General features: G+C 39.3%; 2 long non-coding RNA genes across 3 annotated transcripts; both read right to left on the bottom strand.

Annotated features, from left to right (window-relative positions):
• Nucleotides 1-12,163: 12,163 nt before the first annotated feature.
• LOC124080807 (uncharacterized) lies at nt 12,164-37,060 on the bottom strand. The gene is made up of 4 exons (XR_006847851.2): nt 36,380-37,060; nt 35,070-35,237; nt 14,299-14,426; nt 12,164-12,475 (listed from the first exon to the last, which is right to left on the bottom strand). It is a non-coding gene; the product is annotated as an uncharacterized LOC124080807 (long non-coding RNA).
• A 6,364-nt stretch (nt 37,061-43,424) lies between these two features.
• On the bottom strand, nt 43,425-55,726 carry LOC124080808 (uncharacterized). 2 transcript variants are annotated; one of them, XR_006847852.2, is made up of 3 exons: nt 55,573-55,726; nt 50,771-50,966; nt 43,425-44,740 (listed from the first exon to the last, which is right to left on the bottom strand). It is a non-coding gene; the product is annotated as an uncharacterized LOC124080808 (long non-coding RNA). The 2 variants fall into 2 exon arrangements; XR_009225160.1 differs by lacking the exon at nt 55,573-55,726 and having other exon boundaries at nt 50,771-55,562.
• Nucleotides 55,727-61,287: the final 5,561 nt, after the last annotated feature.

Genomic DNA, 61,287 nt, shown 5'->3' on the forward strand with positions numbered 1-61,287 from the left:
CCCTTTGAGTTTCGTAGGGCCTCATTAAGTTGCTGATGCTGGAATTTAACTCAATGCTCCTCATGACTCCTGAGCTTTTTAAATGTAGGGGAAGCAGTATCACAAATTCAGAACAACAATATAAATTGCAGAACTTCAGCTTAGCTCTTCCTAGGTCTGAGAATAATCCTCTAGTTTTCTAGCTCTCTGTTCACGTATTCAAATCCAGGGTTCTTTTTTCATAGTGAATAAGTATAAAGTAGAAGGGATAGTAAAATGACAGTGTAATCAGGATAATGAACCTCATTCTACCACAGCTGGAGGCTAACTGGAAGATATGTTAATGAGCACCATGAAGGCCTATTTCAAATGTAAAAAACCTTAATGCCCACTTTTGGGAACACCTTCAACAAAGTCCTTTGTCCCATGCTGAAGTTGCAAGAGGAAAGATGGGTCATGGAAAAGATGAAAGTGAACCCATATGGTAGTCAGGATGCCTTTTCTAAAACCTATTTTAAATAAACTTTTTCCATGTCTGCTGAAAAACATCTGTAAACTTTTAAGATGGCACACAAAAATGAGTTTATCTGGAATCATTCCCCATCCACATGGTAGGAGTTCTATTTCTACTTGCTTAAATAAATAGATTTTATTCTTCAAAATTTGTGAGACAAGCACCCAGATGCAATTGGCAAAGTGAGAAATTTTGTTTCATCTCAAAACTCCACTTTCAACATTATCAATGATTATTTTCCCATATTTCATTTCATTTTTCTTCATGAACTAGAGAGCATTTTTTAAAAATTTGATTTATCATCTGTATAGGGATGATGGAAAAGCTCCATAAACTCAACAAGCCGAGATTTTATTAGTAGGACTGTAGCAACTTGTCACAGAAGAGAAGGGGGAAGGGGGAAAGGGAAGGGGGAAGGGGGGAGAGGGACGGGGAAGTGAGGGGGAGGGGAGGGGAAGGGGGGGGGGTGTTGATATTTATGAGCTCAACGGGGGGGATGAGGAGGAGCAGGGGGGAGTGGGCTGTTACTTCTTTATTGGCTGAGAGTTCCCACCACTTCAGGGATTCGGAGGTGTGCCATTCAAAGTTCGCGCCATTCAGTGCGTCCTGGACCTGAGCTCATGGAAGAGAAATGCTCCAGGCGCCATATTTAACAACAATCTGAGCTTTTCACATATGAAAAACGCAGAATAAAATTAGTTGATATTAAAAAGAATTAATCTGTCCTAAATGAGATAGGATAGTTTATGTGTCCCAATAAAGGATTTTTCAAAACTGTAAGGGGTCCTCAATTCATTTTTTTTTTTTCATATGTAAGACCATTTTATTAAAATGGCCCTGACCCATAGAAACATTCCACACATTTCAGGAAACACCTTTCTCTGGTGTGGCAGGAAAATAAAAGTGGGACTAACTTGAATTTAAACTACGTGAAAGACCAATCTCTCTCTCTCTTTCCTTTTTTTTTTTTTTTTTTTTTTTTTTTTTGTTTTTTGTGGTACTGGGAATTAAACCCAGGGCCTCAAGGCAAGCACTCTACCAGCTGAGCTATATCCCCAGTCCCATTTTTTGGGAGGCAAAACCAGGGATTGAAGTCATGGGCACTCTACCACTGAGCCACATCCCTACCCTTATTTTTTATTTTTACTTAGAGAAAGGTTTTCACGGAGTTGCTTAGTGCCTCACCACTGCTGAGTCTGGCTTTGAACTCAGGACCCTCCTATCTCATCCTCTGAAGCAGCTGAGATTACAGGCATGCACCACCATGCATGGCCAACTTCAATCTCAAAGACTAAAGTACACAGCAAATGAGGTCAAAGGCTGTCAACAAATAGGTACATTATGTGAAATGCTATTTTTTTAGTTGTTGATAGACCTTTATTTTATTTACTTATATGTAGTGCTGAGAATTGAACCCAGTGCCAGACAAGTAAGCTACCACTGAGCCCAGCCCCAGCCCCCTGGTACATTTTTTTTTTTTTTATGGTGGATACTAGAGATTGAACTCAGGAACACTCAACTACTGAGACTCAGTCTCAGGGTTATTTTTACTTCATTTAGAGACATTTAGAGATGAGGTTTCACTGAGTTATTTAGCACCTCACTTTTGCTAAGGCTGGCTTTGAACTTTTGATCCTTCTGCCTCAGCCTCTCCAGCAACTGGGAATACAGGCCTGCACCAACACACCCAGGCCTTGGTATATTTTTAGTACCTATTTTAAATAGATTTTAACCAGTAGCCTTAAGTCTTTTCTAATATTTGTTTGGATTGAATCCATAACCCAGAAATCAGTGAAACAGAGAATCTGGTTTAATCTCCAACACTGCTTTCATCTATTCGAATGTCTGAGTTAAGATTACTCATTGAAGAATTACTGTGTATTGTGGTCTCATCCTGACCTCCCATATGTACCTCATTCTGAGTTTTAGAACAGTCTGACAAGAGGTGCCCACAGATACCAAATCTCTTGGAGTACTTGAAAAACACCAGTATCTGAGTCTTGCCTTCTAGGGACCAGTTTTAATTTTAAGTGTGTAGTTTCTAAAGGCACTAGTTGAATAATCTGCAGCTGGAACGCATTTTCTGATAATCCTTTTTATCTAAAAGACACTTCATTTGTTTCCTTTTATTAGATACTGTGAATAAGATACAACAAAAATAGAAGGGCAGAAATATCTTCAACAAAAGGATTTCAATTGCTTTATATATACACCTATAATTTTTAAAAATTTATTTAGAATTTAAATTACATGCAAGTTCAATCTATCTCTCTCTTTCTCTCTTTTATTTTATTTATTTACTTATTTGTGGTACTGAGGATTGAACCCAGGGATTAACCCATGGGCACTTTACCAATGTGCTACATACCTAGTCTCTACCCACATTTTATTTATTTATTTATTTATCTGTGAGACAGGGTTTACTGATATGCTTAGGACCTTGCCAATTTTTTGAGTCTGGTCTCTAACTTGAGATCATCCTGTCTCATCCTTGTAAGCACTGGGAGCACAGGCATGTACAACCTTGTGCTACTACCCCAAATTATTACTAGTGGATTATGTAGAATTTTTTAAAGAACGTTAACACTTTTATCAAAAATACATTTATTAAATTTATGCTGTTGCCAACATTTTTACATGTTTTTGTATCCTGGAATCCTTATTATTATTATTTTTTTAATTTTTGGTTTGGTGCTGAGTATTGAACGCAGGGGTGCATTCCACTGAGCCACATCTACAGTCCTTTTTATGTTATATTTTGAGACAGACTCTCACCAAGTTGCTTGGAGCCTTGTTAAGTTAAAGAGGCTGTCTTCAAACTAATATTTCCCCTGTTTCATTTTCCTGAACTTATAGGATTTCAGGCATATGTCACCACACATGACAATTTTAGATTATTATAATAGCCATTCCAACAGTACTGTACAGGCTGCAGGAAATTTATTTGATTTATGAATTAAATCCCTGAGGCAAGTTTATGTGAAGTAGCCAGTGTAAGAGTGTTGTGTAAAGATTTCTTGGGAATAAACAGGGATTTTTTTTCTAACCTCTTTTGTGAATGACTGTTGGAAACCATAGTCCATAAAAGTCCTAGAAAAAGAATGCAAATTTATTTGTTTGTAGTTTATGGATATTTTCACATGCCCAGTCACCTTTGCATCTAAAACTTGAAACTTCAGAATATAGTAACTCAGAACAGTTAAAGTTGAAACAGTGCACAAATTTCTTTTAGGAGCAATTGGTAGTTGTGGAATTATTACTGTGGTCAGCAGAGTTGGGCCAGGGCTCTGGAAGGTCTAAAATCTCACTCAGGGTATCGGTGACTTACTTTATTCTACACTATTATGCCCACAATACAATACTGCCAGCAATAGTAGTTGAGAAAATATGCTGATAATGTCTTGAGCTAAACTGGAACCTTTGATATTTGCCTACTTATGTGCATTGATCCCGGCTGAGTCATAAGCATGGAACAGGAATGTGAATAGGGTATTTTCTGGGCTTATTGTTTTGGGGTCAGCTGCTCCATTAGGGTGGGGGGTCTGAAACCAAGCAGGTGCAAGTAGTTTTGTGTATGTTCCTTTGCTCTGGCTGAGGTCTATAATTTTAAATGACAAAAGATTTAGAGTAATGTGCTTGGACTTATTTTCCATACACTTCACAGTTTACATCAAGGACAACAAGAGCTAGAATTTATCTCAACACCCTTTTGCATACAAAATATAGGTTGACATTGAATATGTTGGAAGTTTAATCAAGGTTTATTAATTAGAGAACAGGCTGATCTAGAGAGAATGTAAAGTACAACCAAGTCCTATGTTTTCAAAACAAGAAGAAATGTGGGCTATATAGGCATGCAGAAGAAGTTTTTTTCTTTTTTCTTTGTTTATTTTATTTCATTTTTTTTAATAGAAAGCACATAGAGGAAAAAGGAGACCAAGGTGGGAAATATAATTACTGGTAGGACTATCAAACATCAAAAAATAGAATCTGGATTTCAGAAAAGAAAGATTTGACATATTGTATTTGGAGATGTGGATGGCATGAGTGCTCACAAGAATGTTGTAAGCTTCTGAAAGAAAATTGATATGGTGAAAGAAGCTTATGTAACCCAGATCCTACTTAAGCCATTTTCTGCCCCCAAAATAAGCCATGCTAGGTAAACCACTGCTTGACTCTACTGCTGAATACTGAATAAAGAAAAGATTGCCAATGAGAGGTTTGCTTCGTACCTTTCCACCTTTGTCATGTTTGTGTCATTTATGCTAATGTAATCAATCCAAAATTATACAAACAGTGATGACATTTCAGCCCCTTTGAAATTTGTCAGTGAATTCCTGCCCATTTTGATGGAGGCTCACAGCAGGCCTAGCAGGTGCCCTGGAGAAGACTTGGACATGGATGGCAGCATTAGAACCTTATTTTCCTCCATCTGAAATTAATCAATATCTTGAGATGACTTTCTGGCTGGAGGCAGAAAACAGCAATCATTACAGAAGAGTTGAGTCAGCTCAGAAATATATAAAACCCAGCTGGGCACTTGGGCTTAGTAGTTGACTGGTCAGAAATATCTGCAGTGGCCTCATGATGGCACCTTGCACAAAGAAAGATTGACCTTGGTGCTTGCCCAGTTTCCAGGTAAATCACATGGATCCCAGGCATTGGGCACTCACCTGCCTTCCTGAAAAACCTGCAAAGCCACTACCCAGGTGTTCATTCTTAATAGTAGCTGAACGCTCTGTGCTTTTCAAGGCGAATAAATAAATAAATAACAGTATGATGACTGGTCACCCCAGCCTGCTTGTTCTAAGTGGGGCTGGGATTGAGGCTCAGTGGAAGAGCACTTACCTAGCCTGTGTGAGGTCCTGGTTTCCATCCTCAGCATCACATTAGATAAATAAGTAAATGTATTGTGTTCATCCACAACTAAAAATTATTTTTTAAAAAGAGGCTCAGTGTTCTGTCTTGCTCCCCCAGATCAGTGGTGCAAAAAGTCACATAATCCAGAGAAGCCTTATCATTAAGAGAGACTCAAGGAAGGGGCCGGCAGGGGGCGCCAGCAGGAAGAAGTCCACAGCTGAGGAGGGTCTGACTCCTGGCGCTCAGGACTTTCTAGAGGGAAGAAAAGGAACCCAGTGCCTCCCTGGAAACTGCGCCTGGCACTGGCTGGGTCCCCTGTCAGCTGGACTGGACAGGTTCGGGAGGAGTTCTTGAGGTCCCCAGTCCTGGCGAGGGCAGTGTGTCCCTCTCGGTCTTTCTTCTTCTTCTAGCTCGCTTAGGTCTAGGGTCGGGCACCCAGGGGAGCCAGTCGCCTCGGGAGTGGGAGCTCACCAACGCCGGGGCGGGAGGACGGCCAGGGGCAGCAGAGCCTGGTGGCAGGGGAGGCCTGAGCTCCCAGGCCACCTCTGCGGCCAGGGCGGGAGGCCTGTAGTGACTGCGGGCTGCGCTCCAGACTCCATGCACCTGGCCTCATCTCCCAGATCGCTGGGCTCTGCAGGTTCCAGGGCTTGGTGGTGTCTCTGGCACTCTGTTCTAGGGCTCTGGTCTGTCACTTTCTGTCACTATGAAGGGACCAGCATTGGAGCAGCATTCCTGGGGGCTGTGGGTGCCGCCTGCTGTGTGCCCTGTGAGGCCAGGCTGCCAGGCTTGTAAGAATCCCTGAGATTTGGCATTGATAGGACACAGTAAGCAGCAGTTCTTGCAGTGCTCAAAACATTTTAGGGGACAGGAAATCTTTCTCTATATCCCGTCCCTCCTTTTGGTGGGTATCAGGAGTAAGTACACAATTTGAACTTGCAAATTTAAGATGCTGCTGGTTCTACAGGAGAATGCCTGAAAACAACATGGGCTATGATACAGACACTGCTTTTGAAAACAAATTCCAGTGTGCCAGGTAACAGTTTTTAGCTCCAGGTTTCTTAAAATTATCATTAGACTGGGCTAGCTGAATTAGGGGTGAATTAGAGCTTTTTCTAGATTCAGATCCTGTTTCCACCTTTAACTATGTTTATAAAGCTTTTGGATTTCAGAACTTATGACATAATAGACTGTGTACCCTTTTGTGGCAGATACTTGGAATGAGAGTTTCAAACAGAATTGTTTTGACTGTGCTGTCAGTTTTAGAGTTTAATGCAAATGAATCCTGTCTCACAACTAACTTTTTTGATAAAGGAATTCTTTTTGTGGTTTTCAACTTGAATATTGCACATTTTAATTTCCAAAGATGTGGCTTTTTTATAAAACCTGCAAACAACTATTTTATTACATGGAAGCCAGTACCAAGAAAAGATTAATTCAATGCAGATGTAAAAATATGTGTGAATTTTAAATTTGGATGATCTCAACAAGTTTTATTTTTATTGACAAGGCTGCCTGGATCCCAGATGCCACTCACAAATTATCCCTTAGGTTGTATTCTGAATTGATAATCAAATTCATGGGCATTCTCTAAAACCATTTTACCATGGTTTTAAGTCTTTGAAGGGTAGAAAGTGGAGAGATGATTTTTTTTCTATTATTCATTAATACATACTTCATAATGCTCTAGTTTGGTACATGAAGCCTGTTTCTCAAGTGGGAAAATGAGTTACTTAATATTTTGTATCCTTATGGGCAAGGTATAGAGACTTTCCTTTTTATTATGTGCAATTTCAACTTTTTCCCTTTACAGAAAAAAAAAAGGTTTAGTCTTCAATGGAATTTTGCTGCAATACAGTTTGTAGTTTCAGGTGAAGCAATTGGTTCTGTATGAAGGCCCTCAATCCTCTATGGCCTTCTTACCACTGAAAACAAACAACAAACACAACTTATAAGAAAATTTTAGTGTATTTTTTAATCTCTATCCCTAACATTGGAATTTTAAATGGTATTTGTGGCATACTTACAGTTACATATTTTTAGAAATTTTGAGAGTTTGCTACATTGTGATTGTGTTTAAAACAGAAAGAGGAATAGGAGAAATGTAGGGAAGGAATTTATGATAATGAAATTTTAGTTAAAATATATCCTTCCTAAACCTAAGCAAGGAAAATTGTATTGTGGGCCTCTGTGGTTAAGCTTCAATGTAGGGTGTAGTCTTTTTAGATTGTACCTATCCTGGGGTAGAGACTTGGGAGGAGTCTATAAAAATAAGTAAAATCAAGTTAAAGAGATAATTTGAGATGAAGGAGGAAGTAGAATACTGGGCATTGGGTTGAAAGGAAAATTTAAACTTAGAAGGATAAGTATTTAAAACAAGGCTGAGGTAGGGAGAACTTTTAATTTAGATGTGGGAATTAAAGATTGAGGTCTTCTTTAGTTGAGGAAAAAGGACTAAATGATTGGAATTGAGCTGCCTATAAGCATGGAATATGTCTCTGGTTGATATTTGCCTTGGAAACCTTGTCTGCCTCAGTGTTGTGTTGAATCACTACTTTGATGTTCAATAATGTACAGAGACCGGGTGCTTATTTCTGTCCCCTACCTCTACCAAAATCCATTTCTGTTTCAAAGATTGGGAACATATTTTGTCTAAGAGCTAATGATGAAATAAATACCAATATTTAATTAGTCCCCCAGCATTTGGGGAAGCTGCCAATGCCTCCCTCCTATGCTCTGGGACCAAAGGGACTCTACAGCAGTAACAGGTGAAGTTATTATAAAGTTTTGAGTAAAAATGAGCAATGTGTATTTCTCATTATCTTATGTAATTTAGTGTATAGTTATTTCTAATGCAAGTTTTTATACTATCTCTTTTTATATGAATCATATTGAGCAATCATGCAGTATACCATATTGATCAAAGAAGGACTACAGAATACTGAGAATGACAAAAAATTAATTGATCTGACAGTTGGTCATATTACCTTATCAAGATAAAAATCTTCTAAACAAATTCCTAGATGAGCCCACTATAGACCTAAGGAGAAGGCAGTGCTTTTCTGAACATTCCTTTGAGTTTCATAGCATTTTCTTGAATGTCTTTCCCCACCTGTGGCCTTAACAGTAGAGTTCAATCTCTCCAGCAGAAAACTTGGTAGAGATTGGGTCATTACTGAGGTCCTTGCATTAATGTGGTGATAGTTGGGATGATTTTTAGACCCTTAGTATTCCAGGTATTTTCAGATTATTCCTGTTTTTTTTTTTTAATTTTATATAAAACAACACCTTATATTAATTGATAGCCATAGTTTTATGTGAGAGAAGAATTCATTGTAAGAATGAATTCTGGAAGAAGATTTTCAGAAATGAATTGAAGATGCATGGTTAGCTTTCTAAGTGGTTCTCTTTCTGGTCACATTAAATGATACATAATGAATTTTCTCCCCACAGGTAGCAGCACTTGTGGTATATCATTTCAGTAGATGTCTTCTTCTTCTTCTTCTTCTTCTTCTTCTTCTTCTTCTTCTTCTTCTTCTTCTTCTTCTTCTGGGTGGGAACTCCTTATTTTATTTCTTAAAATTTGTTTTTAAATTATTGCATATAGCCAGAAAAATTCCCAAATCAGAAGCATACAGCATAAGGTGATTACATTTGGGTAATTAGCATCCAAGTCAAGGAACAAAAAATATCACTATATTGTCCTTGTCCCAAGGTTAACTACTATTCTGACCTCTAATGTCATAGGTTAATCTGTTGTTGGACTGAATTTAAATTCAATTGAACATAAGATGCATTTTTGGTGTCTTCTTTAGCTCAATATAATGCCAAGTAATATGTCCAAATTGATAAAAATAGCAACAATTCTTTTTTATTTGTGTGGGTGAATATACCCAATTTATTTATCCATTCAGCTGATGAATATTTGGGGAGCTTTGGGCTAATATTGTTGGGTAACCTTTTGATAGCTCATAAAGTTAACATTTTAGGTTGGAAGGAGAGCACAGTCTTAGGATTAACAAAATAACTTCCATTTTTTTTCATAATAGTCCTTTAAAAAAAAACTGCGAAGAAGATTCATTTTTTGCATTCTTCCTGTGTTTATGCTTCTCCTCTCTACAAATTTCTTTGCTTACTCTACACCACCTCTCAAATGAAGTTATCTTTTTTAAAACAACCATAAAACAACCAGTTTTTACCAAAAATAGCAGTGAAATTCTGATGTTAAAGTCTGTGGTGGTGCTCAGAAAGCTCTTGGTATAAGACATAGGATTATGATTTCCCTGAGAGAATAAAAGAAAACAATGTCCTTGCAAAGGAGGACTATTTGTACAGATATTTTATTTCATGTTTACCTCAAGAATAAAGGACATTTCATGGTTCCAGAAAAGGGTCAGCCTTTTAGCTTAGGCTCATTAAAAGGTGAAAATAGTATAAAATTATAGATGTTTTATAAGTTTGTAGTAAATATATCCTACTTGGATGAGATACTGCTTATAATAGCAGAAGTTAGCATGTGTAATGTTAGATTTTTTTTCCTTTAAACATGCTGATTATAGATCCACTTTGACAAGTTGCTCAGTGAGTTATAAAGGTATATTATATTTTAAACATAGAAGAGAGGCAAGAAAGTAAAATTCTAACAAAAGAGATGTTTGAGATTAGTCTTCTAGGGTCCAAATCAAGTTCTGTTATTCTCCATTATTATGTAACTTTGGGAAAGTTACTTCAACTCTCTGAAACTCTTTCTTTATCTGTGAACCATGGGTAATAATAGTAACTATCCCACAGAGTTGTTTAGATTATTAAATAAAATGATGCACATAAAACAACTGACCTGGTCTTTGCCATCTAGTAAAAAGTCAATAAATGTTGGCTATTATTACATAAGACAAAAAGAAATTATATATAGATAGATTTGTATTGAGAAAGAGAGAGAGAGAGAGAGAGAGAGAGAGAGAGAGAGAGAGAGAGAGAGAGAGAGAGACTCAATGGTCTCTCTCTTTAAGGAAAAAAATGGCATTCATTGTGAGTCCAAGAAAGCTGATCTCACACTTTCTCATTTTGCAAAAAAACTCCATAGACTCGACAATAAATAAATCTATCAGGACTCTTACTAATTCACTAAAATGCATCCTGCTTCTCTTTGTCCTAATTAAATATGGGAGGCCTTGAGACTTCCAGCTTCCTGTGATCCCTTTTCCTTGGATGAATGGAGATGAGGTGTGGAGTCCTTACTTCTCTTCTTTACAGCACCCTGAACCTCTACCTTATTCTCTGTCGCCAACATCTTTGGGGGCCTCCACTTGCATAGAGAGTCAGATATATTTGAATGTACCTAAACAATTTTATCATCAGGCTATGATGACATCAATTTTGTTCTGTTATATCCTGCCAGCTGAGTAAATCCCTCAATAATAAAATAGTCTACACACGGTCAGCAGAATTCCAACAGGAAGCCTTTATTACTGGCCAGGGCTTGCTCCAGAGCAAAGGAGAGCGGCCCCTACTGATGTTAGGGCTGGGTTTAAAAAGAGAAAAAACACAAAGCTACAGTTTGGGTGGCATTTTTCTCTGGTCTTATCAGCTTACAAAGACTCTAAGAACCTCAGCAAGATCTTGCCTCAAAAATAATAAAAAAAAAGAAAGAAATTTTAAAAATTGTGAAAAAAAAGGGAAAGAGAAAAAGGGGTGGGAATAGAGCTACATTAGTATAGTGCTTGCCTCATATGCACAGGGCCCTAGGTTCAATACCCAGAAGAAGCACACAAACACACACATACACACTCACACACACTCACACAAACACACAAAAGCTGGGGATATAGCTTAGTAGTTAAGCACCCCTGAATTAAATACTCAATATTATTTAAAAAAATAAATAAATAAGATAAAAGCAGAATTTCCATTCATCTCAGCCTGTGTGCACCTGGCGCCCCGGAGTGCGGAGCGCCCCAGCCGTAGGCCTGGTCCCCACCAGGAATGCCTGATGATCACAGTGGGCTTCCAGGTTCCCGGTGGTCACACCACTCATGCTTGGCCCAGTTTGGCCCACAACGCCACCCACGGGTCCACATGGGTCCACACAGTCCCCAAGCGTAGGCGACCCACGTGCATTCGTGTGTGTCCTTAGGTGTCCACCTGCCCCACTCCTAGGGGCTGAGGCCTGGGAGTGCAGATGTCCTGCCCCTGTCTTTCTGGAGTCGTGCTGGGTCCCCTGAGGGCCTGGTGCTGCCTGGGCATGGCGTCTGTGGCCAGGACAACAAGGGCACCACTCAGCTGAGGCCTCCCCAGCTCAGGGCAGAGGCTGCGTTCACAATGGGAATACACCGAGGGCGGAGTGGGGCCTGGTGGCCCCCTGCGCAGGCTCGGGCTGGGCCAGGGGCCCTTTGGCAGGCCACCTGGTAAGCAGGGCCAGATCGTGGGGTGGCGGGACCAGGCGGCCTTTGGAAGAGTCCAGAAAAGGTCATTAAGATATTTGAACCTTCTTTGAAGATTTCCCTTTGGGAGCGAACTGTTCCCATCTTCCTGGGCCGCAGGCCACTGCCGCTGCACTGCGCATACTAGTTGGACTGCAAACTTGGAGAGGGAATTGCAGATAACAGGATAAATTTTTTAAGAATTTGTTTTTTTCAAAGTTATTCTTGACTTATCCTCCTCCCTCATTCTTGTTCCCTTGTGGTGACATTTAACAAGTAAGCCACACAGAGTGTTTCAAGTTTTGAGAGGAGCGTTGGAATAGAATTAAAAACCAAGTTTTCTTAAGCCAATAACCTCACAACAAAGGCTGTAGAAAGCATTTGTATTATTTAATATGTGCTCAGCCATTGGGGATGTGCCACGCAGGCAACCCCTGGAGGCGCTGCAAAGACAGATCTCTGCATAGCGGGGGAGACTCAGTGTTCTGCATATGTGGACTACATACCTGGTCCCCAAGTGAGAGGGTACAAGGGTGCCATCTGTTGTCCTTAGCTCATCCTGAGTTCACCGGGTGTTGGGGAGCAGGTAACATCTCTGTTGCAGACTTGGCTTTATCTACAGAAGCAGCTTACTGATTGATATTTTTGTCACAGTGGATGGCTTTGCATTTTAAAGAGAGGCACTTGGGGGACCTAAGCTGTCTTCCTAAAAGATAAACAAAATTGTAAAAATCTTTAAAATGCTAGATTTTTACTACTAGACAAAGAACAGATTCATCTGTATATATATGATGAATATTTTAGTAATTCTAGCTACTTTGGGAGTCTGAGGAAGGAAAATGCAAATTCAGCATCAGTCACTTAGCAAGAATTTTTTTTTAATAAAAATTAAAAGGGGCTGGAATTGTTGCTCAGTAGTATAACACTCCTGACTTCAATCTCCAGTATACATACATATGCTTAAATATAATAAAATTTAGATAAATTATATGAATAATCACATAAACAGAGTAAACAATCAAGGCACTATACACAAATAATAAACAAAGTAGGGGTAATATTTATACATGTAAATAAGCATATATAACTTTCTTAAAAATGGGAACATGGTTCAGGTACAATTTAATTTTACCTAATATTGTCCTCAAGTGAGAAGTCAGAAAAATTTTTACTCAATTATAACATATATGTATAATAATTTTTTTAAAAAATTACTGATTTGAGAAAACTCAGTATTACTGAGCAATACTGAAACTACTCGAAACAGTGGATCTCAAAAAGAGAAACAAGAATTAGAGAAAATCTAACTCACAAAATTCTAAACACAGTAGTACCTTAGAAATCCTTCTTTAATTATTTTTTTGTAATTATAAACGAAAAGAATGTTATTATTTTACTTTTTTGTTTATTTTTAAGTGGTACCAAAGATCAAACTCAGTGTCTCGCATGTGCAATGCAAGCCCTCAGTCAATGAGCTACAGCCCCAGCCCTAGAAATCTTTCTTTAAATTACATTTATCAGCTATATTTTTATAGTCTAGGAGCAGGCATTGTGAATCACTACTATTCATTACATGACAGAAAATTTTCACAGAAAATCCAGTATAAGCAATAATAAAATGTTCTGATGAGGAAATTTGAATAAATAAATAAATGAATTATATTAAAGAAATTCTTCTATGATATTAATATATTACAATAGTTCAACCTAGAGATATCAAAAATATGCACAGATTTTCTAAGGAGTTTCTAAAGATCAATAGACATCTGTCAAATTATGCAAATTCTTACAGGCATTAGGGTGTGCTTTGTTTATTTAAATGTAGGGAGATAACTGAAATACAAGAAGGAGCTTAAAGAATTGGAAAGTATGTCAAACATGGGGCAGGGTATGCTCTGTTATGAATGCAAGACAATAAAACCTAGGATTAGAAATATAATTTCTGCTAGAATTTAGCTTCTCAACATTTTAAAGAGTGACTTATTTTTTTTTTTTGACATTTTGACATCTTATTCATATTCTTTGCTTCCTTGACTTTTACCCACATGAATATATGGCTACTGTCACTTTTCTCTTCAAATTCCAAGGTTATTGCTTTTGAGACAGAAATGACCAAGGATGATTTAAAGATTTTGTGTTTGTTGGAAAATGGAATATGGTTCATTTTTTTAAATTTTCTTGCTAACTACTGATGTTTTTAAATGCTGAACTCATTAGGAAAAATAAAGGAATCATAGAAGAGTCTAGACAGTTACTTTTTTCAAATTTTGTTTTTGACAGAACCACTAAAATACTTTGCAACAATTTTCAATCTCCAGATAGTCAGCATCACTTTGAAAAGATAGGTTGGTCATAAAAAGAAAATTCGTTAACATTTCTTTCTAAATAAGCAAATGCCCAATCTTCATTCCAAAAACAAGAACTTAAAACATTTTTGTGCAGAATAGAAGTGGCAAAAAGATATTCTACAAATTTAAAAAATTAAATATTGGTAGTTAACTAGGAATTCTGATGGAAATTTATGCTCACCCACAAAGACCAGGTTTTTATAGATCTCTAAAAATCACAACTCCATATAAAGTCTGCTGAACAGGGTCCAGGCATTTCCACTCCTCATCAGAGAAAGCAATTGCCACATCCTTGAACATCAATGGTTCCTGAAATAAAAATGATTAAATATATGTCACATCAACCATATGATCATTGACACAATATTTTATTTGACAAAGGTTGTAATGAGAGTTAGAAGAGCAGGCTCTCACATAGGGAAATGCTCTCAATCATTCAATAAGGTACTTTTTTGTGGTGCTGGGGATTGAAGCCAGGGCCTTGTGAATGCAAGGCAAGTACATTACCAACTGAGCTATATCCTTAGCCCCAATAAATAATTATAAGTAGTGAAATTGATGAATAAAGTTGGTATAATAAAATCCAGAGAGCAACACATGTGAAGCAAAACACTAAAGCAAAAAAAGTAGTAAAACTTTCCAACATAATCTTAATGGATAAATGACAGCTGCAATAAGTTATTGAATACTCAAAAAAACCCAACCAAATGATGCAATTATACTTGAGATATACATAGCAAGCAAAATTTTAAGTAATAACAAGACTCATAGGACCATGGTCACCTCTGTGTGTGCAAGATATATGACATCAATGAGACACACCAAAACTTCCAAAAGTCCATATATTTATTTAAATGGCAATCTCCAAGTTGTCTATATTCTCATTATTTAATAATATTATAAAACAAGTACCATATATATTATTTCTTTATACCACAACATCAACATCACAATTCACTCACTTTTCAAATGATAAAATAAAAATTTTAATTATCGCAGTATTACAAAACACTTAGGTACTTGGGCAAACTTGTATTACATGGAACAATGATATAAAAAAAGATAAAAGAGAAAAACAAATTAATAGACTATTAACCCCACAGTTCATAAAGAAACTGTAACATCAGATTAAACATCCCCAGATATGGGAAATGACTCTCACTGTGAGTTGTATCCCCACATGGCTAATTTCAAAGTAGGGAGTATGGGAATACTAAGCTGGAAAACATTAATTCTGAAAGGTTTTTACACCCTAATTACTCCCCTAAAAGTATGGAGACTAGGATATCAATTTTCATAATGAACAAACACATATCTAGACCTACTTTAAGGATATGACCTGTGATGTATTTTTTTCTGAAAGTTTTGTTTTGTTTTTCAATTAAGAATTTAATCTAGGGTCTACTCTACTCTACCACTGAGCTGCATTTCCAGAATGTTTATTTATTTAAATTTTGACACAGAGACTCACCAAGTTGCTTAAGACCTTTCTAAATTACTGAGACTGGCCTCCCATTTGCCATCTTCTTGTCTCATTCTCTCACATCACTGGGACTATTCGTCTATTGAAGGGCATCTAGGTTGGTTCCACCACACTTATCAATACAACATCTTTTGATAACAAACATGCAAATTGCACAACAAAAAATGTTCCAACAAATAGTAGTCCTATAATTCAATTTTGATACTCCTATAGATGTCACAATTTGGGGTTTACTCCTATTGAATTTCACTAACTTTAAGTGCCAGTTGCAAGCCTCAGAATAACATCAGTATTTATGATCAGTTTCCCATAAACTGGCAGTCTCTACAACTACACACTTAAGTTACATATTCTGATAGAACTAATTATGGAACAAAAAAGCACACTTTACTTATGTATACCAGGTTCTTTTTTTAAAATTTTTTAATTGTTGGTTGTTCAAAACATTACATAGTTCTTGATATATCATATTTCACACTTTGATTCAAGTGGGTTATAAACTCCCATTTTTACCCCGTATACAAATTGCAGAATCACATCAGTTACACATCCATTGATTTACATATTGCCATACTAGTGTCTGTTGTATTTGCTGCCTTTCCTATCCTCTACTATCTCCCCTCCCCTCCCCTCCCCTCCCCTCTTCTCTCTCTACCCCCTCTACTGTCATTCATTTCTCCCCCTTGTAATATTTTCCCCTTTCCCCTCATTTCCTCTTGTATGAAATTTTGTATAACCCTGAGGGTCTCCTTCCATTTCCATGCAATTTCCCTTCTCTCTCCCTTTCCCTCCCACCTCTCATCCCAGTTTAATGTTAATCTTCTTCTTATGTTCTTCGTCCCTACTCTGTTCTTAGTTACTCTCCTTATATCAAAGAAGACATTTGGCATTTGTTTTTTAGGGATTGGCTAGCTTCACTTATCATAATCTGCTCTAATGCCATCCATTTCCCTGCAAATTCTATGATTTTGTCATTTTTTTAATGCAGAGTAATACTCCAATGTGTATAAATGCCACATTTTTTTTTTATCCATTCGTCTATTGAAGGGCATCTAGGTTGGTTCCACAGCCTTGCTATTGTGAATTGTGCTGCTATGAACATCGATGTAGCAGTGTCCCTGTAGCATGCTCTTTTTAGGTCTTTAGGCAATAGACCTAGAAGGGGAATAGCTGGGTCAAATGGTGGTTCCATTCCCAGCTTTCCAAGAAATCTCCATACTGCTTTCCAAATTGGCTGCACCAATTTGCAGTCCCACCAGCAATGTACAAGTGTACCCTTTTCACCACATCCTCGCCAGCACTTGTTGTTGTTTGACTTCATAATGGCTGCCAATCTTACTGGAGTGAGATGGTATCTTAGAGTGGTTTTGATTTGCATTTCTCTGACTGCTAGAGATGGTGAGCATTTTTTCATGTACTTGTTGATTGATTGTATGTCCTCCTCTGAGAAGTGTCTGTTCAGGTCCTTGGCCCATTTGTTGACTGGGTTATTTGTTATCTTATTGTTTAATTTTTTGTGTTCTTTGTATATTCTGGATATTAGGGCTCTATCTGAGGTGTGAGGGGTAAAAATTTGTTCCCAGGATGTAGGATCTCTATTTACCTCTCTTATTGTTTCTCTTGCTGAGAAAAAACTTTTTAGTTTAAGTAAGTCCCATTTATTTATTCTTGTTATTAACCTCTTGGGCTATGGGCGTCCTATTAAGGAATTTGGAGCCAGACCCCACAGTATGTAGATCGTAGCCAACTTTTTCTTCTATCAGATGCAGTGTCTCTGAGTTGATATCTAGCTCCTTGATCCATTTTGAGTTAACTTTTGTGCATGGCGAGAGAAAGGGATTCAGTTTCATTTTGTTGCATATGGATTTCCAGTTTTCCCAACACCATTTGTTGAAGATACTATCCTTTCCTCCATTGCATGTTTTTAGCCCCTTTGTCAAATATAAAAAAGTTGTAATTTTGTGGATTGGTTTCTGTGTCCTCTATTCTGTACCATTGGTCCACCTGCCTGTTTTGGTACCAGTACCACGCTGTTTTTTGTTACTATTGCTGTGTAGTACAGTTTGAACTCTGGTATCACTATACCTCCAGATTCACACTTCCTGCTTAGAATTGCTTTTGCTATTCTGGGTCTTTTGTTTTTCCATATGAATTTCATGATTGCTTTAAGATGGGGTGATTTTAACAGCTCTCTCTCTCTGTTTGACATCCCAATTCTGCCTTTGTATGAACTGAAAAGAACCGGTATGGTGATGTGTTTCTGTAATTTCAGTGACTCAGGAGATTTAGGCAGGGAGATTTCACATTCAAGGACAGCTTCAGCAACTGAGTAAATAATAAAGCAAAAACAAACAAACAAACAAACAAAAATAACCACGATGGTGTTGGGCAAGGTGCACACAACCGTAATCCCAGAAGGATGGGAAAATGAGGCAAGAAGATGGTAAATTCAAAGTCATCCTCAGCCAAAGTGAGACCCTAGACAACTCAGTGAGACTCTTGTCTCGATGTATAATACAAAATAGGGCTGGGGATGTGGCCCAGGGTCAAGTGCCCCTGGCTTCAATCCCTGGTACAAAAAAAAATGAAATAAAATAAAATGGGGCTGGAGGTGTGACTTTGTGCTTAAATGCCCCTGGGTAAGATCTCTGGTACAAAAGAAACAAAAATTCTGCTCTTTTGAATAAGTGTCACTATCTAACATCCAAGAGAATATGAAAATATTGATATCTCATGTAGCCTAGAGGAGGTGAGTTTTGGCTTTGAGATAAGGTAGAGTTGAACCTGAATTCCAGTAAAGTTACTTAGTAGTTGTGAGACTTAGCAAATATTCTTTCACACTGAACACCTATGTGAACCTCATCTATTATAAAAGGTACAATAATCATATAATGCCAACATGTAACAATTCTTCAGCTTCATCTATATACAGAAAGTAGATGATATGCTTTTACTCCTTCTCTAGAAAAATGTAGAATGTGTTTCCAAAGCTTTGAATATGGTCTCTTATTATTTTTTATGGATTATATAATGCTGTGGCTATGAAAGAGTATTAGTCAGGTATCTGGTCAAGAAACATTTGAATGTGTTTGTTTTTGCTTTCAGAACACTGTTACCTCCATGAGAACAAGCCCACAATACTTTTTTAATCATGAGTTATTTTGGGAAAAAATATCAGGGTGTTTTATTGGCAGCCAGATTACACTCTAACGTTACCAACCATCAGCTAATCATATGCAGCAAAGATTCCAGGTGAACCAAGCCTAAATTGACGACCACCCCAAATATGAGCGAATAAGTTTTAGAATGAGTTAACTAGTGACAGATAATTAGTTAATTTATTCACTATAGGCTGGATGCCAGGATTCAATCACATGATGTGCAGAGGTTGTATGAAAAACAGCCATCATCTTATAGATAGTGATTTATTTTTTCTTCACTAAAATTTTGTTGACTCTCTTAATAAACTGAATTGAACTATGAAAAATATTTGTAGACATATATGCCTTTAATTGTAAAAATATTCTCCCAGTACCTTATAAATTTGGTATGAATATTAGCACAATTATAAAAGCCAAATATCTCAATCCTGCCTCTAGGGTCAAGGTAAAATTGCAAATAAGTTTCCCTTTAATTAATATTGTAGAGTCTGGGCTACTGAAAATCTGAAGACCTGGCACCATCCACCTCCTGGGACACCAATTCTTTATGTTTACCATGTGGGATCTGAAATGGGAATGAATCTGTTCTTAGAATCTAGTGAGAAATAATGCCCACATTTGTACAGTTCTGGGTTGGAGCTGCCAGCGGTCTCAATGTGCACTGTCTCCCCTGTTCTTTGGCCCTGTTGAGAATATGTCCAGGAAGTGTATTCCATCACCTAGGACATAAAAATGAGTGGTTCAGGCCTTTCATCTTGCTGATGTCAATGAATCCATAGCTCTCAATGTGAAATTTGGATGCAGTAAACTGAGATATGCCTGAGACTTCAGGTAAATAGTGAATATTAAGATGGTTTTCCAAAAGTGCATGTATGTATTAATAAATTCATAATGTCAGTCCGTGATAATATATTGAATATAGTGTTTTTAGTTACAATTTGTTTAAGATATTATTTTCTTTCCTCCTTCCCCTTCCTTTCCTCCTCCTCCTCCTCCTCCTCCTCCTCCTCCTTCTTTTTCATTTAAGGACAGCATCTTACTGAGTTTCTTAGTGCCTTACTTTTTGCTGAAGGTTACATTGAACTCACAGTTCTCCTGCATCCAACTCCTGAGCCACTTGGATTACAGGTGTATGTCACTGGGCCTGACTTTTGTTTTTCATTTTTCATTTGAATAGAAAAAACTTTAAAATCATACTCGTGAGTCTCTTTTTAGGGGTGAGAGATATGGGGACCTTGATGCCTAAGGAAATTGCTACTGAGCTTAAACCTCAAGCTGCTTTTCATAAGATCAGAGAGCAGAAAAGTTAAATAAAAATTTAAACTAACTGTGATGTCATTTCCATAAATAAAAATATATACATATTTATCACAAATTGCTTGAACCTTATATACAGTGATAAGTGTCAATGCACCTCTGCCTGGGTTAGGTCCTATTATCGGAAGGAAATTCTCCCTCAAAGTAACTACACCCAAGGCATTTAATGCAATTCACAGCCACTCAAAATAATAATAATAAGAAGAAGGGTTGGGGGGATTCTAGGTTTGTGAAGCACACCTATAATATGTTACTTGAAAAGGCATTACAGGAAAAATTTATACCCTCTCTGAAGATGTGTGTGTGTGTGTGTGTGTGTGTGTGTGTGTGTGTGTCTATGGGTACAGAAGTAGTGAGGGTGCACAAGTCTAATTCACAGTCCTTTTTTTCTTGAATTTTTATTTCTTGCTGTAGATAGATACAATATCATTATTAGTTTGTTTGTTTCTTTCTTTCCTTTTTTCTTTTTTTTTAATGTGGTGCTGGGTGTTCAACCCAGTACCTCACACATACTAGAAAAGCACTCTACCACTTAATGACAACCCCATTCCCCACAGTCCTTCACTTATTCTGTGTGTGTGTGTGTGTGTGTGTGTGGTGCAGGAAATTGAATCCATGGCCTTAAATAAGCAAAACAAGCACTCTACTGACTAAGCTATATCCCCAACTCTGATCCTTAATATTTCAACAATGAAAATGGGGAAGTGCTGAAGCCTTTTCCAACCAGTCTCTTAGGTGAGGACTGTCCATCCTCACAGGACCAGTGATGAGGGGGCGGGATTCCACAATCTTGTGTTCTCTTCCTGTCTGGAGCCCACCATTCTTTCAATCTTTTTGTAGTCTTCCTGTCCTGGATCAGGAGTCTATGTTTCTTTGCTACACAGATGCTGAAAACAAATCACAGGGAAAACGTTAAGAAACCTGAAAGCCAGGAAATGTAAGTGTGCTTGTTATCCTGGGACTGGGTAGAAAGGTTGTTTGAAGCTGGTGGAAGAGGCAATGGTGGAAACTGGAGATTGTGGCTAGTCCCTCTGGGGTCAGAGGGACTCTCCGAGGCAGCTCAGGGTTCACCCGCCTCTGACTAGTCTAGTGGAGCTTAGGTCAGCAGTTGACAACCTGAGCATTTTGTTCCATGATTGTATGGAGTTTTCAGCTTCTTTCTGAAACTCTTTGTGGGCATCCATGTGCCAAAGTCCAGCATGTCCCCAGACTATTATCCCAGTGGTGAAGCCTGGGATAATTATCAGGAGAGAACCCCAGCTCCATTTGATGTATTCATGCATGAGAGAGACTGTAGATTTTAGGGCTTGTTAGTCATGAGTTTTTGTTTTGTTTTGATTTGTGTTTTGTTTTTTGTTTTCTTTTTGGTACTAGAAATGCAACCCAGAAGTGTTTATCCACTGATTTACATCCCCAGCCCTTTTATGTATTTTTATTTACAGACAGCGTCCCTTTGAGATTTTTAGGTCCTTACTAAATTGCTGATGCTGGCTTTTAACTCATGCTCCTCAGGACGCCAGAGCATTTAAATGAAAGGGAAGCTTTATCTCAAATTCAAAACAAAAATTTGAAATCCACAACTTCAGCTTAGGTCTTCATAGGTCTGAGAATAAACCCCTAGTTTTCTAGGGGGTTTTCTAGGTTTTTTTAGTTTTTTTTCTAGTTTTTCTCTGTTCACAGTGAATAAGTATAAAATAGAATAGATAGTGAAATGACCCTGTAATGAGGATAATGGGCTTCATTGTACCACACCTCAAGGCTAACTGGAAGATTTGTGAATGAGCACCATTAAGGCCTATTTCAAATGTAAATACCCTTGAAACCCATTTGGGAGAACACCTCCAACAAAGTCCTTTGTTCCTGGGGTGATTCCAGAAAGAATGAAAGTGAATCCATATGATAAGATGCTTTTTCTGAAGCCTATTTTTAAGAAACATGGGGAAAAAAAATAATTGATTATGTTGAAAGTGGAATTTTGTGATGAAACAAAATTTCTCACTTTACCAATTGTATCTGGATGCTTGTCTCAGAAATTTTGAAGAATAAAATTTATTTATTTAAGCAAGAAGAAATAGAATTCCCACCATGTGGAAAGGGGAATGATACTAGAAAAACTGATTTTGGTGTGCCATCTTAGAAGTTTACTGATGGTTTTGGGCAGAACACTAAGCAACAAAGTCACAGATTTCCCTTACTATAGTATTAAAGGATTATTTTCTTCTGGATCAGGCTATCTGTAAGTTTGGATCAGCAATCAAACAATATCTACGATTCAAAAAATAAACTGCAACTACACTTATATTAAAGATAGACAAAATTTATGATGATTCCAAAAAAAAAAAAAAAGCAGTGTTTAATTGCATCTATTTATATACTTCAGCAACATATCTATGAAAAATATGTTAATGAGCCAGGTCTCTGGTCTGCTTAAGACCAAAATTTTGGTTCCAGTTACCCATATTTCTGTTTATCTGTGAATCATTCAGAAATGATTAGGCACACATCTTCTCTGTAGGAAAAATGTCAATAATAAATAAAAAAATGATTAATCCAGGTGATGCTAAGGGATTATCTACTGTATCATCTATTAGCAACCTATTCCATCCACAGAATTTTCAAATTTCCATTTTGAATATTTTGTATCTTTAGCTAGATCAACCTATTATTTAGGAACTTGTTTCACCATAGAACATGAGGAAAGTTCTGATGTAATCACACCTTGAAGAGAGGCATAGTTGAATCTTACAGTAAACTGATATTTAACATTAATTTGTAGTACAGTTGATGAAATAGAAGGTTTTTTTAAGAAAATATAAACTAAGAAAATGTAAACGAAGATTGTACCTAGGTGGCTGAAAAGTGATGATGTATTTCAAAGTACATGATACAACTAAACAAGTGGTTTCTAAAGTCTCTTTGAGCTCTTGAAATTCAAGGAACTCTTTAACAAGATTATTATAAACTTTTCAAGATTTCAAGGTCTTAATGATCAGTGAAACACTCCATTTTTTAAACCAGAAAAATAAAAATTTAAAATAGGATATGATACAAGAAATCATGGTTAAAAATAACATCTAAAATTTTTGAAACACCTGCAGTGAGAAATTTAAATGTGGGAAGGAAGAAGGGAGAGAAGAGACTGAGGGAGAGCATAAGCACTAGTTGAGCACAACTGTCCACATACCCTGGACTCAGCTTGCCACTCCATCCATCATTCTCCTCATGTTTGGTTCTTAAACTTGGTGCTCAAAAATACAGCATTTGAACTTTTTTCAATTGTAATCAACCCATGCACTTTCCACAATTAGAAACAGTGTTTGGAGATAGGTGATTCAATCTGAGTTCAGAACTTTCCTACATTCAACTCCAAGTTTAGAAATGCCACTTTTAAGGCTAGAGTCACTTCCTGGTGAATCAGGTTTAAAGCTCAGAAACAGTAGCACAGTCACTCATCACTTGTTATTTTACAGCTCCTATTTTATTCAACATTAACTAAGTAACAATCCAAATTTTAATATTCTCCCCACTCATCTGCCAAAGACCAAGTATTGAACAGCATTAGCAAAGCCAACAACCACATAGTTGTCTGCCACTGTTACCTAATTCTATAATTTTAAAAAAAGTCAATTTTTTATTAATAATTTATTTTTTTAATTATAGGTGGACACAATATTGTATTTTATGTTTATGTGGTGCTGAGGATTGAACCCAGTGTCTCACACATGCTAGGTGAGCACTGTACCTCTAAGCAATACCCCAGCCCCTAATTCTGTAATATTTTTAAGGTTATTGAATTTCTTTTATTTTCAAATTAAAATAAATTCATTTTAAACTGACATATATGAAGATTTTTAAAGGGTTCTCAACAATTTATGCCATTTGACTTTACAGAGATATGTGAGGACCTTCCAGTTGTAAAGTATGATTTTATGGTGGCCTTTGTTTCTTTAAAATTATTTATTGCTGCATTATAATTATGTATAATAGTGGGATTCATTATGCCACATTCATACTTTCATAAATTGATCAATCTCATTCCCAAGTACCCCTGATCTGCTGGCTCTTCCTATTGATGTTCCTTCTATCATTATTATTTAAATTAATACATTATAAATATACTTACGCATTATATATGCATATATAATATACCAATTTCATGTATACATGCAGGATTTACTATGATACCTTTTAAAAATACTTATTTTATTTCTTTATTTTTATGTGGTACTGAGGCTGGAACCCAATGCCTTCCACGTGCTAGGCAAGTGCTCTACCACTGAGCCACAACTCCAGCCCTTACTGTGGTACATTTATACAGACAAAGCAAAATTTTGTAGATTTTGTTCACCAGTATTTCCCCATACTCTCTCCTTCTCCCTCCCTCTTAAGAACCTTCATCTATTGGTCTCACTTCTATTTTCATAATATCCCTCTTTTCTAATTCCTTTTTCCCTCTCTCTAGCTCATCATAAAAGAAAGTATCCAACACTTGACTTCATGAGTCTGGCTTATTTGTTTAGCCTCATGTTCTCCAGTTCCATTCCTTTGCCAACAAATATCATAATTTCATTTTTCTGTATGGTTGAATAGAATTCTATTGTGTATATATAGTATACATTTTTATCCATTCTTCCATTGATGGGCACCTGTGCTGGTTCCATAATTTGGCTATTGTAATTTACAAAGCAGCCTTTATATTTTATCTGATTTTGAACTCCTTTGAACAAACTGAAAATGTTTTAAGATAAAAACCAAAAGCGAAGAGAGGGGCACTTTATCGTTGAGCTACATCCCCATCACCACCATCCATCTTTATTTTGACACAGGGACTCACTAAGTTGCTGAGGTAGGCCTTAAACTTTGATCTTCCTGTGATAGACTCCTGAGTCACTAGGATAACTTGTGTGTTCCACTACACACAGCTGAGTCCTTCAATTGTTCAATGTAATTAAAACCGACCAACTTATATTATGCACTCACTTTTATACTTTTTTTTGAGAGAGAGAGAGAGAGAGAATTCTTTTTAATATTTACTTTTCAGTTTTTGGTGGACACAACATTTTTATTTTATTTTTAAGTGGTGCTGAGGATCAAACTCAGCGCCCTGCGCATGCGAGGCAAGTGTGTTACCGCTTGAGCCACATCCCCAGCCCACTTTTGTACTTTTTGACAGTTCTGATGTCAATGGAGTCATTTTAAATTCTATTTTTTTTAATTTATTTATTTTTAGTTCTCGGCGGACACAACATCTTTGTTGGTATGTGGTGCTGAGTATCGAACCCGGGCCGCACGCATGCCAGGCGAGCGCGCTACCGCTTGAGCCACATCCCCAGCCCAATTAAATTCTATTTTTTACATCAAATTTTATTAAGAAAAAGAATTCCATTATTTTATTAAAAATGTGACACTACTAATTATTAACTTCAAAAAAGATTTGGATCATACAAATTATCATAAAACAATCTACATTTTAAAAAGCAAAGAAATAAGAAACCTTTTTTTAATGACTAGCATCATAGTATTTACTTATATCTGCATTTTATGTGATTATGCAAAATCAATGTACTTCCTGGGAACAAGTGGTGCATGCCTTTACTCTTAGCAGCTGAGGAGATGGAGGCAGTATGATCACAAGTTCAAAGCCAGCCTCAGCAACTTAGTGGGTCCCTAAGCAACTCAGTGAGACCCTGTCTCAAACTAAAATGTATAAAGGGCTGAGGATGTGGCTCAAGGTTTAAGTGCCCCTGGGTTCAATCCCTGGAACCCCTACCCCCTCAAAAAAGTAAAAGTGATGGGGGAGTACCAGTAAAATAGAAGAGAGATCAGTAGAGTAGAGGAAAGGGATTGAGGGAGAGAGGAAGAGCAAAAAGACAGAAAAAGAATGGTGGAATGAAGCTGACCAAACTATCTTATGTACATATGTGAACATACCACAGTGTATTAAGAAAAAGAATTCCATGATTATATTAAAAATGTGGTACTACAACTTATTAACTTAAAAAGAGTTGGATCATATCACCTTTATATATATTTACAAGGATTTAAAATTTTTAAAAAACTATAAATAAACAGAAAAAAGATCTCATGCAGTAGAGGAAAGGGAAAAGGGGGAGAAAGGAATGGAGGTAAAGGGAAATTCTGTGGACTGCACTGGAGCAAGTTATATTGCATGCTTCTATCTTTATGTCAGAATTAACTCTAATATTATGAATAACTTCAATGAACTAATAAAAGGTTTTCCAGGAAATCATTGTTGCAAGGGTTTGAGAAATGTCTTTTTAATAGTTAAACTACTGTGATTTGCAAGAACAAAACTAGAGGCCAAGAGATTAATAAATACAGTTTAATTATAAGAAAGTAAAATTTATAGAACTGCTTCAATTAATTGGAACAATTTCTTAAAGTGCTTGTGTAAGCCTAAAATGATTGTGTTTGATGAAGATGCATTAAACAGAATAATGGCCTCCCAAAGATACCCATATCTTAATCCCAGGAAACTATGGATATGTTGTTACATGGCAAAGGAGATATTGCATATTTGATTAAGGTTAAGGACCTTGATTTGGGGAGAGTATCTCATGTTATAAAGATGGATCCATCTAATCACCTGAATCCATAAATTGAAAGAAGAATGGGTCAGAAGAAAATCTGAAAAGGATTCATTGAACTGTCATTGGCTTTAAAGAAGGAAGAAGAGAACCAAAATCCAAGGAATGCAGACTGCTTCTGGAAGCTGAGACTGTTCCTCAGCTTACAGTTAGCAAGAAGAAAGGGACCTCAGTACTACAGTCAGAGAGCACTGAATGTGGTCAATGATAGTAATGAGCAGAAAACAGATTCCCCCATACAGTCTCAGCCCTGCAGACACTTTGATTTTAGACTGCTGAGACCAACACCAAACTTATGACTAAAAAATGTAATACATTTGTGATGTTTTAGCCATTCATTTGCAATAAATTGCCAGGGCAGCAATAAAAAACCTACTAGATTGAGAGTTTTTTTCCTTTGATTTCTTGCACACAGTTAAGCAATGAGATAATAGTGTCACAAGAAAGTACTAAACATACTGAGTGGGGATGTGCTAAAGGGAGCACAGCAGCTCCAGCAATGTCCATGGTGGATAATTGCCATGAGGGAAACAGGTAGGTAACCAACGAAGGTGGAATAATGCTTTAAGAAAGTATGAAAACGTCAGAAGGTAATACCAATGTTATATCAGCAAGTAAACAAAAATTTCCCAATATTTCCCTAAAACTCCACCACTTGACAGCATACAAGATGTCCAATTTCTTCCTGTACTACCACCACTTAATCCAAAAGAGCTTTCACATCTATCATCTTTCTGTTTCTTCTATCCCTAGTAAAATATTACCTAATTAATAGCATAAAATAGCCAAAAATCCAAAAAATAAAAATAAAAATGAATTAGAGAAGTTAAGTGCTTTGAAATCAGGTGTCCCTGAGTTTGAATGTAGACTTCACTTATTACTTGATACATTAAACTGAGCAAGTTAACTAACTTTTCTGATCCTGGATGTACTTATGTGTAAACAGGAAGAAGACTTTATTTTATAGAGTTTTGGGAAAACATCATGCAAGGTGCTTAGCACTTTCACACTTGCACTCATTAAATAGTATTATATTTAACTAAGCTAAACCAGCAAATTTTTAAATTAAAATATTTCTCTTGTGAAATTGAGAGTATCTGATACATGATATAAAGTTTTAAATTAGTTTTATTTACATTTTCCTTCTTGAAGGATTTTTTTTCACTTCTCAACCAATATTCTAAGAAACACTCTCAAAACAAGTTGGCTATGTTCTTGTCTTAGCATATGATAAATGTAAAAAAAAAAAAAAGTGGATAAGAATAAAATGTACCTTCATCGTAGAAAGTTATTCCAGCAAAAAATATTTCAGTGTTAAGTGGAAGCAAAATCATTTTATTTTAAAGTAAGATTTCATCCTGTGGTCTGGGACCAATTTATTGCTTTTTTGGAAATCAATATGTAAACTCTTATATGATATAAAGCCTCTAAAAAATAAATTGTTCCTTGTCCAACATTAAGCATGCTGTTCTATCTTTGTTCAAAGGAATACCATTAAGTTTAAAGCATAAACTTCATTTTCCATGCTGTATGATATGCACTTTGAAATTTGGTACTTATCTCCAACTTATTTCTCCTCATTTATTCCAGATATGTTTTTCTTCTGTAATGTTTTCATTGCCCTTACGTCCATCATCCATACTAAAATTACAATAAACAAAATTTAATTTAACTTATATTTCTTGGTTGTAGATTTTCACAACAATAAAATAAACAATATAATTATTTATGAATAAAAATTGTATGGGAGATGAATAAGAGTCCTTCTGAATGGATGCAAGTCTATATTCCTCATACTCACAAGAATTATGCCTGACATATAATAGTGAGTAACTGCTGAACATTTTAAACTTAATATAAGCTGAATGCAGTGGCATGCACTTCTAATCCCTGCTGTTCTGGAGGCTGAGGCAGGAGGATCTTGAGTTCAAAGCCAGCCTCAGCAAAAGTGAGGCACTAAGCAACTCAGTGAAGCTTTGTCTCTAAATAAAATCTAAGATAGGGCTGGGGGGCTGGGGTTGTGATTCAGTGGTAGCATGCTTGCCTAGCATGTGTGAGGCACTGGGTTCAATTCTCAGCACCACATGCAAATAAATAAATGAATGTCCAACAACAACGAAAAAATATTTTTAAAAAGATAGGGGTGGGGATGTGGCTCAGTGTTCAAGTTCCCTGAGTTTAATCCCTGGTGCTCGAAAAAAATTTAATATATACATGGGCACTGACAAAATGATAGTTTGACTTGTTTTTAAACTTTACATTAGTGTGAAAGTGATATGCATTCAGTAGTAAACAAACTTCCAATGCTGAATTTTATCCTTTTCCAATATTAATCATATGTGGTATGATAATCTTTTTGTCCAGTGGCAGCAAAAGTACAGATCCCAGTGAACCACATTGTCATTAGAATAAACAACCAACATTCTACATTGTACTGCACTGGTAGGCTGGACTGTTGAGTAGGTGTACTGCATTTTTGACTTATGATATTTTCAACTTTCAAGGTGATTGGAAATGAATGGAGTACTTTTGAAACTTAATTACTCAGGAACACCTTTATGTATGGATTCCTCAAGAATATCAGGTTTATACCACCTATTTCTCACAGCTTTGAAGATCTATAATACAATACATAGCAATACACTATGGCTGCCACTTCAATTTTAAATATAATGCACAATGCATATAATTCTTAACTCTTCACCTGCAATAAAGATATTGACACAAATAACTAAGTTCTTTCTTATTCCTAATCCTGCCCCAAATATGGCTCTACATAGGTCTCACCTAAATATGCTAAATGTCAAGTTGAATGCTTGGAATTCTCAGTAACTCTGGATTTCCCATTGTGGTATGAAAATTTGCAATTATGCATTTCTTCCCTCTGAGAGAAGGGTGTGGTGTTTGGAAAAGTGGGAGGCTATGTAGAAGCAAGACTCATTTAAGCATAAAAATAATGAATCTACATAAGTTATTGATGAGCAAAATTATTCAAAATATCTAAAAGCAACAAGAACACTAGCTATTTTTAAGATTTGTTTAATAGTGTTTTGTTGTTTGATAGTGTTTTTCAATTACATTAAATGGTGTCAAGAGGTCTTTAAAATATATGTGGGCTAGGGTTGTAGATCAGTGGTAGTGCACTCGCCGCTCATGTGTGAGGCACTGGGTTCAATCCACAGTACCACATATAAATAAATAAATAGATAGATGGATAAATAAATAAATAAATGTTTAAAAATGTATATGCAATAGGGCTGAAGACAAAATTTTTAACTTGTACTTGCACATGCTAGGCTTCCTTAGATTAGAAAATCTTAAGCAGCTGAAAGAATGAACACTGACAGCAAGGAGCAAGTTAACCAATCATAAACCTCAAAAAGAGAAGTGTGCAAAATCTAAATTCATAAAAGACAAGTGTAAATTCCATATTAAAAATAGTATAGTCCTGAAATCTTTCAGACAAGCAGAACATCTGTTTAAAAGAGAGAGATGTCTTTTCATAGTAAGACTGTAAAGTGGATCACATTCAGATGCATATCACACATAAAGATTAACATGGAAAAACTATTTAGGTGAGGGGAACTGGGAGAGTATAGGTTTTGGAAACCAAGGCACATGAGACTTTCAAGCTCAAATGTAATCGAGAAAAAAATTCTATATAGCCACATTGGTATCAGGAGATTTAAAAAAAAATAGAATTAATTTTGCTCAACAAAAGAAGAGATGTTCATGAATTAAAGTTGCTATCTTGGTGAGGTAGTGTACTCTTGTCACTTTCCATGTTCAAGCAGGACGTGTATTGCTCTCTGAGAGGTATCACAAAGCAACTCCTTTATTAAATCAAGGGGGTATAAGTTCTCCAAATGATTTCAAAGTACACTTGTATCTCTATGATTTTTTTCCATTAATAAATGACAAATTAGCCTTTGTGGAAGTGCAGACATGGTACGTTCCCAAAGAACATGCTACAAAAGTTACAGACTGCCAAAAAATTGTTCATAGGTGTTAGCTATGTTATTTCTTGACACGATTTTCTTAGAGTGTGCATATGTAGTAAAAACAGATTAAGCAGACTCACAAGTAAACTTTTGTGGTGACTGTGAGAGAAACTAGACATTCTTTCTAATTTGAAATTATCAATTTTAAAAAATTATTTTACTAGATAAGTTTTTGTAAACAAATCTTGATATATTCAATAAATTAGAAAAAAGACAATCTTATGAGAATAAAATGTAAAAATTAGAAAACACAGTTTTATAATGTCTATCATTTGAATCACCCACAAACAAGAATTTATAAAGTATACACAATTTTTTCCCAGGATATCTAGGGACTTAGCTTTATTGATGAAATAATTGAAAGCAATTACTATAAAATACTGTGCTATTGGCACTTATATGAAAATATAGTTTAGATATTAAACCAAATAATTGTATACTGGAAGCTCACTGAATACAAGTGTCAGGGCTAAAGGAGTCCAAGTTTAGTTCACTAACACTCCTTTGTCTTTTAGCTTGAGAAACATAAAACCAAAACATCTCACATTATCTTTCTTGCTAGAATTCACAGTGGTACTGCACTGGCTAGTTCATACCTAACTGATAGACATACTATTATTGTCAGAATTACTGCTTGTGAAAAAAAAATAATAAGATTGCTAGTGCTAATCTTTTTTATTTAAGTGAGTTCTTAGAATCTGACAATGCATCAACCCCAAAAAATTTGCACAAAGGAACCATTTTCTGTTTTAAAATGGTAAATATTAAAACACCAAAAGACAACTTAGATATGATTGGTCTTTAAGCTTTATTAAGTTAGGAAAAATGACAGGGTAATTTTTATGGTTTGCACCTGTCAAAAACAGAGTCTTCACTATTGCAGTTTACAATGATCAGGAGATTCTCCCTCAGGCTATGGCTGAACTTCAACCCACTGTTGAAAAGACTAACACAAATGTGTGTCACCAAGGATTTGATTTCTAGTAAGAAAATCTCTTAAGAAACCCACATTTATGATATACCACACTGCAAGTGTTCAAATCTGAAGTTGAAAGAAGATTATATCTACCCAGTAAGGTCTGTATTATCCTAAGTCTTTTGTCTTTAAGATACTCCTCCTGTATCACAAATTGTGCTAGAGACACAATCTTAAAAGTGTTTTATGCTACCTATAAAACAGATTTTCCTTAAAATTGCCACAAATAGTCCATCATCAAGAAGTCTGAAAATTGTTGAGACATTTCAAGTGTCACTCAGGATTTTAAAAAAGAGAAAACAAACTTGGACTTTAAATGCATAAATAAAAAAAAAATAAAATAGCCTTTCTGTTCAAGTTTTGAAGTAAGTGAAATGTTTTGTATTTTATCTTTCACTAACATAGCAGCACCATCTTATCTATAGCATCAATAAAGAGCTACAGAAAAAGACCATAAAAAGCCTTTATATTTTTCTTTGCTTGCTCAATTCCTGCAACACATTTTTAATACAATCAAGTACACTTTATATTGACATTTCAGTCTTGGAGAAAGTACCCAGTACTTTAATAAAAATCACCAAATATGTATTAGACAAATCACAGAAAATAATGATAAACATTAAAAATCAACACTGATGTTATCAAATGTACATACAAAATTATTTATATCAATTGTGAAGAATCCTATATTCAAAATATTTAATGTTTACGAATTATTTTACAGGCAAATTTCCAGTAGATCATGACTTTTCAAGCAGTCAGAATTTATTTCATTACAATGCAAAGAGTTTAGGTAAAGAAATTTTTTTAACCTATGTTTGGCAGCCAAACAGTTGTGAGAGCACATACACTACTTGAGTTGGTAATCTAACTTAGTCTTTATAATTCTTTTTTTTTTTTTTTTTTTAATATTTATTTATTTAAGTTCTCGGCAGACACAACATCTTTGTATGTGGTGCTGAGGATCGAACCCGGGCCGCACGCATGCCAGGCGAGCGTGCTACCGCTTGAGCCACATCCCCAGTCCAGTCTTTATAATTCTTGAGTGAAATTTTATGTTAAACTTAATACCAATTTTGCATGTAGGATGTTTATAAAATATAAAGAAATACTGATAGGAATATGTTAAATATGATGTTTTTATTTCATGCCAAGTGAGGCAATGAACTATGATCTAAAATAGTCAAAAACTACACTATATATATATATATATATATATATATATATATATATATATATATATATATATATTTAAAGCTAATTTAAACTCCCCAAGCAAGTGTTTCCCTTTATTTAATATTTTCTCTTGGTGTATATGTACTTAACAATAAGTATTAAAATATTTGTAAAGAAATTAAAAATATGTAGAACTTAAAAATATACAGGTTGATATGAATCAAATAGTTTAGCCTCCCATCAACACTTCTAACATATTTTTCCATAAAACAAAAACAAAAGCTACCTATGTGTACCACCAATGATCAATATTTGACATTGTAAGACCTGTGGTATTTTCTAGATTTTATCTTCTAAATCAGTTCACTAATTTGACCAGGTCAAAGAAGTAAATACTTAAAAGGAAGAAAGTGATTCACTGAAAATGTTTTATTACATTGTATCTGGACTTGTGGATAGTATGAATTAATAAAATATGGGCATATATTTAACCATCCCTAAAAACTAACAAATCAGCTGCTATTGGACATGTGATTTGAAACTTTTGGACAGTATGAATACTAGAAACATTTATAACCATTATGAATTCGAACCTGCAGATTTTAGTAGATTTTGTTTATGATAAAGTCGCCTCTGGTAAATCTTTAGTGATTTCTCACCAGCCATGATTCCCAAAGTCAGCAAACATATGCTATTTTCTCAAATAATGCGAAAGAGTTCAATTAACTTGCCCACCTCCATTAACTTGTCACCTTTGTTAATTTATGCTTTTGACAAAACATCTTTTAAATATCAGATATAGCTAGGTATTTTTTCCAAATATAGTCTAAATTTTTACTTCATAAAAAAGTACTTAACACCTATAACAGATAAAATAACCTATAGTATCAAAAAGGAATATGAAAAATAATCTGAAAATAATTCTGAAATGTCCTCATTTTTTTTTCAGTGCTTTCCAGGGAATAAGTTCTTTTGAACCGAAAGCATAAATACACTTCCTCAGCAGCTGAAAGCCTTTCAAAGAACCATATAGATATCACTGTGTATCTGAATCTCACATGAAACAAAAACAAGTTCAAATTGGCAACTCACCAGACCAAAAATTTACATAAAGCGGGAAAAATTCTTGCATTTTTTTCCATCTGGAAAATATTTTAAAGTGGACACTTTCTCCCCTTTCTCTCTCTCTCTCTCTCTCTCTCTCTCTCTCTCTCTCTCTATATATATATATATATATATATATATATATATATATATATGAGATTTTTATATATTTTTTTTACTCAAAAGATTTTCTTGCACCAATTTTGTTTTTTAAAAAGTGCCAGCTTTCCTTCACTCTTTCGTCTACCAAAATAAAAGGATTGTGACTAGTACTTTAAAATAGTGTTTTGTGATATCTCATAAAATTTGTCTTTAAAGCTACACTTTATGAATTTGACAAGATTTTGTAAAATTCTAAAACATCTTGGATAGACTTCTCAATGCATTTCAGTATATATTTACTTAACATACATTTCTAAAATAGTAACATATAGAATATTTTTTTCCATCTGCTGCAGATAAATAATTGCTCAAAGTATAATCTGCAAGAATTTGAACTTGGTTAAAAGATGCAATATCAAACTTATTAATATTGACATACAACTACAATATAAAAGTCTTGATTGAAAGACTCATTTTGTTAACTCTGAATGTTTCAAAATTACCAAAAATACTATAGAAGACAGTTCATGTATAACACACCACCAACATCAATCATCAGACTTTAAGGCATTACACAAAATAAGTCAGGTTTTGGATAAATAGAATTTTTTTAAAATCCCATGTTAAATATTAAAGTTTCCTAATGCAATCTCTTAGCTGTACCTTGTGCTTTTTTACATTAGTAATTAGATTAGAATTAAGCTATTTAAGTGAACATAAACTATAGAAAAGGAAAACAATGGTAAAATGTGGGCATGCCAATCTCTTTCAATGTTAGCAAGCATGAGGTTTTTCTAATCTTGTAGGCAGCAGACTGCCTTCTCAGGTTCAAACCGACCCCGGTCTCAAATTGACAGAACAACCTCTTTTGTTCCCTCCAAATTTCCTTCTTTCAACTCCTCTAGCAAAAACATTTCCTATAGCACTTAAAATATTTTCCTCCTTTAGCAAGGAGCTTTAGAACCAGGTCATCCACTACTGCCACTCACTTGACTGAGCGTCAGGTAATTAGTGCAGCCCTTACCTGGCAGGTGAGCTCCAGGTGGCCTTCACACAGGTACTCTGTGCCTTGTCAAAAATGCTGAGGTCATGCGCTCCACCATCTCTTGGTCATATTCAGCTAGCCACTGTCCTTCCTGCTGGAAGCCACACCTCTGTGCATCATCTGTCTTTACAGAGGCGCTGCTACCACCTTTGCAAACCAAAGAAGAACTCAGAATCCAAGATGGCACCAACTTGCCCCTATGTGCACACTCCCAGCTCCAAGAGTGCTCTGACAGCAGGCAGCTGTGGCCTCATGTCATATGCTGCCTCTGGGCAGTGGCTGCAGCACCTTCCCAAATGGAAGCACTCAGGGCTGGGAAGAGCATGCTCTGTCCCTTTCTGTTCACACCTTTACCCCACACTCTGCCCTCTGGCTTTTTTCTACTTCTCTATTCTGTGTCTTTTATTTTGTATTCCCTTTATCTTGGGCTGAAAACTTGCAAGATGCAAACATAGCTGCAATGTGGCACCAGGCTGAGTGATGGTGGCGCTGAGGGAAGGGTAATACACAGTGACCACACAAGCACACACACAGTCATAGCCTTATTCACTCCCACGATCTCACGTATCATACAAGTACAGACTCACAAAAACTGTTCATGCACACAGACAGATACACATACACACAATACCTAGATATACACTTGGACATCTCCAGACAGGTGCACACAAATTCTCATATGCACATACTCCAGTCACATACACTCATGCACACACAGCCATATTTATGGACCCACACATTCACAGTCCAGACATGGAAATGCTACCCTTAGTCTCCACAACAGTAAACATCCCCAACCTCTACAGGGACCTGGACCGAGCTATGAATCCAGAGGCCTGAATCAGCTCGAGGTTGGCCCAAGGGAGAGTGCAAGCAAAAACCTGCCATCTTCCTGTCATAGAAAGCCAGGGGTGAGGAGACCCATATGCCAAAGGAGCAGTCCATACACTCTGGCCTGGAACGCTAAGTGAAGGGGCCTTCAGACTCCTAGAGTTGTCTCCCAGGAATGAGAATGTTGGGTTGTGGGAGGAAGTCTTCATGGCCCCAAATTGAGCCTCTCCTTTTTGCTGAAGGCTGGGCTCCCTTGGGCATCCCCTTTCCATATCACCCCCCACAACAGGCCTTCCTGTCCCCAGGAGCTTGACTCCCCTTTAAGATCACCTCACTGAGACCTGTACCTCCACAAAATGGGATCCCACCCAGACACCGCAAGGTATGCCCCCACCTGAGGGATCCTCATGCTGCAGCTACCCCTACACACTCCTGAAAACACCAGAGGTACCGCTTACCTCCAGCCCGCAACCCCGGGACTCACAGTCACACTTCCAGCACAGAAAGACGCCCACCCTGGGTCAGACCTCCTCCAATGTGGCGACTCCCTTCGCCCAAGAGGACCTCCCCAGAAGCTGCAGTCCTCCGACCCACGGTGCCTGCACCTTTCCCCAGGGGCTCCCAGCTTGGAATCTTTGGCTTGGGCTCCCTGGGGGCGGCTCTGAGCTCTGGAGGCAGCAGCTCCTGCATTCCAGCTGCAACAGCCTTGGCTCCTGCCCTCCAGCATCTCCGGTCCTCTGCTGGCGGCACTGTGGGATCCTGAATTCTGGACGCCACCAACCAGGTGGTGCTGGGTCCCGTGCTCTGGCGGCAGCGTCATTGACTCCTGCACTCCAGCAGAAAAGTCGCCTCCTGCATTGGAGCGAATTCAAGGCTTTGGCGGCCGTGGCAGCAGGTGGCGGGCGGCTCCCGCACTCCAACGCATGCGTGCTCCGGTGGCTCCCTTTTCCTGGCGGCGGCGGCATTAGCTCCTGCTCCGCAGAGGTACCTGCGCTCCAGGGGCTCCCGTGCTCCAGCTGCAGCTTTGTCTTAGACACTATGGCCGCTCCTTCTGGGATGCAGCGGTAGCTACTCTGGCTCCTCCAGCTGCTCAGGCTCTTCTGGCTACTCTGGCTCCATTTTGGCTGCGCCTTCTGGGAGGCAGCCGCGGCTCCTCCCCCGGCTCTCCCCCCCTCCCCCCACCCCCCACATCCTCCCCCCTCCCCCACCCCCCACATCCTCCCCCCTCCCCCCACCCCCCCACATCCTCCCCCCTCCCCCCACCCCCCCACATCCTCCCCCCTCCCCCCACCCCCCACATCCTCCCCCCTCCCCCCACACATCCTCCCCCCCATCTCCTCCCCACCCCCCCACCTCTAGCTGCAGCATGGACTGGAGGACTCCCTGTTGGATAAGCACAAGTTCTCTGCCCTGGCTTCTGCTTTTCCCTCAGGGGGCGCGGGGCCATGAGCAATTCTTAAGTTTCCACCAATGGGGATGGTACTTTTTCCAAACCCTTGTTAGCATAAACATGAACCAATAGCATTGAACCAACAGGTATATACACCACTAGCTGAGCACAGTCAACTGAAGAATTGTTGTGAAATGCTTGGAGGTAGTTTGCATCTTGTAAATTCAGAAGCTGGGACTCCTGGGGAAAAAAGTTGGTGTTGAGCTTCTGTGGTCTGCTGGAATGCCAGTGAGTAGAGTCTCCTATCAAGAGCACCTTGGCTGCTGAGGCCTGCCACTTACTAGGAACCCACTCGCCAAGAGAAGCAGAAAATTCAACTTTCACTTACAGGGACTTTTTAGTGTGCTTGTTCATATAAATCAATATTAATGAGGTTATTTTTATATATAATTTCACACATTAATTATTAAAAGTAAAAATAGTTAATAATTAGACACATTTAACTAATTAAAACAAATTTTTAAAACTGAGACATAATTAGTACATGGGGGCACATTCCTATAATCCCGGTTATCAGGAGGCTGAGGAAGGTGGGTTGCAAGTTCAAGTTCAAGCTCAGACCCTGTCTCAAGATTTTAAAAGAGCTGCATATTTACCCCATTGGTAGAATGCCTGTCTAGCATGTGTGAGACTTGGGTTTAATTCCAAGCCCTGTGAAATTGAGAATACACACACACACATACACACACACAGAGAAAGACAGAGAAATGCAAGAATTAAATTTGACTTTAAGTTTTAAATTTAGGTTTTCAAGGCTGACTTTTCTTAGAAATGTAATAAACACATTACATTATTTTGGTGATCATATTTTAGTAGATTGTATGTGTTAATTGCATAAACTATACTTACAGACCACTAATCTATTTTCATATTAATACAGCATGAGTTATATTTAACGTTAAGGTAAAAGAATGGAATTCTACTGCAAATTGGGGGCTATGGGAAGAAGGCACTTAGAAGTGGACTTTGGTATGTTTTGCCTTTTATAACCCAGTCTTATAAACCATCCACTCTTCTTTCACAACGTACTGTTCTTTAGAAGTGAATCACTAAATCTACTATGCATTCTTGAGAGAAAAGCTAGAAATTCTCTCAGTGTATAAATGACAACAACAGGTTGCTAGAAGACCTTTTAGGAAAGGATTTATTGACATAATCACCTTCCAGAGGCAGGGGGAACTCAGAACACTTGCTTAGTTTTAAACTAAGAGTGGTACATATATCCAAGTGGCTTTTGAAGAGATAGGAGGCATTCTGAGATGTTGGGTAAAAAGAACTTTATCCAGCAATTTTAGGAAAAAATTATAAAACAGTGATCTCATGTAATGGAAAGGAGACCAGTTACAAAGCCATTGCAGAAAGTAGTGATGGCACTTTGGATTACAGCAGTGAACATTATGGGAACAAAGGTCAGAGGATAATGTATGTCTTGGAAAGAAAAAGTGACCTGCAAATGTAAATGTTAGAGACAGGCCAAGAAAAATAGAATACAACATGTTCATAAAAATCGGAAGCAATTCTAGCATAAATGTTAAATACAGAAGAAAGAAAGCAGATTTAAACAATTTCCAAAGCTAATGAAACATTGGAAACTTAAGAATGCAAATACAAAAAATATTAACTGAAGCCATGGGACAAAACTGGATAACAGAGAGCAGTTGTAAATCTAAAACATTGTTTCATTTACTTTTACTTACTCGTCTGTTTTAAAATGGGTGAGGATGAGATTTCATTGAATAAGCTTGAATTCACTTTGGAAGAGCTATATTGTGGAGAATGCAGAGGAAGCGTTATTTATTGGGCTGACTACTGATACTGATAGAAAGTTGGAAAGACAAGATGCAGGTTAATGGGACATGATTTGTTATGGAAGAAAATCTGCTCAAGAATATTGCACAAATTACTAATTTAGAGAAAAAAAAAACAGTGAACATTAGAATTCCTGCATATGTCAAGAAATAAGCTACATCTACAGCATTTTTTTTTTTCTTTTCTCTTACTTGACTCTGGTATTATTATCTACGCAAAAATGAAATCATTTCTTGACTTCCCTCTGCCTTGGTTCTATAAGGCAGGAGTAAGAAAAATAGGGATGCTGTATTTTAAATGACCTAATTAATGGAAAACACTTAGGTTGATCCCTGACACATAGAACTTCTCTATAATCATTAGTCAATATATAATATCAAAGAAAATAAATCTACAAGACCAAGGCATTCTGAGCATAGAAATAAAAGCAAAGCAAAACAAAACAGTCTGGCTACAGGACCACATCTGCATTAAAAGTATGATAGTAGAGAAGCATTGGGTCTAACCTCTGTAGAAATATTACTTATCAGAAAAATTTAAAGAAGTTGGACATTACCTGAATAGTAGAAAAAATGTAGAACCACTTTCTTGAGATTAAAATATTTTAAAACATATTCCTAAATACAGTGTACAGTAATGAACATATGGGTAGTTTTCTAAATTTTCCAAATATTACCATAGCTTACAATAACATGTATTTTGTAATACTATAGATGTTAATATTAAGTTTATTTTTTAAAATGTCATCGAAAAAATATATTTGGAAATTTCTATTGCCAACAGTTCTTATTTGAATGATTTGATGAAAAACATATTTTCTTGGTTCCCAATTGACACATTTTTTAAGATATTTTATCCTTTGATGTCAATTTTTCAGGAAAAAAAAGCAGGGAAATGAAGAAAACAATGAATACAACAGAAAAAAATATTAGGGTAATACTGTTGATTATCTGATGTTAGACGTGTCCCAAATTCAAAAGTGTTAAGGTGAAAACCAAAACAAGAATGGGACATGTATAGTAAACAGAATTTTTAAAAAAATTTATGTGGGGTTAGTGTGAATTTCCATAGTGTCTGTGGCATCATTGTAGATTTAATTCTCAATTACAAATGAGAGAGAAAGGTGGGGGACAAAGAGAGAGAGAGAGGGTCACATTTGGAGGATTATTTCTATTTCCCCAAATTATTACGATTATTCCCAAATCCCTCTGTCACTGAATATTATATTCCACAATCCAAACAATCAACTGAAAGCTAAAGGTTTAGCTTTTATTTTGCTTTCCCTCTCACATACTATATCCAAATAATGACACGTTAAAAAAAACCAAAAACTTTCACTTCCTGAATCACCCCAGAGTCCAGTATTTTCTTTATCTCTTTCAGAACCATCAGCACTTCTCTCTCAGCTTTGCAACAGCTTCCTGCTGCTGAGTTGGGGAACTTTCCTCCTCTCTGGTTTGTTCTATCTGTTTAAGTGGAAATATTTATATGATTCTATTTTTCCTCATCTCAGTCTCATCCTATAATCGCCCTGCTCGAGGACTCTAGCATGGTGTCCTCACTGGGCTCCTGCCTACTGAATACTCCAGCCTCCTCAACTCCACACATTTTCTCTAGCTCTTTATTGCAGGTACGCTGACTTCAATCCCTGATATCTATCCTTATTCATTCTCTCCCGAGGCCTTTAAGGTTGCTTTTCCCTCTCAATGGAATGTCCTTCCTGACCCTCTTTTCCAAAAGTTCTTCCTCATCTATGAAGTCTTAATTTCTTTGCATTTTTTCTAGTAAGTTTTTTTTTTATCTTTCTGACTTCATTTATTCTATGCTGTAACTGACACTGAGCATTCTTCATTAATATTCTTATTAGAAGTATAACCTGACAGTTGTTTGTACATTTGTATCATTAACAATTAATAAAATTTTACTAAGAGACTGTTTAGTCTTTAACTGTGGGTGTTAGATGTTAGCATCAACTTTAATATGTGGCATCATATCCAAAGCATCTAGCAGTGTTGGCCATGTACTAATAACATTCTCTATAGTAGTCTGATCAGATAAATAAAACATTGTATGATTTAGGATAATAAAATGTGATGTAGTAATTTGGGATTATTAAAATACTGTATTTATGGAGAAAGTTATAACATTTAATATCTTAATTATAATCCTATATGTTGTTTGAAGTACAGTCAGTCCTGAATACCTTCAGGTTATATACGAGTAGATTCAGTCAATGATGAGTTTGAAGAAATCTGAAAATAAATGCAATCATCATGATACATGTACATACCTTTATTCTAGACACTAGTTCCTAAACAATACTGAACATCCCAATAAAATATAACATCGCAATAAAATGTATCGGGATGTTATGATTAATGTAAAAATGACTGAAAGTATACCGGAGGATGTGCAGTAAGTCATATAAACATATAACACTATTGTACATAAGGAACTTGAAATTCAGCAGATTTTTCTGTGTATGGGGGGGATGGGCTTGGAGCCACCCTTCCATGAATACAAAGGGACAACCATGCACTAAAACACAAGGAAAGGTGGCTGTTTTCCCATAAGGAAGACCATTGTATTTTTTTTTAATTGATAACAGAATAAATAAAACTGTACATCATTTATTTATTTAGGATGCTTAAGCTAAAAGCTGGCATTTTCAACCATGATTCTCAAATATTAACAGAGGTCATGAAAAGACTCAGCAAAAATTTAATTGAAAAATATATCATAAAAGTATTTGTATCTGTAATTTGGTGAAATCCCTAACTGATTTTCATTATTTGCATGTCTTTCTGTTCCTCTTTACATTTTCACTTAAAAATTTATATTCATATAGTCCCTATTAGCAAACTCTATTTACATTGGTATCCAAAATTTCAACAATAATTTCTTCTCTTTTTCAATGTTCTCATTCAATTTAGTTCCAAAATTTTTGAAGTCCACACTCCTGCCTCTCCTCCCCCTCCTCTTCCTCTTCATTTTTTAGAAAGCATAATGCTATGCCCTCTTGGTGAAGATAAGTACTTAGTAAAAGATGAGGCTTAAAAAATGTGACTAGATATTTTTAAAATTATTTGAAGAACACTGAATAAAGGTTGTATCTCTGAATAGTTATTTTATGCACTTACAAATCTTTCAGTCTTTCACAAGTATTCATGAGTTTGGATCACAACCAGAAATTAGATATTGAAGATTACTTTCTTTGAAAGGAATTTGAGCAGAATTATGAATGAAGAAGAAACTTGTCTTTGCTGGATAACAAATTGGCTGTAACCATACTATACATTTTTCCCATCTCTTGTTATATAATACAAAATGATTTTTGAAAAACTTTTATGTAATATGCTTAAATAATTAGATTTAGACTTAATTGTAATTAATTAGATTTAATTCTTTTCAAATATTTTATTTTTTAGTTACAGATGTTCACAATGTCTTTATTTTACTTTATGTAGTGTTGAGTATTGAATCCAATGCCTCACGCATGCTAGGAGAGCACTTTACCTCTGAGCCACAACCCCAGCCCAATTTAATACTTTATTAATAATAAAGAATGTCATAATTATAGAGATTGAGTTAAAGGAAAGGAGAATCAAGAATTAATTTGAAATTTTTTTGAAAAAAAAAAAAAAACTTTGGTCATTCAGTAAGGGGATTCAAAGGGTAGGTAGCTTTCAAACACTGTTACAGCTCTGGAACAATAGTCAATACATTTCCTATTATGGTTCCTCAAAAACTTCAAATTACTCATAATAAATGCATTAGTATATGACAGAGAAAACTCTCAAGAACTCCAGGAGGCTCCACCTCAGATGGCTGTAGCTTCTGTGTTTCTTCATTTCAAAGTGAACTCAGATGGTGTCAGGGCACAGAGCAGTGTAACCCTGGATGCATCTCCAAGGAAACCTGATGCCTTACCATGAGTGGAGGGAGAGGGCGAAGCTGGCTTGTCACCAGTGAGGACAAACACTCCAACCTCGAAGTCCTGCTTCACTTCAGTAATGAATGAGTTTCTTTCTTTTACCAAGACATTCACAAGAATTACAGTTAAGTGTTAAGTAAACTTTTATTCCAAATTTGTTTGGCTTTTTAAAAGCAGCTTGTAATCCTGATAGAGTTGCCATAATTTTGATCCTACGATGTAATTTGTGATTATTGTGTATTATTTAATTTGAATCCTATTTTGTAAAATCAATCCTTTAATATAAAAGAAAAGAAGGCATAACACAATATTTAACCAATGATTTTATTATCATATTGGAAGTGAAAATTAGAGTTTAAAAAACTACAAAACATGATATAAAAATTGACTAAATAAGCTCTATATTACCAGGAAAATATATTTCACTTTGAAGGTCAATATTGAAAGTTGATGCATATTTTTAACCATTAAAGTTATATTTACAGGTTCTAGGGTTGTGGCTCAGTGATAGAGCACGTGCCTAGGATGTGTGAGGCACTGGGTTCGATTCTCAACATTGCATATAAGTGAATAAAATAAAGATCCATAAACAACTAATAATTTTTAAAATATTTTTATGAATTAAATTAATAATAAATGCATGATGTATTTAGTGTAAAGCATAGTGTTTCTGCTGTATATATTTTAGATACCTATAATGAATAGAAAAATAATCACAAACAAAATTTACTGATTTAGAAACACTAAATAAAAAATCAAAAAAAAAAATTTTAAATGGGCATATTGAAAGGTAATGGAGATCCCACCATACAAAACAATCGAATCCTTCTTTTCCCAAATTCCAGTGAGCTTTTGGAAGGTTCCTGCCTTTTGAGATGATTATTGCATTTGTCTAAAATGCATTCTTCCTCCTTCCCTTCCTTCCTTCCTTTGTGATTTTCTTAATGTATTCAGATTTTTATTGGTGTATTAATATTATATATGAGAGTGGATTCACTGTTATATTTTTATTTAGCTTTCTAAACAGATGAACCATTTACTAGGTGAAGCCTTTAGACTTTGGAATAGCCTTGCCTGTAATTACCACCTGTTCCAGTAAAAAGACTTTTATTTGTAAAGGTATTTATTATAGCAGACATTTGTGGCAAGTGTTTTTTTTTACTAGGGCTCATATTTGTACTCCAATCCCATTTTCCCATATTGGTGCTTTTGTATGTCTGCCTTTCCCCATCAACTTGCTTAATATTTTAGGTTCATAGTTTTCCAGGATTCTGGAATTTGATCTATTGCATTAACTTGCTTTCTAGTGACTGGCTCCTTTTGTCCTTGATGACTTTCTTGACTTGTCCCATGACTTGCCTTACCCTTGATCTTCAATCTTCACATTCCTCACTGTCTTGCTTTGAGTACAGGGTGCTGTGTAGCCCAATTCTTTATGTTCTTGACTCATTCAAAATCTACTTCTTTGCCCAGAGTTCATCCATTGTCCTCGGTTGGTGAGCCTTCTGGGTCCTGCAGTGTGGCAGAGCTTGCAGAAACCGGAGCCTAGATCTGCGAGTTTCTGGAAACCTTCAGGGACACTTCAAATCTACAGAGTAGAAACTATCCTGCCTCAGATCCACATGGCTAGATGGAAAGACACACAAACAAAATGAAAAAACGAGGGAATAAAGTGCTCCAAACAAACCAAGCTGCTCCCATAAGAGAATCCATCAAAGAAATGTCAGAGAAGGAGTTCAGGATGTATTTAGTAAAACTGTTCTACATCATCTCTGAAGTCTCTGGAAAATCCCGATCCCTCCATTCCTCAGCTGCTTTCTCAAGGCATTCCCCACCCCCACCCTGCCACCCCTGCCCAGTCTCACTAGAGGGAGCTTTCCAAAGTTCTCCGCCAGGGAGACCTCCTCCAGCTGTGTGCATGTCCAAAACCTTTGAGAGATGGAGATGAGCCAGAAACCACATGGGGTCTGTCTCCCATGGTGTCCTGTCTAACACTGAGCTACCCTGACCCCTGCTCTCCCCGGCTGCCCACCAAGGACTTAATAGGGCTAGGTCAGTCCCACATGGGAGACAGGTTAGGGCAAGTCTTTGTCGGACTCCATCTGCTTATGCATGATAGGGTTTGGACTGCTGTCCCTTGTGTGAGCATTGCAGACTCTCTTTGCTATCCAGGCATGTCCTGCCACCTAGGCCTCCAGCTCCTCTGAACTTTCCAGAGCCCTCGCTTGGTGCCAGCACCTCCTTTCCCTCTGTCCATCTTCCCTGGAGAAGCCTGAGCCAAGTGTGACTTGGGAAGCTTTTCAGCCCTACCCCTGGGTTCAACCTGCCACTTTCTTTCTCGACTACAGCAAACACCATCCCCACCATCTTAGCCTAGAGAATCAGCCTGAGGGAGCTGGGAGAAAAATTGACACAATGAGCAAAGAACAGCTTCTAGCCAGAAACTCCTGCCCTGAAAGCCCACTTTTCTTCATCTTTCCCACTGATGGCTTTTGGCTTTGTTAGAGTCTGTAAACAAGTCTGGATGACGCCTGGCAAAATGCCAGAGGGAATAGTTTGTGAAGTAATGCCAGCGAGCCATTAAGTGTGGAAATTCCTTATTGGTTGACTGCTGTATCTAGTTTATGTTAATTAGATAAGCTGTGTGGAATGTATAAATACCTCTGTTGTCCTACAATAAAGGGCTTCCACTCCTGCTGTATCAATGTACACAAGTTTTTCGTCACCCCCCGGTTATTTTGCTGCAGCCAGACTGCAACAGATGGTGGCCCGTACGGGGAGCCCCGGGACACTCGGGGGTAAGTGACGAAAAAAAAAAAGCTGCCCATCCATAGATAGGACAGGAGCAATCTGCTCATCCCTAGGCAAATAGGGCAAAAGAAAAAATGGCCATTTCGAGAAAATGGAAAAAAATGATACAGTATGTTTGTGTCTTGTTTTGTCTTGAAATGTTGTATTGTCTTTGTGTTGAAAATATGGAAGGGGTAAAAAATAAATTACTAAGGGAAGAAGGCACCCCAGTGAAACCAAGAATAGTTAGGGCATGTGTTGATGGAATCCCAGGAACTCTACTCAGAAAGAAAAAGAAAATTCAGAAGAAGAAGGATTATCAGGAAAAAAAGTTGCAGCAAAAGGCTATTACTAAATACTTTTCATTACCGGAGGGTGCGTGAAGCCGAGAGGCAGCTACCGAGTGTGCAACCGGGTCACAGCACAGCAAGGATTTTCCAAGAGGCGGCAGCGACTGGCCCTTCCCCGCCTCCTGGCCGGGGAGCTGGCTCTTCCACTGTCGCGAGGCCAAATCTAGACCTGACCTGGAGGCACAGTCTCACAGGCTCTTGCTCCCTGTGCCCAGTAGCAGTTTGAGTCCGGGACACTCCCCAGGGCCATCTGGGGCTGCCCAGGACACTACAGCCAGCAGAAGACACTACTGGTGTCCCTGATGTTTGGTCATTTTGAATGCCAATAACTAAGCTACAATGGTTCTCCCACACCTGGAAGCTGATGAGTAATAAGCACTATTAATGCTTATTTCAAATGTAAAAAAACCTTGAGATAATGTACTAAATTGTTCAGAAGGTTGTTTTCTTAGTGGAATGCTACAGGATTTTCTTTAGCCATCCAGAGTTCCTGCCTTCCTCCCAGTGCTGGTGAAAACAAAGGTGGAAGAATTTACAGTGTTGCTAAAAACCAGACGAGACTTCGGCTGAGAACCGGACGAGACTTCGGATCAAGCTAGCTGCCTGCAGAACTTACATGGACTGTGATTTAAGCTAGCTGCCTGCAGAACTTACCTGGACTGTGAGTTAATCTATTGAGACACTGCTTTACCTGGACTGAGACAACAATCTGTAATCTACAACAAATTGTAACTCGGTATCTTTGCTAACGGTGTCATTGCTGATATAATTTTTCCAAGGGCTTCTTGCATGGAGCCATCAATTGGCTTGGTATTGTGACATTTTCTATCCTCCCCTTCTGCTTGTAGCAGATTATTTATGGTGTTCCTGTAAAAACCACTATGGTCGTTATTTAAATTAAACAAAAGAGGGAAATGTTAGAGTCTGTAAACAAGTCTGGATGGCACCTGACAAATGTTAGAGTCTGTAAACAAGTCTGGATGACACCTGGCAAAATGCCAGAGGGAATGGTTTGTGAAGTAAAGCCAGCGAGCCATTAAGTGTGGAAATTCCTTATTGGTTGACTGCTGTATCTAGTTTATGTTAATTAGATAAGCTGTGTGTAATGTATAAATACCTCTGTTGTCCTACAATAAAAGGCTTCCACTCCTGCATATCAATGTACACAACTTGTTCGTCCCCCCCCCCCCCCCCCCCGTTATTTTGCTGCAGCCAGACTGCAACATGGCTTGACCCTTCCGTCTCCCATGGGGGCAGAATTCTACGAGCACAATTCACGGATCTTTCCCTCCGTTTTCCATTGCTAATAATGGATGTTAATCTTGAATCTTTCAGCATCTCTTCCACTGAATTAGAATGGCTTTCTTATAGTTTATTTTAGAAAGATGTTCAATATACTAAAGCAAACCATAAAAAAATCTACTTCTTTAATCTTCTTACCTTAAAGAGAGTGGCTATAATAAAGTCACGTCCATACAAGTAAATTTTAAGGTGACATAACCTTCAAATTTCAGAAGTCCAGCATGTTGAAGGACAAATTGAAGTTCTGAGTTTAATATGTGAAAAAGCTTGCACAATTAAAAATATATATTTTCATGCTTCTGAATATTTTATAGTTTTGGTACTAGTTGGAAATGGGATGTATAAAATCATATAAAATATACTATTGGAAGGGGTGTATAAAATCAAATAGCTAAAAAAATTATACTCTGTAGCTCATGTGATATTCACTGATACTAGATGAATAAAACCAAGATTGTGTTTGCAAAATTTAAGAAATACTGAAGTCTATCAAAGTTAGATGACTTTCTTTTATGTAGGTTTTCCCTAAACCGCAGGGCTGCCAAACATCTAGCCAGGAGCTAAAGGCATTGACCTCCACATCGCTGGACCTTAGCCAAGTTGGCAGCACCGAAGGAGTCCACATGCAACTGCTCCCTGGTTGCTCCTGTGGTGACTGTGTGCCACCCTGGCCCTGTGGCTCTGCACACTGGAAACGGACAATGGAAAGTGGATATTGAGCAAGCTTCTTTACTGTGCAAATAGGTAAGCCAAGTTCAGAAGGACCCAGTGGTAGGACTGAAGGAGAGGACAGCATGAATGCCCGATCTGCCTCATTCTTACCAGATGGGGTACATTTGGAAAATGTGGTTAATCGGTGTGCTCTTGGGGTTAGAGTGTGATAGGCCTAGAAGTGATAATGCACAGCAAGGAGCCTGAGGATGCCAGAGCCACTCTTGGTTCCTACAAGCTTTCTCACATCAAAGGAATGGGGCTTCTTGGATAAAGGCCTGCAGCAGGAGATCCACTAGTGGTCCTGGAGTGTGTCAGTTTCCCCAGGGTTTGGCAGAGCTTAAAGAGAAAAGCACACAGTAAAGAACCTTGCTCCCTGGAACACAGGAGGCACTGGACATGCTCCCATTGGCCAAAGCTGGAACAATTGGGCAATTGAATAACAAATGAAGTTATGGTGGATTGTAGCCAAGAGTCTAAATAAACAGTCTTAAGGCCATTTTGGTGTAAACAAATGACTGAATGAATAGGCAAGTGTGGGAAAAAGCCCCAATTCCCATGCCAAAGAACTCTCACAAGAATGCTTTGCCCTCAGTCATCCTGCCTGACATACCAGTGCTCAATGGAGGAATAAAAAAGTCACTTACAGTGGAGATGTGTGACAGACACCTCAGCCAAGTGATCAGGGCCAACATCAGCAGGGACCTCATCTCAATTGTCTCTCTCTCTCTCTCTCTCTCTCTCTCTCCCTGTTGCTCTCTCTCTGTCTGTCTCTGTCTCTCCCTCTTTTGGAACTATGGCCGCTGAGCCACCCCCAGCCCCTGTGTGACACTAATGCTGAAATGAAGAGTTCTAATTCTGAACTTGTGTCCAGAAGCTAAGCTTTGTGTTACATTGAACTTAGGCTTTTATTTTTATTTTTTGGTACCAGGGATTGAACCCAGGGGCACTTCACCCCTGAGCCCCGTCCACAGCATGTTTTATATTTTATTTAGAGACAGGGTCTTGCCAAGTTGCCGAGGCTGGCCTCCAACTCTCGATCCTCCTGCCTCAGCCTCCTGAGCTGCTGGGATTATACGTGTGTACAACCACACCTGGGTTTTACATTTAAAATTTTTCTCTCTATTGTTTTTTCTTCATTTCTCCTTTTCTTTTCCCTTTTCATTTTCTATTTTTCAGGGTCTCACTATGTTTCCCAAGCAGTCCTGGAACTCCTGGGTTCAAACCATCCTCTTGCCTCAGTATGCTGAGTAATTATGGCTACAGATGTGTGCTATGGTGCCTGGCTTACTTTTCCTTATTTAAACATGTGCCAGTGATTTTATTTAACTCATTAATTAAACATATGAACCATATTCCAATAGCTCAGGAGGCTGAGGCAGGAGGATCACAAGTTGGAGGCCAGCCTCAGCAACTTAGCCAGACCCTGAGCAACTCAGTGAGACCTTGTCTCTAAATAACATATAAAAGGGGCTGGGGATGGGGCTCAGGGGTTGAGGGCCCCTGAATTCCATTCCTGGTACCAAAAAGAATCAAAAATAAATGTGACCAGTAAGATATCACAACCTTTCAAATACCTGAATATTAATTTAAGAACTTAAATTAAAAAAAACAACAACAACACCATTTTTCTGGGCTGGGGAAGGGGCTCAGTGGTAGAGCACCCACCTAACAGGTGTGGGGCCCTGGGTTCAATCCTCAGCACCACATAAAAAATAAAAAAATAAAAATAAAGGAATTGTGTCCATTTACAACTTAAAAAAATTTTTTAAAAAACCCATTTTTGTGAGACAAAAACCTGATAAAACTGGCCTTCACACAGTTGCTTGAGTTTCAATGGCTCAGTGGGAACTGAAATGCTTTAAAATTTGAAAAAGTAGAGGTCACCAGGCACATTTGATGGTAGTCGCCCTTGGAGTGGGGGGGGGGTGGGGGACACAGCAGGGGCTTTTGATGGCAACAGATGAGGAGACATTTCTAGATCCTGCCACAGAATAAAGGGCAAGCCGTGGCCTCCCCTCAGACAGGAGCCTTCTGTCCCTGCACCTTTGAATTCCTGCAAAGCTGCAGAGGGAGGGAGAGAGGGTCATCTGTCCAGGTCTGTGCTGCTCCCTTGACGTGATAAAGATCCCTGTCAGGGACTTAGATACCAGAGCCAGCAGATGAAACCCGTGTCCTTTGTGCTGTCATGGCCAGAAACAGCGCCTGCAGCCCCTCTCCTGGCCACCAGCTGGGCCCATGGTCCACTAGGCCTTCCCCTGTCTACTTGTCACCACCGAGAAACTTCTAGACCAATATGAGTTTCTGTTTTTGTTTTTGTACTGAAGCTTAAACCCCAGGGGTGCTTACCCATGGAGCCCCGTCCGCAGCCCTTTTTATATTTATTTAGAGACAGGGTCTTGCTGAGTTGCTCAGGACATCACTAAGTTTCTGAGGCTGGCCTCCAACTTTCGGTCCTCCCGGCTCAGCCTCCCAAATTGTCAGGATTTTTAAAGACACGTACCACCATGCACGACTCTGCTTGATTCTTGCAGGTCAGAGGAAACCTCCAGGGGATCCCTCTGAGTTCAGGAGCCCCTCATCCTTCCCAGGGGAGCTGTGCTGGGCCTGTCTACCTCAGGCTTCCAAGTTGAGTGACATCAGGACCCGCAGGAGGCAGAAGGATGGGCCTTGGTAGCAGCCTTAGAAAGTCCTCTCTCCTACAGGGGGGACAAGACATCCTGTCCATGATGGGCCAGTTGATGAAGCCAAAGAAGACAGAGATCACAGGGAGGATGCGTGGCGAAGCCTGGGCCCAGAGCCAAGTTGAGGCCCTGCCTCTGACATGCTCCCGGCTCTGAGCGCCCCCCACTGCACGGCTCTGGGTCTTCACTCCCTTTAGAAGCCGTGGCCACACTGTGTGCTCTGGCCCCACTAAGGTCAGCATCAGCTTCCTTTGAGGTCCCAGAAAGGTGCCGACGTTGACACCAGGCAGTGGGTCCCCCTTGCTCCTTTGTAGACTTATTTTTTTATGCCAGTGATTGAACTCGGGGGCCCTCGACCACTGAGCCCCATCCCAGCACTTTTATTTTTTATTTAGAGACAGGGCCTGGCTGAGTTGCTTAGGCCCTTGCTAGGTTGCTGAGGCTGGCCTCCAACTTGTGATCCTCCTGCCTCAGCCTTCCCGGCTGCTGGGATGACAGGTGTGTGCCACTGCACCCGGCTCTTCCCCAATTTTATGTCCTTCTCAGGCCCATTACCACTTTACTCCCTGAAAACGTAAGTTCAACATGAATCCACTGTTGCCTTGAGGCCTCGCAGCAGCCTAAGCTCCTCCATGAGTGGCCAAGAGCAGATCTGTCTCTGAACTGGGTTTTGCCAGCCCCGCGTCATGGCTCTGGGCGAGGACAGGCCTCAGATCCCGGTTCTTTGGGAACAGCTCCATCCTGATGACAGGGGGCGCTGGTGAGGGCTGGGACCTGAGGTGGGTCTGCCTTTCTGCAGAGGCTGGTGGTTCTGGAGCCGAGCCTGGGCCTGCTCTGACCCTCCTTGCTCAGGTTTCCCAGGGAAAGGATTCTAACTGCACTGGATGGAAAGTTCATGAACCTGAGCATTCTCACGCAGGGCCCCAAAAGGGCTCCTTGACTGAGTGCAGCAGAGGAGAATCTGCATATGAAAACGCATCTCCCTGGGGCTCCCAAGTGGGGTGTCTCAGCATCAGGCTCAGGGCTAGATGGGGCAGCTCCTGGACACTGCGCCCCACACAGCTCCACAGAAGGCTTTTTGTGGGATTTGGGGGCGATGATGCCTGTTTTCTTTTTTTTAGATGAGGGTACAAGGATACAACTCAGGGGCTCTTGACCCCTGAGCCCCGTCCCCAGCCTTATTCTGTATTTTATTCAGAGACAGGGTCTCAACTGAATTGCTCAGGGCCTTACTAAGTTGCTTAGACTGGCCTCCAATTTGCGATCCTCCTGCCTCAACCTCCCAGGCTGCTGGGGTTATATGCGTGTGCCACCACACCTGGCATGATTCTTGTTTTCAAATGATGACACCAAACCTGGAATGGGTCCAGTACCCAGCCTGGGGTCAGAGAGCCAGTAGGAGAACCAGGCTGCAGGGTTGGGTCTGGAGGGAATTGAGGTGGGGAGAAGAGAGCAGGTGACATTTCCCGCACTGGTTGGGACCCTGTCCAAGGCGAGATCAACAAGGTGGTGAACAAGTACATCGACCAGGGAGTGTCCGAGCTGGTCCCCAGCGTGCTGTTCGTGGACGAGGTGCACATGCTGGCCATCGAGGGCTTCACCTCCCTGCACCGAGCTCTGGAATCTTCCATCGCCCCCATCGTGGTTTTTGCCTCCAACCAAGGCCACTGTGTTATCAGGTAGGTGCTGCCGGCTGTCCCTGCTGCCCGGGTCTGTCCCTACCCGTGATGTCACAAGTCAGGATGGGAAGAAGGGAGTGCATGTTGCCCCTGGGAGGAGACAGCAGGGGGACCAAAGGCCACAGCTGCCCTGTCCCTGAATGGCAGGGTTTCCGCGGGCCTCTGAGGCTCCACAATCCTGTAGGGAGCAAAGGCCTGAGGAGGTGGGGCCGCTCTGGTGACCTGAGTGTCAGCTCCCTCACACTGGCTCCCAGAGGCCAGCAGAGCCCACTTCATCTTTGATGAGGACACTGATTGACATCGCGCCTTGTCCCTTGTCATAGGTGGGAACACAGGTTTGTCTCTGAATTTGTTCTTCTTAGCTCCCCGTGACAGCAGCCTTCATCCTGCCATGTCACCTACACGGGGTGTGATTTTCATTCCTGTGGCTGGCCCTGCTGTGGGGTTTCCCTGGTTGTGTTCCTATGTGAACATGGGAAAGTGACGTCCATTCATTCCCCTGTCTCTCCCAGTCCCTCCCCTCCCTTCCCTTTGTCTCATCCAATGAAATTCTCTTCTCTTCTCCCCTATTGTGAGTCAGCATCTGCATGTCAGAGAGGACACTCGGCCTTTGGTTTTTGGAATTGGCTTACTTACTCAGCATGATCCTCTCCAGCTCCATCCATTGACCTTCAGATGCCATCATTTCATTCTTCTTTATGGCTGAGTAATATTCCACTGTGTATAGGGACCACAGTTTCTTTATCCATCCATCTGCTGAGGGGCATCTATGCTGGTTCTGTAGCTTGGCTACTGTGAGTTGAGCTGCTCTAAACACTGAGGAGAACGCAGGTCTCTCCAGGAATAAAACCAGTAAGGACAGTAAGACCTTCCTGGAGACACAGTGGGGCCTCTGGCCCCTGCCTGGCCTCAACCTGTCTTTGAGAATAGCTGCTCCAGGCCGTGGGGACAGGGGGTCAGGTGCAGAATGGACACATCTTTAGCACAGTGGCCCTGCCACCTGTGCCACAGCTAGGTGCCGTTCCTTGGCTCCTGAGCCCTCCCTGGGCCCCTGTGCTGGAAGCCTCCCTGCCTCCCCTCAGGCCCAGTGGCCGAAGTGGGCAGGTCATGCCCTCGGGATTTTCTGTCTTTCTGGTTGAACAGGAGCTGGGCCTGGGCCTGCTCAGTGCAGGTGGCAGGAGGGCCTCTTCCCCACCAGTAGCCGAGGGCTGAGGGGACAAGTCCCCGACAATGCATGCTGGAGTAGGAATCAGAAAAGGACCCTGTGGTCCAAGTGTCTCAGCACAGCTAGAGCCAGAAGTGACCCCCCATTTGCCCAGACTGGCTGCTGAGCGATGGACAGTGGGGAATTCAGTGGCTCTCAATGGAGAAGGCCCGTCTCAGGAGCTAGGGGACCACAGCACCAGGTCACCCGCGGGTCCTTGCCACTGGCTGATCTTTTGCCCTTTGAATCTGAGCGAATGACCCAGGCTCATGGGCAGCATTTTGTGGTCCCCCCAAGTCCCCTGATGTGACTGTACAAGATCCGGACGAAAGTGCCACCCGCAGCCTGGGGGGCAGCTGGTGTCAGCCCGGCCAGCTGCTGGGGGAGCTCAGGGCACCCTGGGTGGCATTGGGGACTGAGGGCCCTGCGGCCACCACCTGGTACTCCAGGAGTCCCCTCACTCGGTCCCCTCACTCTGGGGGCCTGTGCCTTGGGGCCTCTTGGTCCTGGCTGCCTTCCTGGGTGCCATCGGCTTGGGGATGGGGATCCTGTTGGCTGTCACCAACATCTCCCAGTCCTTCGAGATCTTCATCAAGGAGCCAAGTGAGGTGGGCAGCATGAGCACCCTGCTCTTCTGAGAGCCACGCCTACCCGAGGACCAGGGAGGATGCTGGGCAGTGCCTCGGAAGGCAGTGGTGGCCGGGCAGCAGTGCTGTGGTGCATGGGGACGTTGTCGTCTGGCTGACATCTGCCCCTCCTCTCCACTGTGGGGCGGCCACCCTCGGGGGGGCTCCTCTCCTCCTTCTGGCTTTGGCAGCTGCAGGGATGGGGAGCGCTGTCCCCACTTTCTGTCTGACTTTGGTTTGGGCCTCCCCTCCCCCCTCAGTGATGTGTGCAAGTGACTTGATAAACGTTCAACACCAAGGAGAGGAGCCTTGGTTCTGGGGTTGACAACCAACTGTCCCAGACTGGAATCGGTGCTCCAAGGGGAATCAAACTTTCCTTTGCCTGAGGCAAGGCTTCGGCTCCAGTATTCCCATTTTGTTGGGCTAGTGACCCCACCCCTGGCGTACAAGGGTCACTCTAAGCCCACCTCTGCCCTCTCACACTGGGCCAATAGACAGTTTAGGGGTGGAAGACCTCCCGGGAATCGGACAAAAGGCGTGGAAAAAGCCTGTCCCAAGGAACTCACATACCATGCTGCATCCAACTTCAGAGTGGGTCCCAGACACACACTCTGCAGCCCACCAGGACCCCAGGGAACCAGCTGTGAGCACTGCTGGGAGAAGGACTGGAGGAAAGGAAGGGGTGCAGGCCCGCGTGGGTGTGGGAAGCCCATCCCACCACGTCCCAGCAGTGTGACTTTGGTCAGGGCGCTGCACCTCTCTGTGCACTCCGAGCATGGAGGCGCACAAGTTAAGTGCCTGCCACACAGCAAAGTGGAGCTGCCATGGCCAGCAGCGCCACCCCTCCACCCGGGAAACTGAGGCGGGACCTGGGGTCACTCCCGAGTGGGAGGTCTGACTGGCCAGGAGGACCGGCCCGCAGCCCTGGCTGACCAGCTGGGCGCAGGTCCGGGTAGCGCGAATCAGGTGGTGCCACCGCAGCCACGGGGTGTGCTGGGCTCCTCCAAAGATGTGGGCCACATGCCTGCCCGCTCCCCTCGCCCAGGGCCTTGGTTTCAGCCCCTCTCACCCTCCTCAGCCCCGAAAGACCAACACCACAGCCCGCCACTCACCAGCCACGGGGCCTCTGCCGCCACCACGACCGCCACCACCATGAAATCTCGCGAGACTCCACTCCTCTTCTCAGTCCCCCGCCCTCACTGCTGGGTGCTCAGACCAGGTCTGGACCCATCTTGGCGGGCTCCCATTTACACAGCCCACAGGCTGGAGGGTCAGAACTAGCAGTTCTCCCGACCTTCTATCATTACTCCTTCCCCTGAATCCACTCTGCCCACCCCCTTGACCCTGAAGGATTAAAATCCAGGGGCTAGGCAGCTGTCTGGGTCTCACCTGGCTGGCGGGAGTTTGTGCGCATGCGCCTGCAAGGGCCTTGGACCCGGGCGCCTCAGCCCAGGTTTGGACCACAGAGAAAGTAGTGATCATAGCAGCTGAGAACTTTAATGACTCCCCTTAGGTCCTCACAACTGCCCTAAGAGGGTATTACCGTCCTCCCTATTCCACAGAGAAAAAATAGGCCTGCAAGGTTAAGCAATGGACTCCGAGTCACACAGCTAGGAAGTGGCAGGAACCCACTTTGGAATCTGGGGTCCTCTGGTGCCCAAACCAGCACCCTCCGTGACATCCCCCAGGCCCTGTCTCTGCTTGCACCAGGGGCACTGCCTCTTAGCCCCAGCCATCACTCCCCACCCCTTCCCTGGCCCCAATGTTCACCAAGGTGAGAAGAGACAGGCCTAGGAGGTCATTTGCTACAATACCCCTGGTCTCCATAAAATTGTTATCAATAAAATATTTCAGCTTCATTGCACGAATTTCCTAAGGCCTCCCTGTGCCATTTCTTGGGGAAGAACCAGAAAACCATGAGACTGTATTGAATTCTGTAATCTCCTTGGGTGATATTTTGCTGATACAAAGTACGATGGAATGGCATACAGGACATAGAATACACATGACGTTAGGAGAAGACACGTGGAACTTCTTCCCAGGGGAAATCTTAATAATTGTTTCTAAAGAAGAGGGGCTAACATTTATTGAAGGCACATATTCTTCCAGTCATGGAGATGAAGAAACTAGCATAAATGTTCATAGTTAGTCAGAATTTGAACCTGAGTCTGAGTTTGATCCTGTTCCACAGGACAGTGTAGGCTACTTCTTCTGGGTCAGCCTCTGTAAAATCATGAGCCTTGAAGGTCCAGTTTACCCCTTTGTTGGGGTCTACCTGGGCTAAGGCAGTTATATCTGTTAGCAAATGCAGGGCTACTCACCCTCCAAGATTGTCCACTCTCCAGGAAATGATTTTACTATATGAGCCAGAGCATATGGGTCCCCTTCTAAATATCAACACAACTCAATCCACCAGCTGAAGGAGTGGGTAAGGAGGTGAAATCACATCAAAGGGGCCGCTACAAGGTGCCTACAACAGCTCCAAGTGCTGTCCACTCACTAACTCATTTAACCTGACAATGCTGTGTCAGTGTTCCCCAGAGAAACAGAGCCAATAGAATATAGATATAGATATGTAAAAAGGAATTTTTTATGGAATCTATGAAATCCCACACTATACTGTCACCTGCCAGTTCTGTCCCCGGTTGTCACTTTTGCACTTTTCTGTGCCTGCTTGACGGGAATGGGATTATCACAAGGGCTGGGAGGAGATGACATTCAAATGCACTCTCTGTGAGATCCTTCAGTGCAAGGGCTGCTGTTATCAAGATAATGGAGCAACTTTGAGGACTTCAATTACTCCAGGGATTGGAGAATATCTTGGAGTAAAGCCACCCCAAAAGGGAAATCACCAAATGCCAGGTACTTCAGGTCTGTATTTCTGTCTTAGCTTAGAGGAAGACATGCTCTCTCTGGAACCAAAGGCGGGGCAGCAGAGAAACTGCTGAGTCTCAAGTGTGTATAGCCAAGTGTGGATAGCCAAGCTTCTGAAATCTGGACCTGGAAGCAACTGTCAAGTCCTCTCTATGTTCTTGGCATTAAACTGTTAAAGAATTCTTCAGTGTATGTTAATAGTAGTATCTGTGTATTTAGCAGGCTGCTCACTCTAGATAAGAAGTGGCCCCTGCCCTTGTAAACTACAGTCTCATGAAGAAAGCATGAAACCCATGTGACCCATTGCTGTGCTGACAATAAACATTGCATATGAATTCTGACATCATTTATTGCCAAGTACTGACCAGTAACTGTAACACCACAACCAGGGTTGCTACTTTAGGTAAAAATTTTGTTCACATTGGAGTAAAAGATTCTGGAAATTATGCAAGCTTAAGAAATTATTTAGTCACAGAACAGTATGTTCATGTTTGGGTGGTCAGATTCTCACCTGTCTGTCAGGCTTGATTTTTGTCCTTTAATTAATTCTATGTTTTGAATATGGTCATTGTTTATGTGGCTCAAATATAAACCCATGTTAAAATACACTAAAGTCTCACCTCTACCCCATCCCTAATAATCTCCTCCCATTGCCCCTCATGAACATCTGTTTTATTTTGTTTCTAGTATATATTCTTACTGTTTCTTGTTTTGGTAGGAGGCAAGAATAATGATATGTTATTATGTAAATTTCTTTCTTACCCCAAAGGGAGTGCTCCTGAATATTCTGTCTGCCCCTTATTTTTTTTTTACTCAATGAAACAACCTGGAAAACACTCCACATATGCAAAGATCTTAACCTTCCATGGTGTAGATAGACCAAAGTTGAAATTAATCAAATGATGGACATTTGGGCTATTTCTGAAGTTCATTTCTGGACAACATTTCTGTACTGAATAGCTCTGGGAATCTGTTTTATATTCTTGCAAATGCCTCATCAGCATTCAATCCTGCAAGAAATATTGCTTTATCATTGGCTAATTTTTTTATAATACCAAATTAAAAAGCCCAATTAGCTGGAGGGTTGCAACACTTTTCTTTTTCCCAGCAGGTATAGAGTTCATGCATTCTGTAGATTCCCCAGTAGACAGAGGCCACATTTTGGATATTCTATGCACTGCCACAGTGTGCTTGTAATTTCTTCTGTCTTCTTCTGAGGGAACCATTTTCTATTTATGTTAATTGTTTTTTCCTTTGACATATAATTGATACCATGTCATGGTCCTACCCTTAATAAACCCATGGCTTGGTGAGGATCCAATGCTGAAACCAATAATTTCTTCCCTTTATGATGATCACCAAGGACACAATGCATTTTGATAGTTTGTGTCTTCCAACAAATTGATCTATGTAATCTAAGTTCTCATATCTATGGGCTTAGAGTTGTAAACATTGTTTATTTATTTTAATGTTCAGGTATTAATAGTGATAACATCCTTTACTTTTTAGTGAGAGGTTTATCTATTTATTGACCTTTAGACCGAACTAAGGACATGAGCCCTAGAAAGAAGACTTCCTGGAATACCCCCAATATAAAAAATAAATGCCTTGGGAAGTAACACATTGGTGCAATTGTTCAGCATACAGTAATAAATATAAGATCATGTGAGGTCACATTGGTGATGGCAGTAGAAGAGAATGAGAAGCAAGCATTCAACATCATGTAGAATACCCATAGGAAACAAGGAATCACAGGCTCTGATGTGGGAATTCATGGTTAATCTTTGCCAAGCAGGAGCTTCTGGGGCTGATGGTGGTATCATAGAGGACATTCAGCAGGCAAGTGGTACAAATGGAGAAGCCCCCCAAAAAACCTGTGGAAGTAGATTATTTATTTACATTTGATGTCACCTCTAAAATTCTGAGACAAAAAAAAAAATCTGTAGCTATAAACCCCATCATTATCAGCACCCCTAGGTGTATCAGGGCCAAGATACCAATGGTAATGTTCTTGTGCTAGAAAAGGAATGTGAAGTTGTAGAAGAAAATGATGGTGTTAGCTGAGACCTCAAGATGAACTTCAGAGAAACATGTTTCTTATACTAATAAAATAATATCATTTACTTGGTATTTTTCATCTTTTTTCATATTCCATATAAATAGTAAATATCTTAGGAGAAAATGAAGCAGAAGTTTTCATTTCAAATAGTATCATCTTCATCAATCTCAGCCTATGCTGTTACCAGGGATAGATGTGGATTCACCCAACATGCCCTTTTTCCACTTCAGTTAACAAGTTTTTCTAACACTCTCCAGGTGCCATTCCCATATTATTACCAAATCATGTCTGGATTATGTAATGGTATCTGTGCTCCCCCTGTACATTGGCTTTTTTTATAGATTCAGAATTACCATATGTTATCAAAATAGCTCTTGATATAATTTTATCTTGATATAATCTCAGAGGTTTTCTGGGGTAGTGTGTTACTTTGATTTCATCTTTCTCTTCTTGATTAAACCCTAGAAACATATTGAGAACTTTACATTTTTTGGTGAATTGAAATGAGATGATTGCACAAAATAAAGAATTGCAACTTTGTCAAAAAATGAATCTCAATGTAGTAGGTATGCCAATAGGTGTATTGTTTCAGTGCTGTATTTTTGACCATTTATTACCAGACCTAATGTCTTTAATATATCATCTAAGATGACACTGAGAAGCATCCTCTCTAAGATGTTTTTTTTTTTTTTTAATTTGTATTTTTGATCTTCCATTGAGCTCAAGTTTTACCTTGATGCTAAACCTGATCATCTCATATGATATAGATGGGGTCATACTACTTATACTCTAGAGCTATTATGTATGAAAGAAGAACAACTATAAAATATGGATGTGTTTCTGACATAAAAAGTCCTCAGTAGAAATGTTGGTCATTATGTTTTAATTATGCAGTTCCTCATATATGTGACTTGGGAGATTTAAATCTCTTGTTTTAATAATGGCTACATAAGTTGCTCTTTCAGAATATTTTCCATGATGTTAGAATACTCTAACATTATGTGTAGAAAGCTCTTTGGCAGTATTTTAGGACTGTCTTTGAATCTCTCATGAAGCTATCCATCTTACATATATGTTATTATCATGACCAGAAAAACTATCTTAAGTGGCCAAATCCAGCTATTGAAAATCAGTAGAAATATATTATTATTGTTTTCTCCTCAGTCATCTGGAATAAAGGTGGTAATTGAAGTCACAGTTCAGTTAGACTCAAAGTCATTTCATTGTAAGGTTTTTAATTAAAGAACAAAAATTAGGGGCTGGGATGTGGCTCAAGCGGTAGCGCAGTCGCCTGGCATGCGTGCGGCCCGGGTTCGATCCTCAGTACCACATACAAACAAAGATGTTGTGTCTGCCGAAAACTAAAAAGAATAAATAATTATTAAAAATTTCTCTCAAAAAAAATTAAAAAAAAGAACAAAAATTAGACCCAAGCCTAAAAGATGAACTTCCATAAGAGTCCCAATATTCATCTGCTTGAAGTAAGCAGTGTATTTCTACAGTAAAGACACCATGCATAAACTTGATACAAAAAATTTGATGTTAATATTTTTTTATACAAGGCATGTTGTGTTTTAAGTCAAGTGTCTGAAATACTGGTATGCATTTTAAATTGTTTCCAGTCACATATTAAAAAATACCAGTCATCAGGGCTAAGATTGTGGCTCAGTGGTAGAGTGAGGAATGTGTTCAATCCTCAACACCACATAAAAAATAAAATAATAAAATAAAGTGTAAACAAGTTTTGAAAAATAAGTCACCAGAAAACCAAGTAGATGAGGCTAAATCATTCCATGACTTTTTAGACCTTGTAGATCTAAAAGACATGACAGTAAGAGAAACCAAAATAGTGAAACATTCATGAACATAGGATACCATTTAAAAATCTGAGATG

The sequence above is a fragment of the Marmota monax genome, unplaced genomic scaffold (assembly GCF_021218885.2).
Source record: "Marmota monax isolate L192 unplaced genomic scaffold, Marmota_monax_Labrador192_F-V1.1 WCK01_AAM20220418_F8-fsc01513, whole genome shotgun sequence".
NCBI classification, from domain to species: domain Eukaryota; kingdom Metazoa; phylum Chordata; class Mammalia; order Rodentia; family Sciuridae; genus Marmota; species Marmota monax.